Consider the following 72,089-nt stretch of genomic DNA (forward strand, 5'->3'; position numbering starts at 1 on the left):
GTCCCCGAAGAGTACCGTGATTACCCTAACGAAGAACCGTATCAGTGCATCAAACCATCAGGCAAGCAACCAACCATTTGATCATATCGATACAATCCCATGTTCTCGCTCCTGCTCTCTTTTACTGCATTAAGACAACGCGTTTCAAACTGCTGTGTGCTACGGTAGTTGAACCCATTTCCTCTGCATGACCTGTCATTGCCACAGTAACTAGATGAAACCCACTAGCATGTGTAGGAGTTGTTTGAGCCATATGTATGTGTTGTTCCTACCTTGCCATGCCTGCTATGCTTAGAGTCGTGTCAGGTCTGGTTCATCTGGGTGATGGGCTAGAGTGAAATGTTTATGTCGGTAATGAGAGTGGTGTGGTGAACACGATTTGGTAAAGGTATCGATGAGAGGCCATGTAGGAGTACATGGTGGGTTGTTTCATTGAAGCCGACCTTAAGCACTGAGATCTGTATGTGTGATTTAAGAATCAGCTACTACCATGCATTGGGCCCGAAACAAATGGACCCTCTCGGCTTCTTATTCACCCTAGTTCTCCGTCCAGGAGTTGCAAGTAGTTTCTGGTGTTTGTAGCCTACTGGAGGCCGTGGACAGCGCTGACCGTAGGGGTGGGCTGTGATGCGGTAGGTACGTGGCACGGTGTACCGAATACCCGTTAGGTATCTCGGGAACCCTGTTCACATCGTTCGGGGCCGTATGGGAAACCTCGGCCGGACTCCCTGCGGATGGAACCTGGATAGGCGATAAACCTGGACTGGAGGCTTAGGTGATTAGGTAGGTCGTGGCCGACACCCACGTTGGGCTTCCGCTTGAAGGTTGCCGAGTACATGTCGTGTAAACGACGGTAAGTGGTGAGAGCGTGTATGAAGAAGTACACCCCTGCAGGGTTAACATGATCTATTCGAATAGCCGCGTCCGCGGTAAAGGACTACTTGGTTGCTTATACAGTTCATAGGCAAGTAAATGGAAACTGTTAAAAGCCTCAAGATAAGTGTGAGTGCCGAGGATGGCTCTTCCGTAGGAAGACGGAGGCGGATCCTCGGTAGTGTATTGAATTGGTGAGTAGTGGACTCGTGTGCGCAAAACCATTTCAAGTTGGAGTCTCGTAGGATAGTCTAGCCAAGAGTCAAAGCTGGCTTGCTGCAATAACTCCACCAACCCTTCTTGATAATATGCATGTATGTAGGTTCTGATGTAAGTCTTGCTGAGTACCTTTGTACTCATGTTGCTATAATCTACATTTTTACAGAAGACGCTGCAACCCCTTCTGATGGGTTCTATGTAGACGTTGACATCAACGAGTAGGCTAAAGACCCAGGTGGTGACCCTGAGCTTGTGAAGGACCTTGTAGTATAGCTAGGCTTCCCAAGCCTCTTTTATTTTACTAGTTGTCTGTACTCAGACAAGTTACTTCCGCTGCTGGTTTGTATGACTGTATGACTTGTATGTTGGGTCGTGAGACCCGTACCTTTGTGTATGTCATGTATGGCTCTCTGAGCCTTAAATAAAGTACTTGTGTCATAGAGTCATGTTGTGATGCTTCGTTGTATTGCACATATCGAGCATATTGTGTGTATGATTGAAATGCTTGGTATGTGTGGGATCTGACTATCTAGTTGTTTATCTTTAGTAGCCTCTCTTACCGGGAATGTCTCCTAGTGTTACCGCTGAGCCATGGTAGCTTGCTACTGCTCTGGAACACTTAGGCTGGCCGGCATGTGTCCTTCTTCGTTCCTGTGTCTGTCCCTTCGGGGAAATGTCACGCTTTGAGTACCGGAGTCCTGTTAGCCCGCTACAGCCCGGTTTACCGGAGTCCTGCTAGCCCAGTGCTACAGCCCGGACCCACTTGCTGATGACCGACACGTTCGAAGCTGGGTCATGAATGCCTGTCCCTGTAAGTCTGTGCCACTTTGGGTTTACGACTAGTCATGTCAGCCCGGGCTCTTTATCATATGGATGCTAGCGACACTATCATATACGTGAGCCAAAAGGCGCAAACGGTCCCGGGCAAAGGTAAGGCGACACCCGTGAGGATACCGTGCGTGAGGCCGCAAAGTGATATGAGGTGTTACCGGCTAGATCGATGTGACATCGAGTCGGGGTCCTGACAAAAGTGTGTGAAGTATTTTTGTTCTGGATAACATAAATAGATTATTGAATAGTTTGCACTAGAAATCACCTGACAAATATGCATATATGCAATATTTTTGATCATATCCAAGGTAGTCATGTCCTCATCACAACATGTACACCTTGTCTCTTTTGTTAGCCACATTTCAGATTAAGCAACGCCGAGGACGGATTTGTTTTCAAGAAGGGAAGGATGATGAGGACATGTGATAGAGGCAAAGGTGTCCCGTCTTTCGATGAGATGATGGATATCGCTTTGGTGGAAGTCGACTTTGACGATCCGACTACGAACGTGCGAGGACGTCGCGCCTTAGCAATCGCTAAACCAACTCCGAGAGGTTATTGACCACGCCGGAGCACGATCAACCTGACCACGAGGGTCTGTTTCCTGCGAGCAAACGAAGAACAAGCAAGAAACTAAGATTGCAATCTGGATATTGCGAATATAAGATGAAAGCTTTATTGATCAAGGTGGGGTTCTGTGACGCCTTTGTCTGGTCGTTGAACACAAAGGAAGTACGCGAAGTTGCATCTATGGCAAACTTTTAATCTAAACAAAACCCAAAGTCTAAACGGTGCCTGGAGGAAGAGAGGGGAAATTTCGTGGCCCTTGGTGGAGGGGTCCGAAATCAACCCTATCTCTTGTTCCCCCACACATACGGACTCTAAAAATAGCCTATACTTATGTATTTCGAAATTACATGGGCCTGGCCCAATAAAAAGGTGACGCAGCACCTATAATAGCCTCGGGACGAAATTTATGAAGTGGCATCTTGTATATTTCGTCCATGGCTTCATGCACCCATTATGGTGGCTTCAAAGTCCTGAAATCATCACTTGTAACTCCGTTCTTGTTCCCCTTGCGCATGGCATCATCTCCATGCTTGTTCTTGCTCCAATGTTCATCCTTCTCCAAGCTAGGCCCTTCATTTGTAAGCAAAACAAATGTATCCAATTTAGGCAGCATCATATTCTCATGAACATTAGAATCATTACCAAGAAATGAAAGTACCTGGTAATTTAGTTGGCGTGTGCGAGCTCTAGTAATTGGTCCAGTATGTATAGCGGCAGGGGCTGTGGGTGTAACAATTGTATTGATGTCCTCATCATCCTCCCCTTCTTGAAATGAAGTTGTCCTCGACGGAAGTTCATCTTCCTCACCCAAATAAGGCTTCAAATATGCAATGTTAAAAGTGGGACTAACCCCAAAATCTGCAGGCAGCTCCAGTTTATATGCATTATCATTTATTTTCTCTAACACCTTAAAGGGACCATCAGCACGTGGCATTAACTTTGATTTGCGCAAATCAGGAAATCTATCCTTACGCAAATGTAACCAAACAAGATCTCCAGGTGCAAACACAACATGTTTTCTACCCTTATCTCCAGCAAGTTTATATTTAGCATTCATACGCTCAATGTTTTCCTTAGTTAACTCATGCATTTTTGAAATCAATTCAGCACGTTGTTTAGCATCAAAATTAACCTTCTTCGAAGATGGAAGATGATGAGGACATCAATACCATTGTTACACCCACAGCCCCTACTGCTACATATATGGGACCAATTACTAGAGCTCGCGCACGCTAATTAAATTATCAGGTACTTTCGTTTCTTGGTAATGATTCTAATGTTCATGAGAATATGATGCTGCCTAAATTGGATACATTTGTTTTGCTTACAAATGAAGGGCCTAGCTTGGAGAAGGATGAATATTGGAGCAAGAACAAGCATGGAGATGATGACATGCGCAAGGGGAACAAGAACGGAGTTACAAGTGATGATTTCAGGACTTTGAAGCCACCATAATGGGTGCATGAAGCCATGGACGAAATATACAAGATGCCACTTCATAAATTTCGTCCCGAGGCTATTATAGGTGCTGCGTCACCTTTTTATTGGGCCAGGCCCATGTAATTTCGAAATACATAAGTATAGGCTATTTTTAGAGTCCGTATGTGTGGGGAAACAAGAGATAGGGTTGATTTCGGACCCCTCCACCAAGGGCCACGAAATTCCCCCTCTCTTCCTCCATATATACAGCCCTTAGGGCACCGTTTAGACTTTGGGTTTTTGTTTAGATTAAAAGTACGCCATAGCTGCAACTTCGCGTACTTCGTTTGTGTTCAACGACCAGACAAAGGCATCACAGAACCCCACCTTGATCAATAAAGCTTTCATCTTATATTCGCAATATCCAGATTGCAATCTCAGTATCTTGCTTGTTCTTCGTTTGCTCGCAGGAAACAGACCCTCGTGGTCAGGTTGATCGTGCTCCGGCATGGTCAATAACCTCTCGGAGTTGGTTTAGCGATTGCTAAGGCGCGACATCCTCGCACGTTCGTAGTCGGATCGTCAAAGTCGACTGCCACCAAAGCGATATCCATCATCTCATCGAAAGACGGGACACCTTTGCCTCTATCAGAAGAGGCAACAAATCAATAGTTGCACGAGGTAGGAAACCATACACAACTTCAAAAGGGCACATCTTAGTAGTAGAATGCAATGAACGATTATAAGCAAATTCAATATGAGGCAAGCATTCCTCCCACATTTTCTTATTATTCTTCAAAACGGCCCTAAGCATAGTAGACAACGTTCTATTGACTACTTCAGTTTGTCCATCAGTTTGGGGGTGACAAGTAGTACTAAAAAGTAGTTTAGTCCCCAACTTAGCCCATAAACATCTCCAAAAGTGGCTAAGAAATTTAGTATCACGATCTGAAACAATAGTATTTGGCACACCATGCAAGCGAATAATTTCACGAAAGAACAAATCAACAACATTAACAGCATCATCGCTTTTATGACATGGTATAAAGTGTGCCATTTTCGAGAATCTATCCACGACAACAAATATGCTATCCCTCCCCTTCTTTGTTCGAGGTAAACCTAAAATAAAGTCCATAGATATATCCTCCCAAGGAACACTAGGTACAGGCAAAGGCATATATAAACCATGAGGATTGAGTCGTGACTTAGCTTTTTGACATGTAGTGCAGCGAGCAATAAAACGCTCAACATCCCGTCTCATCTTTGGCCAAAAGAAATGTGTAGCAAGTATGTCATCCGTCTTCTTCATGCCAAAGTGTCCCATTAATCCTCCTCCATGCGCCTCCTGCAACAACAAAAGACGAACAGAGCTAGCTGGAATGCATAGCTTGTTAGCACGAAACACAAATCCATCGTTAACAACAAACTTGTTCCACATTCTTCCTTCTTTACAATTCTGCATTACATCTTTAAAATCAGCATCATGCACATATTGATCTTTGATGGTCTCCAAACCAAATATTTTGAAGTCAAGTTGTGAAAGCATAGTATAGCGACGAGACAATGCATCAGCAATAACATTTTCTTTTCCCTTCTTGTGTTTAATGACATAAGGGAAAGTCTCAATGAATTCAACCCATTTAGCATGTCTACGATTCAGTTTAGCTTGACTTTTTAATATGTTTCAAAGATTCATGATCAGAATGTATAACAAATTCTTTGGGCCATAAATAATGTTGCCATGTTTCTAAAGTCCGAACAAGAGCATATAACAAACTTAGTTTTAAATGTTGTTTTCCATTCATCTCCCAATTTCATACGAATTTGATGGTAGCCACTACGCAAATCAACTTTGGAGAATATTGTAGAGCCACTCAATTCATCAAGCATATCATCTAGCCTAGGAATAGGATGATGATAATGAATAGTAATATTATTAATGCCTCTACAATCAACACACATACGTGATGCACCATCCTTTTTCGGCACTAGAATAATAGGAACAGCACAAGGACTAAGGGATTCGCGTATATAACCTTTGTCGAGAAGCTCTTGTACTTGACGCATAATCTCCTTCGTCTCCTCTGGATTGGTACGGTATGGTGCACGGTTTGGCAGTGAAGCACCGGGAATTAAGTCAATCTGATGCTCAATCCCTCGAATAGGCGGTAATCCCAGTGGCACGTCTTGTGGAAAAACGTCAGCGAACTCCTGCAAAATGTTAGTGACAGCAGGAGGCAAAGAGGAAGGCACGTCCTCGAATGAAAATAATGCCTCTTTGCACACAAAAGCATAGCAAACAGATTTGCTGAAATCTAGCTCATCAATATCAGATTTGGTGGCAAATAAACATGCACTTTTCAATTGAATTTCAGAAGCAACACTAGATGGTTTATTATTAGGCTTCATTTGTTGCTCAAATTCTTTTGCCACAATCTGATTTTCACTCTTATTCTTCTCTTGTTTTGCTTTATTAGCTCTATTAATATCATCTTTCAAAATGGAATCAGGAGTCATAGGAAGCAAAGTAATATTTTTATCCTTATGAACAAGAGTATAGTGATTGTTTCTACCATGGTGTACAGAATTTTTATCAAATTGCCATGGTCTACCAAGTAATAAGGAACATGCTTGCATAGGTACCACATCACAATCAACATAATCAGCATATGTAGAGATACTAAAATGCACACGAACAGTACGTGTTACCTTAACCTTGCCGCTGTTGTTGAACCATTGGATGTAGTAACGATGTGGATGTGGTCTTGTGGTGAGAGAAAGCTTCTCCACCATCTCCATACTAGCCAAGTTGTTGCAGCTCCCTCCGTCTATTATGACGCGCACAGAAAGTTCCTTCACAACTCCCTTGGTATGGAACAAATTGTGCCTCTGATTTTGCTCTGCTTGTGTGACCTGCACACTCAAAACACGTTGAGCAACTAAACATTCGTACCTGATAGAGGCAAAGGTGTCCCGTCTTTCGATGAGATGATGGATATCGCTTTGGTGGAAGTCGACTTTGACGATCCGACTGCGAACGTGCGAGGACGTCGCGCCTTAGCAATCGCTAAACCAACTCCAAGAGGTTATTGACCACGCCGGAGCACGATCAACCTGACCACGAGGGTCTGTTTCCTGCGAGCAAACGAAGAACAAGCAAGAAACTAAGATTGCAATCTGGATATTGCGAATATAAGACGAAAGCTTTATTGATCAAGGTGGGGTTCTGTGACGCCTTTGTCTGGTCGTTGAACACAAACGAAGTACGCGAAGTTGCAGCTATGGCGAACTTTTAATCTAAATAAAACCCAAAGTCTAAACGGTGCCCTAAGGGCTGTATATATGGAGGAAGAGAGGGGGAATTTCGTGGCCCTTGGTGGAGGGGTCCGAAATCAACCCTATCTCTTGTTTCCCCACACATACGGACTCTAAAAATAGCCTATACCTATGTATTTCGAAATTACATGGGCCTGGCCCAATAAAAAGGTGATGCAGCACCTATAATAGCCTCGGGACGAAATTTATGAAGTGGCATCTTGTATATTTCGTCCAAGGCTTCATGCACCCATTATGGTGGCTTCAAAGTCCTGAAATCATCACTTGTAACTCCGTTCTTGTTCCCCTTGCGCATGGCATCATCTCCATGCTTGTTCTTGCTCCAATGTTCATCCTTCTCCAAGCTAGGCCCTTCATTTGTAAGCAAAACAAATGTATCCAATTTAGGCAGCATCATATTCTCATGAACATTAGAATCATTACCAAGAAACGAAAGTACCTGATAATTTAATAGGCGTGCGCGAGCTCTAGTAATTGGTCCCATATATGTAGCAGTAGGGGCTGTAGGTGTAACAATGGTATTGATGTCCTCATCATGAACTGATAGAGGCAAAGGTGTCCCGTCTTTCGATGAGATGATGGATATCGCTTTGGTGGCAGTCGACTTTGACGATCCGACTACGAACGTGCGAGGACGTCGCGCCTTAGCAATCGCTAAACCAACTCCGAGAGGTTATTGACCACGCCGGAGCACGATCAACCTGACCACGAGGGTCTGTTTCCTGTGAGCAAACGAAGAACAAGCAAGAAACTGAGATTGCAATCTGGATATTGCGAATATAAGATGAAAGCTTTATTGATCAAGGTGGGGTTCTGTGACGCCTTTGTCTGGTCGTTGAACACAAACGAAGTACGCGAAGTTGCAGCTATGGCGAACTTTTAATCTAAACAAAACCCAAAGTCTAAACGGTGCCCTAAGGGCTGTATATATGGAGGAAGAGAGGGGGAATTTCGTGGCCCTTGGTGGAGGGGTCCGAAATCAACCCTATCTCTTGTTTCCCCACACATACGGACTCTAAAAATAGCCTATACTTATGTATTTCGAAATTACATGGGCCTGGCCCAATAAAAAGGTGACGCAGCACCTATAATAGCCTCGGGACAAAATTTATGAAGTGGCATCTTGTATATTTCGTCCATGGCTTCATGCACCCATTATGGTGGCTTCAAAGTCCTGAAATCATCACTTGTAACTCCGTTCTTGTTCCCCTTGCGCATGGAGATGATGGCATGCGCAAGGGGAACAAGAACGGAGTTACAAGTGATGATTTCAGGACTTTGAAGCCACCATAATGGGTGCATGAAGCCTTGGACGAAATATACAAGATGCCACTTCATAAATTTCATCCCGAGACTATTTTAGGTGCTGCGTCACCTTATTATTGGGCCAGGCCCATGTAATTTCGAAATACATAAGTATAGGCTATTTTTAGAGTCCGTATGTGTGGGGAAACAAGAGATAGGGTTGATTTCGGACCCCTCCACCAAGGGCCACGAAATTCCCCCCTCTTCCTCCATATATACAGCCCTTAGGGCATCGTTTAGACTTTGGGTTTTGTTTAGATTAAAAGTTCGCCATAGCTGCAACTTCCCGTACTTCGTTTGTGTTCAACGACCAGACAAAGGCGTCACAGAACCCCACCTTGATCAATAAAGCTTTCATCTTATATTCGCAATATCCAGATTGCAATCTTAGTTTCTTGCTTGTTCTTCGTTTGCTCGCAGGAAACAGACCCTCGTGGTCAGGTTGATCGTGCTCCGGCGTGGTCAATAACCTCTCGGAGTTGGTTTAGCGATTGCTAAGGCGCGACGTCCTCGCACGTTCGTAGTCGGATCGTCAAAGTCGACTTCCACCAAAGCGAAATCCACCATCTCATCGAAAGACGGGACACCTTTGCCTCTATCATACGGACTCTAAAAATAGCCTATACTTATGTATTTCGAAATTACATGGGCCTGGCCCAATAATAAGGTGACGCAGCACCTAAAATAGCCTCGGGACGAAATTTATGAAGTGGCATCTTGTATATTTCGTCCAAGGCTTCATGCATCCATTATGGTGGCTTCAAAGTCCTGAAATCATCACTTGTAACTCCGTTCTTGTTCCCCTTGCGCATGCCATCATCTCCATGCTTGTTCTTGCTCCAATGTTCATCCTTCTCCAAGCTAGGCCCTTCATTTGTAAGCAAAACAAATGTATCCAATTTAGGCAGCATCATATTCTCATGAACATTAGAATCATTACCAAGAAACGAAAGTACCTGGTAATTTAGTTGGCGTGCACGAGCTATAGTAATTGGTCCAGTATGTATAGCAGCAGGGGCTGTGGGTGTAACAATTGTATTGATGTCCTCATCATCCTCCCCTTCTTGAAATGAAGTCGTCCTCGACGGAAGTTCATCTTCCTCACCCAAATAAGGCTTCAAATCTGCAATGTTAAAAGTGGGACTAACCCCAAAATCTGCAGGCAGCTCAAGTTTATATGCATTATCATTTATTTTCTCTAACACCTTAAAGGGACCATCAGCACGTGGCATTAGCTTTGATTTGCGCAAATTAGGAAATCTATCCTTACGCAAATGTAACCAAACAAGATCTCCAGGTGCAAACACAACATGTTTTCTACCCTTATCTCCAGCAAGTTTATATTTAGCATTCATACGCTCAATGTTTTCCTTAGTTAACTCATGCATTTTTAAAATCAATTCAGCACGTTGTTTAGCATCAAAATTAACCTTCTCCGAAGATGGAAGAGGCAACAAATCAATAGGTGCACGAGGTAGGAAACCATACACAACTTCAAAAGGGCACATCTTAGTAGTAGAATGCAATGAAGGATTATAAGCAAATTCAATATGAGGCAAGCATTCCTCCCACATTTTCTTATTATTCTTCAAAATAGCCCTAAGCATAGTAGACAACATTCTATTGACTACTTCAGTTTATCCTTCAGTTTGGGGGTGACAAGTAGTACTAAAAAGCAGTTTAGTCCCCAACTTAGCCCATAAACATCTCCAAAAGTGGCTAAGAAATTTAGTATCACGATCTGAAACAATAGTATTTGGCACACCATGCAAGCGAATAATTTCACAAAAGAACAAATCAACAACATTAACAGCATCATCGCTTTTATGACATGGTATAAAGTGTGCCATTTTCGAGAATCTATCCACGACAACAAATATGCTATCCCTCCCCTTCTTTGTTCGAGGTAAACCTAAAACAAAGTCCATAGATATATCCTCCCAAGGAACACTAGGTACAGGCAAAGGCATATATAAACCATGAGGATTGAGTCGTGACTTAGCTTTTTGACATGTAGTGCATCGAGCAATAAAACGCTCAACATCCCGTCTCATCTTTGGCCAAAAGAAATGTGTAGCAAGTACGTCCTCCGTCTTCTTCACGCCAAAGTGTCCCATTAATCCTCCTCCATGCGCCTCCTGCAACAACAAAAGACGAACGGAGCTAGCTGGAATGCATAGCTTGTTAGCACGAAACACAAATCCATCGTTAACGACGAACTTGTTCCATATTCTTCCTTCTTTACAATTCTGCATTACATCTTTAAAATCAGCATCATGCACATATTGATCTTTGATGGTCTCCAAACCAAATATTTTGAAGTCAAGTTGTGAAAGCATAGTATAGCGGCGAGACAATGCATCAGCAATAACATTTTCTTTTCCCTTCTTGTGTTTAATGACATAAGGAAAAGTCTCAATGAATTCAACCCATTTAGCATGTCTACGATTCAGTTTAGCTTGACTTTTAATATGTTTCAAAGATTCATGATCAGAATGTATAACAAATTCTTTGGGCCATAAATAATGTTGCCATGTTTCTAAAGTCCGAACAAGAGCATATAATTCTTTATCATAAGTAGAATAATTCAGACTAGGCCCACTCAATTTTGCCATCTTGTAATAACACACCGCCTAATCCAATTCCACTAGCATCACATTCAAGCTCAAAAGTCTTATTAAAATCAGGAAGTTGGAGTAAAGGAGCATGTGTCAACTTATCTTTCAATACCGAGAAGGCTTCTTCCTGTGCGGTACCCCAAAGAAAAGGCACATCTTTCTTTGTAAGCTCATTGAGAGGTGCAGCAATGGTGCTGAAATCTCTCACAAAACGCCTATAGAATCCAGCGAGGCCAAGAAAACTCCTCACTTGTGTGACCGTTTTGGGTTGCGGCCAACTCTCAATAGCTTCAATCTTGGCTTTATCAACTTCAATTCCCTGTGGAGTAACAACATAGCCAAGAAAAGATACTCGGTCGGTGCAAAAGGTGCACTTCCCAAGGTTACCAAACAAACGTGCATCACGTAGAGCAATAAAAACAACACGTAAATGTTCCAAATGTTCTTCCAAAGATCTGCTATAAATCAATATGTCATCAAAGTAAACTACCACAAATCGTCCAATGAATGCACGTAAAACTTCGTTCATTAATCTCATGAAAGTACTAGGAGCATTAGTTAACCCAAAAGGCATGACTAGCCACTCATATAATCCAAACTTAGTTTTAAATGCTGTTTTCCATTCATCTCCCAATTTCATACGAATTTGATGGTAGCCACTACGCAAATCAACTTTGGAGAATATTGTAGAGCCACTCAATTCATCAAGCATATCATCTAGCCTAGGAATAGGATGACTATAACGAATAGTAATATTATTAATGCCTCTACAATCAACACACATACGTGATGTACCATCCTTTTTTGGCACTAGAATAATAGGAACAGCACAAGGACTAAGGGATTCGCGTATATAACCTTTGTCGAGAAGCTCTTGTACTTGACGCATAATCTCCTTCGTCTCCTCTGGATTGGTACGGTATGGTGCACGGTTTGGCAGTGAAGCACCGGGAATTAAGTCAATCTGATGCTCAATCCCTCGAATAGGCGGTAATCCCGGTGGCACGTCTTGTGGAAAGACGTCAGCGAACTCCTGTAAAATGTTAGTGACAGCAGGAGGCAAAGAGGAAGGTACGTCCTCGAATGAAAATAATGCCTCTTTGCACACAAAAGCATAGCAAACAGATTTGCTGAAATTAGCTCATCAATATCAGATTTGGTGGCAAATAAACATGCACTTTTCAATTTAATTTCAGAAGCAACACTAGATGGTTTATTATTAGGCTTCATTTGTTGCTCAAATTCTTTTGCCACAATCTGATTTTCACTCTTATTCGTCTCCTGTTTTGCTTTATTAGCTCTATTAATATCATCTTTCAAAATGGAATCAGGAGTCATAGGAAGCAAAGTAATATTTTTATCGTTATGAACAAGAGTATAGTGATTGTTTCTACCATGGTGTACAGAATTTTTATCAAATTGCCATGGTCTACCAAGTAATAAGGAACATGCTTGCATAGGTACCACATCACAATCAACATAATCAGCATATGTAGAGACACTAAAATGCACACGAACAGTACGTGTTACCTTAACCTTGCTGCTGTTGTTGAACCATTGGATGTAGTAAGGATGTGGATGTGGTCTTGTGGTGAGAGAAAGCTTCTCCACCATCTCCATGCTAGCCAAGTTGTTGCAGCTCCCTCCGTCTATGATGACGCGCACAGAACGTTCCTTCACAACTCCCTTGGTATGGAACAAATTGTGCCTCTGATTTTGCTCAGCTTGTGTGATCTGCACACTCAAAACACGTTGAGCAACTAAACATTCATACCTGTCAGCGTCTTCAGGAGCCATGTATTGCGTCTCATGATCAGAATCATCTCCACCATGTTCGTCACGTGTAATAAGAGCCAAAGTCTCCTCATCATAGTCACTAGCAGACTCATATCCACCATCCGCGGTAGCAATCATCACACGCGGAGATTTGCATTCTCTCGCATAATGACCTCCTCCCTTACAACGACGACAAATAATATCACTTGTGTGCCCTGTTGATGCCATGGAAGAAGAAGAACGCTGTGCAGGCCCCGCAGGTGCGCTCTTGGCAGATAATGGTGGTTGTGCCTGTTTTCTTGTATCACGGCTGGAGGTGGCACCGGATGGAGGTGCTGGTGTAGTTGAAGTAGAAGATGCACGTGGTGTCCATGATGAAGGTCGGCCTGCAGAAAAGTTAGTTCGCCCCAATGCTTGTCGATCCTGCACTTCACGTTCAGCTTTACAAGCAAGATGGAATAAACGAGTGATATTAGTATACTCCTTATAGTCTAGAATGGTCTGAATCTCTCTATTTAATCCACCCAGAAAACGTGCAAGCATAGCCTCATTCTCCTCAACAATACCACATCTAATCATGCCAGTTTGTAATTCCTGATAATATTCTTCTACAGAATTTTTCCCTTGTCTTAAACGCTGCAATTTTTGAAGCAATTCACGTTGATAATATGGTGGAACCCAACGCGTACGCATAGCAGTTTTCAAAGCAGCCCAAGTAGTTGGAATAGGATATAATCTACAATGTTCAGACCACCATACACATGCAAAACTAGTGAAAGCACAAACAGCAGCAGCAACTCGTCTCTCCTCAGGATATTGTAAACATGTAAATCGTTGTTCAGTTTCTAACTCCCAAGTAAGATATATATCAGGAACATATCTACCCTCAAATGTTGGAATATTCAATTTCAGTTTAGGAATATGGACATCATCTCGTACCTGAGGTGGTGATGTAGGCCTACCATTACGAATATATACCTGAGGTCAACCTGCTGGTGGTGGTACAGGTGGCTGCACGTAGTGCTGATTTTGATCAACCTCATCCTCATAATCTCCCACATAATCATCCTCCTCCGCATCAGCAGCAGGAGCCACAGAAGTATCAACAGCAGCACCAACAGTTTGGCCAAACGCAAGAGGAACACGGCTTGCTCGGCGGAGGTCTGTTTCGCGACGTGGAGGTAGTCGTTGTTGTTGTTGTTGGAGAGGTGCGTTAGGTGCAGCGGGTGGTGGTGGTGGAAGACGCGCGAGCAATTCATTAAACTTGTTATCGAGCTTTGTTTCGAACGTCTTCTCAAGGCCATTGATCTTCTCCACGGCCTCTTCAAAATTGTTCAGCACATCTTGCACCTGTTCAGTCATCATTTGCTGAAACTTATCATGAAGCTCCTTGTTCGATAAATTCTCCCGTCAATCTCGTCGGCTTGTTATCCTGGCGTGGTTAGCAGCAATAGAAACACACAAGAATATGATCCTACAGACTACGAACAAGTGGTGGTGGTGGGTGTCACAAACCCGTCAAGCAAAACTCAAATTCTTACCAGTTCTTACCCAGCAGCAGGCGATGATCGGCAACCGTTGTAGTCAAAACTCTCAAAGCTTGGATAGAGCGATTACCAGGGAGAGTCAAACGCACGACGTAGATGTATGTGGAGCTGGGAAGGCTTATAATATGGTAGCAAAAAGGGTCAGCAATAATCAATTCAGAGATGCAAAGTTGAATAAACAATCAACGACGGTACTGTGCTGGTCCTAGGCTAGATTGTGCTAGAGACGCGAGCCTAGAACACCAACAAAATCACGGCGCGGCACGTAAACAAGGGAGGAGCACACTCTAAATTTTTTTTCTCTTTTTTTTGCACTTTTTTTCCTATTTTTTTTGCTCCGCAACAAATTTTTTTCGAAAAAGTCTACAAATGGTCTAAAAACTGCCTAGCCAGAATTTTCCAGACTTAGTTTTTTTTTTGAAATTGGAACTATTTTTCTTCTGCGGATGGCTCGGAAGTTGGGGAGTCCTTCTCTGTCACGACTCGGAGTATCACGTGATCTGGAAATCGAGAACAATGCAACAATTACTGGACTCGGACTAGGACTGGTGGCGGAGATGAATCTGGTGGAACTCGGACTGGTGGCGAAGATGAATCTGGTGGAACACGGACATGTGGCGGATATATGTTGCAGGTGAACTCCGATTGGCGTGATGGCGGCGGATATGTGGTGGCGTATATGGATTCGGATTGACGGTGAATATGCGGTGGTGATATATGGCAACGGCGACGTGACAACCTGTGAACAGAACTCGAAACTCTAAAAGACCAGACGCTAAGACCAGCAACTGGACACAACGATGCAACCGCAAATTCAACAAAGCAAATACAGAAAAGATTATGCAAGGCTCAGATTGGTTCGGATGGGATGAACTAACCCTAATTTTTTTTGGCTTTTTCGTGGACTATAGGTATGAAGAACAGACTCGATCTAAACTACGAAAAACTGTAAAATCTCACCGAGCAACCTGGAAATCTGATACCACTTGATAGAGACAAAGGTGTCCCGTCTTTCGATGAGATGATGGATATCGCTTTGGTGGAAGTCGACTTTGACGATCCGACTACGAACGTGCGAGGACGTCGCGCCTTAGCAATCGCTAAACCAACTCCGAGAGGTTATTGACCACGCCGGAGCACGATCAACCTGACCATGAGGGTCTGTTTCCTGCGAGCAAACGAAGAACAAGCAAGAAACTAAGATTGCAATCTGGATATTGCGAATATAAGATGAAAGCTTTATTGATCAAGGTGGGGTTCTGTGACGCCTTTGTCTGGTCGTTGAACACAAACGAAGTACGCGAAGTTGCAGCTATGGCGAACTTTTAATCTAAACAAAACCCAAAGTCTAAACGGTGCCCTAAGGGCTGTATATATGGAGGAAGAGAGGGGAATTTCGTGGCCCTTGGTGGAGGGGTCCGAAATCAACCCTATCTCTTGTTTCCCCACACATACGGACTCTAAAAATAGCCTATACCTATGTATTTCGAAATTACATGGGCCTGGCCCAATAAAAAGGTGACGCAGCACCTATAATAGCCTCGGGACGAAATTTATGAAGTGGCATCTTGTATATTTCGTCCAAGGCTTCATGCACCCATTATGGTGGCTTCAAAGTCCTGAAATCATCACTTGTAACTCCGTTCTTGTTCCCCTTGCGCATGGCATCATCTCCATGCTTGTTCTTGCTCCAATGTTCATCCTTCTCCAAGCTAGGCCCTTCATTTGTAAGCAAAACAAATGTATCCAATTTAGGCAGCATCATATTCTCATGAACATTAGAATCATTACCAAGAAACGAAAGTTCCTGATAATTTAATTGGCGTGCGCGAGCTCTAGTAATTGGTCCCGTATATGTAGCAGTAGGGGCTGTGGGTGTAACAATGGTATTGATGTCCTCATCAATACCTGTCAGCGTCTTCAGGAGCCATGTATTGCGTCTCATGATCAGAATCATCTCCACCATGTTCTTCACGTGTAATAAGAGCCAATGTCTCCTCATCATAGTCACTAGCGGACTCATATCCACCACCCTCGGTAGCAATCATCACACGCGGAGATTTGCATTCTCTCGCATAATGACCTCCTCCCTTACAACGACGACAAATAATATCACTTGTGTGCCCTGTTGATGCCCTGGAAGAAGAAGAACTCTGTGCAGGCCTGGCAGGTGCGCTCTTGGCAGATAATGGTGGTTGTTCCTGTTTTCTTGTATCACGGCTGTAGGAGGCACCTGATTGAGGTGCTGGTGCAGTTGAAGTAGAAGATGCACGCGGTGTCCATGATGAAGGTCGGCCTGCAGAAAAGTTAGTTCGCGCCAATGCTTGTCGATCCTGCACTTCACGTTCAGCTTTACAAGCAAGATGGAATAAACGAGTGATATTAGTATACTCCTTATAGTCTAGAATGGTCTGAATCTCTCTATTTAATCCACCCAGAAAACGTGCAAGCATAGCTTCATTTTCCTCAACAATACCACATCGAATCATGCCAGTTTGTAATTCCTGATAATATTCTTCTACAGAATTTTTTCCTTGTCTTAAACGCTGCAATTTTTGAAGCAATTCACGTTGATAATATGGTGGAACCCAATGCGTACGCATAGCAGTTTTCAAAGCAGCCCAAGTAGTTGGAATAGGTTATAATCTACAATGTTCAGACCACCAGACACATGCAAAACTAGTGAAAGCACAAACAGCAGCAGCAACCCGTCTCTCCTCGGGATATTGTAAACATGTAGAACGTTGTTCAGTTTCTAACTCCCAAGTAAGATATATATCAGGAACATATCGACCCTCAAATGGTGGAATATTCAATTTCAGTTTAGGAATATGGACATCATCTCGTACCTGAGGTGGTGGTGCAGGCCTACCATTACGAATATATACCTGAGGTCGACCTGCTGGTGGTGGTGCTGGTGGTTGCACGTAGTTCTGATTTTGAGCAACCTCATCCTCGTAATCTCCGACATAAACATCCTCCTCCGCATCAGCAGCAGGAGCCACATAAGTATCAACAGCAGCACCAACAGTTTGGCCAAACGCAAGGGGAACACTGATGAGGACATGACTACCTTGGATATGACCAAAAATATTGCATATATGCATATTTGTCAGGTGATTTGTAGTGCAAACTATTCAATAATCTATTTATGTTATCCAGAACAAAAATACTTCACACACTTTTGTGTTTTGTCTAATTGCAGGTGTATGGGACATTTGTACAATCCACATATGAAGATAAGGAAGAAAGAGATGTTTATTTGCTGTCCAAAAAGTTCTCTCACGTCACTTTTGGCCCAAGAGAAGATAGAGTCCAAGTCTCTCACGTTCTGGATTCAGATTCGGACTGCACAGACATACCTGACTCAAAACGCACACAAGTTTTTCATACGGACTCCGAATTGGGTGATTCTTTTTTTGTTGGAAACTAGATTTCGTGCACTTTCCAACCCAATTGGAATCACCTTCAAATTCGTCCGGAGCGTTGAGTTGTGGACGAAACAATCTGATGCTGCAGCAGAATCCGAGTCAAACTACAAGTCCAAAGGTGTTACATCACCTCCACTTGGGCCCATTGGCCTTGTACGACCTAGATTTAGTTTTAGTCTGCCTTGGGATGTTCTCCCACCTCCTTGGCCGCCACCCCTTGCTCCTATATAAGTAGATCCATCTAGTAGCTTTTCCTTGGGATTTGTTTAGTTAAAAGTTAGCCATTGCAACTTCGTGTACTTTGTTTGTGTCCAACGACCAGACCAAGACCGCTTCCGGATCCCCACCATTATCAATACTTCATATATATTTGCAATATTCAGATTGCTTTATCATACTCTTGCTCGTTCTTCGATTGCTTGCAGGAATAGACCTTCGTGGTCAGGCTGACCGTGCTTCCAGCATTGTCAGTAACCTCAGGAGATTGGTTTAGCGATTGCTAAGGCGCAACGTCGTGCACGTTTGTAGTCGGATCGTCAAAGTCGTCTCCACCAAATCGATAGTTATCATCTCATCGAAAGATTGGGACACCCTCGCCTCTATGAAGTGGTATCAGTTTTCAGGTTGCTCGGTGAGAATTTCCAGTTTTCCTAGATTAGATTTATTTTCTTACCTATTGTCCAAGAAAAAGCCACAAAAAAGAGTTAGATCTATTCATCCTTGGTCCAAGCCAATCTGAGCCTTTGCAATTTTCTTTTCATTGCTTGCATAGTTGAATTATCGGTTGCATCGTCGTGTCGAGTTGCTGGTCTTAGTGTCTAGTTCGTTTAGAGTTTCGAGTTCTGTTCACATTAATCACGCCACCGCTGCATCATTATCTCTTACGCTGTCCACGACCCATCCATCAATTTCCACCACGTGCTACCCACCATTCATTGTCATAATAATAGTTGAGATCTAGTTTGTTTTGGAAAGAGGGAGAAAAAAAGAGAGAAAAAAAAACGAGAGAAAAAAAAGTCAGAGAAAAAAAGGAGAAAAAGAAAAAAAGGCGTGAGAAAAAAAAAAGAGAGAAGAAAAAAAAATTGGATCTATCTAGAATCAATCTCGTACCTGAATTCGGATTGGAATCTGTTTTGCGCACTGTTCAGTAAAACAGGTGTATCTTCCTCATACGATGTCCGTTTTGGCTCCGTGAGTACTCAAATTGAAGATAGCGACGAGCTGCATTTAAATAGTTGCAGAAGCTAGTTCAATATTTGACACCTCAAAATCGGCTTCTAAATAGGTTTTTTTGTCCTCTGAAGTTCGTGAACACAGCTTGTTCCAATTTTTCAGGCCAGTTTTAGAATTCTTTGACTCCTCATATCAACTCGGAATTGAGTGATTCTTTTTGCATTGGAAAGCTTGAGTTAGTGGCATTCTTTGAAATAATTTATCAGAAAATTGTCTCAAACTTTTCAAGAGGAAAGTTGGAGAGAGAGTTGTTGTATATCCTGCTTGGCAGTTGTTTTTCATCATTATCTTCACTGCCGTTGTGATCTTCACTTATATCTTGCTGTCAAGAGCTACTTAGTATCCTTCATTGATGCTAGTTGTGCTACGTCGTGACCTCATTAGTGTTCTAGGCTCGCGTCTCTAGTCCGGTCTAGCCTAGGACCAGCACAGTACCGTCGTTGAGCGTTTATTCAACATTGCATCTTTGAATTGATTATTGCTAATCTTTTGCTACCATATATAGCCAACCCAGCTCCACATATTTCTACACCGTGTATACGTACGCTCCCCTGGCAATCGCTTTACTCAATATTCGGAGTTACTTGACACCGCTAGTTGCCGATCACCGCCTGCTGCATGGTAAGAACTTGTAAGACATTGATATTTGCTTTACTGTGAGCATTTTACCACCACATCCTAGTAGTTATAGGAACATTATTTTTGCGTTTTGTTTCTTGTTCTACTAATCATGACAGGATCCAGAGTCAATTCATGGGCTTTGTCGATCGCGGGAGACGTGCCACCACCTTTGCAAATACCACAACCGTCACGAGAGGTGCACAAACATCCAAATGCACATGATCAGGTTAATGTATCTATACCACCATTTAATGGCCGTTTTAAACCTGCTTTATATATTGAATGGGAGTTCGACATAAAAAATATATTTGCTTCCCATAATTTCAATGAACATAAAAAGGTTAAGGTTGCGGTTGGTTCTTTCACTGGTTATGCTTTGGTTTGGTGGAGTGAATATTGTCGGTTACACCCTGATTGTATAGCTACTACTTGGGATGATTTGAAACTTGCCATGCGACATACTTTCATCCCTGCTTATTATACTCGTGACATGATTAAGAAGTTGCAACACTTAAAACAAGGTAGTGAAACTGTAACAAAATATTATGATGATTTACAAACTACCTTGTTGCATTCTTCTTTAGAAGAAAATGAAGATGATTTTATGGATATATTTTGGGGAGGATTAAACCGTGATATTCAAGAGATACTAATTCATGAAGAGTGTTATCCTATGGACCATTTGTTTCATCTTGCTTGCAAAGCTGAACAGGAAATAAAACGACGTGTTGGCCACGAGGAGAACAAGCGCACGGTGCACATTCCAAGAGTTGATATGATTGTTCCTTCAACTACTAGGCATACTATGACAACCACATCCGTTGTTGTCAGGACTACATCACCTCCACCATGTGACACATCGCCCCCGAGAGTGGCTACATCATCTGAGTTGATCATAAGAGGTAATGATAAAGGTACTGATCTTCCATCTCTACATGAGAATGAAGAATGCCTTGTCAATTTGAATGCACCATCTGATGAGCTACCCACTACTTTGATCACACCACCTATTTTAGAGGACTACGTTGATAATTTGACTTTGCCATGTGATCAAACAACTGAAATACCAACAATTTTGAGTGCACCCATTGAATTAACTATTGATGCAAAAGAACCAATGTTTAATCATTTTGATATGACCTCTAATCTTGGTGATGATTCTGTGTTGAATGACTTATTGCATGTTTGCTTATTTAAGCATGTTGTAGCATGTAAATTTGATGCAAGTAAGGTTTATTCACCAATGTTGGGATGGTTTAATGATGAACATTGTCAATCTTTTGAAATGAATAAGAGCTTCACTTATATGTGCAAACTGAGTTGCAATATTTTCATGCCTTCTACTTCTTGTGCTAATTTTTGGCTTTAGATTTTATGAACTATGCAAGTTACTCATCTATTCATGTGTCATATATGCAAAAATCAAGGGAAGTAAAAATGGATGACATATACATATACAACATGTACACCTTGTCTCTTTTGTTAGCCACATTTCAGATTAAGCAACGCCGAGGACGGCTTTATTTTCAAGAAGGGGAGGATGATGAGGACATGACTACCTTGGATATGACCAAAAATATTGCATATATGCATATTTGTCAGGTGATTTCTAGTGCAAACTATTCAATAATCTATTTATGTTATCCAGAACAAAAATACTTCACACACTTTTGTGTTTTGTCTAATTGCAGGTGTATGGGACATTTGTACAATCCACATATGAAGATAAGGAAGAAAGAGATGTTTATTTGCTATCCAAAAAGTTCTCTCACGTCACTTTTGGCCCAAGAGAAGATAGAGTCCAAGTCTCTCACGTTCTGGATTCAGATTCGGACTGCACAGACATACCTGACTCAAAACACACACAAGTTTTTCATACGGACTCCGAATTGGGTGATTCTTTTTTGTTGGAAACTAGATTTCGTGCACTTTCCAACCCAATTGGAATCACCTTCAAATTCGTCCGGAGCGTTGAGTTGTGGACGAAACAATCTGATGCTGCAGCAGAATCCGAGTCAAACTAAAAGTCCAAAGGTGTTACATCACCTCCACTTGGGCCCATTGGCCTTGTACGACCTAGATTTAGTTTTAGGCTGCCTTGGGATGTTCTCCCACCTCCTTGGCCGCCACCCCTTGCTCCTATATAAGTAGATCCATCTAGTAGCTTTTCCTTGGGATTTGTTTAGTTAAAAGTTAGCCATTGCAACTTCGTGTACTTTGTTTGTGTCCAACGACCAGACCAAGACCGCTTCCGGATCCCCACCATTATCAATACTTCATATATATTTGCAATATTCAGATTGCTTTATCATACTCTTGCTCGTTCTTCGATTGCTTGCAGGAATAGACCTTCGTGGTCAGGCTGACCGTGCTTCCAGCATTGTCAGTAACCTCAGGAGATTGGTTTAGCGATTGCTAAGGCGCAACGTCGTGCATGTTTGTAGTCGGATCGTCAAAGTCGTCGCCACCAAATCGATAGTTATCATCTCATCGAAAGATTGGGACACCCTCGCCTTTATCAAACACGGCTTGCTCGGCGGAGGTCTGTTTCGCGACGTGGAGGTAGTCGTTGTTGTTGTTGTTGGAGAGGTGCGTTAGGTGCAGCGGGTGGTGGTGGTGGAAGACGCGCGAGCAATTCATTAAACTTGTTATCGAGCTTTGTTTCGAACGTCTTCTCAAGGCCAGTGATCTTCTCCATGGCCTCTTCAAAATTGTTCAGCACATCTTGCACCTGTTCAGTCATCATTTGCTGAAACTTATCATGAAGCTCCTTGTTTGATAAATTCTCCCAGTCAATCTCGTCGGCTTGTGATCCTGGCATGGTTAGCAGCAATAGAAACACACAAGAATATGATCCTACAGACTACGAACAAGTGGTGGTGGTGGGTGTCACAAACCCGTCAAGCAAAACTCAAATTCTTACCAGTTCTTACCCAGCAGCAGGCGGTGATCGGCAACCGTTGTAGTCAAAACTCTCAAAGCTTGGATAGAGCGATTACCAGGGAGAGTCAAACACACGACGTAGATGTATGTGGAGCTGGGAAAGCTTATAATATGGTAGCAAAAAGGGTCAGCAATAATCAATTCAGAGATGCAAAGTTGAATAAACGCTCAACGACGGTACTGTGCTGGTCCTAGGCTAGACTGTGCTAGAGACGTGAGCCTAGAACACCAACAAAATCACGGCGCGGCACGTAAACAAGGGAGGAGCACACTCTGAATTTTTTTCCACTTTTTTTTGCACTTTTTTTTCCTCTTTTTTTTTGCTCCGCAACAATTTTTTTTCGAAAAAGTCTACAAATGGTCTAAAAACTGCCTAGCCAGAATTTTCCAGACTTAGTTTTTTTTTTGAAATTGGAACTATTTTTCTTCTACGGATGGCTCGGAAGTTGGGGAGTCCTTCTCTATCACGACTTGGAGTATCGCGTGATCTGGAAATCGAGAACAATGCAACAATTACTGGACTCGGACTAGGACTGATGGCGGAGATGAATCTGGTGGAACTCGGACTGGTGGCGAAGATGAATCTGGTGGAACACAGACAGGTGGCGGATATATGTTGCAGGTGAACTCGGATTGGCGTGATGGCGGCGGATATGTGGTGGCGTATATGGATTCGGATTGACGGTGAATATGCGGTGTTGATATATGGTAGCGGCGACGTGACAACCTGTGAACAGAACTCGAAACTCTAAAAGACTAGACGCTAAGACCAGCAACTGGACACGACGATGCGACCGCAAATTCAACAAAGCAAATACAGAAAAGATTATGCAAGGCTCAGATTGGTTCGGATGGGATGAACTAACCCTAATTTTTTTTGGCTTTTTCGTGGACTATAGGTATGAAGAACAGACTCGATCTAAACTACGAAAAACTGTAAAATCTCACCGAGCAACCTGGAAATCTGATACCACTTGATAGAGGCAAAGGTGTCCCGTCTTTCGATGAGATGATGGATATCGCTTTGGTGGAAGTCGACTTTGACGATCCGACTACGAACGTGCGAGGACGTCGCGCCTTAGCAATCGCTAAACCAACTCCGAGAGGTTATTGACCACGCCGGAGCACGATCAACCTGACCACGAGGGTCTGTTTCCTGCGAGCAAACGAAGAACAAGCAAGAAACTAAGATTGCAATCTGGATATTGCAAATATAAGATGAAAGCTTTATTGATCAAGGTGGGGTTCTGTGACGCCTTTGTCTGGTCGTTGAACACAAACGAAGTACGCGAAGTTGCAGCTATGGCGAACTTTTAATCTAAACAAAACCCAAAGTCTAAACGGTGCCCTAAGGGCTGTATATATGGAGGAAGAGAGGGGGAATTTCGTGGCCCTTGGTGGAGGGGTCCGAAATCAACCCTATCTCTTGTTTCCCCACACATACGGACTCTAAAAATAGCCTATACCTATGTATTTCGAAATTACATGGGCCTGGCCCAATAAAAAGGTGACGCAGCACCTATAATAGCCTCGGGACGAAATTTATGAAGTGGCATCTTGTATATTTCGTCCAAGGCTTCATGCACCCATTATGGTGGCTTCAAAGTCCTGAAATCATCACTTGTAACTCCGTTCTTGTTCCCCTTGCGCATTGCATCATCTCCATGCTTGTTCTTGCTCCAATGTTCATCCTTCTCCAAGCTAGGCCCATCATTTGTAAGCAAAACAAATGTATCCAATTTAGGCAGCATCATATTCTCATGAACATTAGAATCATTACCAAGAAACGAAAGTACCTGATAATTTAATTAGCGTGCGCGAACTCTAGTAATTGGTCCCGTATATGTAGCAGTAGGGGCTGTGGGTGTAACAATGGTATTGATGTCCTCATCAATACCTGTCAGCGTCTTCAGGAGCCACTATTGCGTCTCATGATCAGAATCATCTCCACCATGTTCTTCACGTGTAATAAGAGCCAATGTCTCCTCATCATAGTCACTAGCGGACTCATATCCACCACCCTCGGTAGCAATCATCACACGCGGAGATTTGCATTCTCTCGCATAATGAGCTCCTCCCTTACAACTACGACAAATAATATCACTTGTGTGCCCTGTTGATGCCCTGGAAGAAGAAGAACTCTGTGCAGGCCTAGCAGGTGCGCTCTTGGCAGATAATGGTGGTTGTTCATGTTTTCTTGTATCACGGCTGTAGGAGGCACCTGATTGAGGTACTGGTGCAGTTGAAGTAGAAGATGCACGCGGTGTCCATGATGAAGGTCGGCCTGCAGAAAAGTTAGTTCGCGCCAATGCTTGTCGATCCTGCACTTCACGTTCAGCTTTACAAGCAAGATGGAATAAACGAGTGATATTAGTATACTCCTTATAGTCTAGAATGGTCTGAATCTCTCTATTTAATCCACCCAGAAAACGTGCAAGCATAGCTTCATTTTCCTCAACAATACCACATCGAATCATGCCAGTTTGTAATTCCTGATAATATTCTTCTACATAATTTTTTCCTTGTCTTAAACGCTGCAATTTTTGAAGCAATTCACGTTGATAATATGGTGGAACCCAATGCATACGCATAGCAGTTTTCAAAGCAGCCCAAGTAGTTGGAATAGGATATAATCTACAATGTTCAGACCACCAGACACATGCAAAACTAGTGAAAGCACAAACAGCAGCAGCAACCCGTCTCTCCTCGGGATATTGTAAACATGTAAAACGTTGTTTAGTTTCTAACTCCCAAGTAAGATATATATCAGGAACATATCTACCCTCAAATGGTGGAATATTCAATTTCAGTTTAGGAATATGGACATCATCTCGTACCTGAGGTGGTGGTGCAGGCCTACCATTACGAATATATACCTGAGGTCGACCTGCTGGTGGTGGTGCTGGTGGTTGCACGTAGTTCTGATTTTGAGCAACCTCATCCTCGTAATCTCCCACATAATCATCCTCCTCCGCATCAGCAGCAGGAGCCACATAAGTATCAACAGCAGCACCAACAGTTTGGCCAAACGCAAGAGGAACACGGCTTGCTCGGCGGAGGTCTGTTTCGCGACGTGGAGGTAGTCGTTGTTGTTGTTGTTGGAGAGGTGCGTTAGGTGCAGCGGGTGGTGGTGGTGGAAGACGCGCGAGCAATTCATTAAACTTGTTATCGAGCTTTGTTTCGAATGTCTTCTCAAGGCCAGTGATCTTCTCCATGGCCTCTTCAAAATTGTTTAGCACATCTTGCACCTGTTCAGTCATCATTTGCTGAAACTTATCATGAAGCTCCTTGTTTGATAAATTCTCCCAGTCAATCTCGTCGGCTTGTGATCCTGGCATGGTTAGCAGCAATAGAAACACACAAGAATATGATCCTACAGACTACGAACAAGTGGTGGTGGTGGGTGTCACAAACCCGTCAAGCAAAACTCAAATTCTTACCAGTTCTTACCCAGCAGCAGGCGGTGATCGGCAACCGTTGTAGTCAAAACTCTCAAAGCTTGGATAGAGCGATTACCAGGGAGAGTCAAACACACGGCGTAGATGTATGTGGAGCTGGGAAGGCTTATAATATGGTAGCAAAAAGGGTCAGCAATAATCAATTCAGAGATGCAAAGTTGAATAAACGCTCAACGACGGTACTGTGCTGGTCCTAGGCTAGACTGTGCTAGAGATGCGAGCCTAGAACACCAACAAAATCATGGCGCGGCACGTAAACAAGGGAGGAGCACACTCTGAATTTTTTTCCTCTTTTTTTTTGCACTTTTTTTCCTCTTTTTTTTTTGCTCCGCAACAATTTTTTTTGAAAAAGTCTACAAATGGTCTAAAAACTGCCTAGCTAGAATTTTCCAGACTTAGTTTTTTTTTTGAAATTGGAACTATTTTTCTTCTGTGGATGGCTCGGAAGTTGGGGAGTCCTTCTCTGTCACGACTCGGAGTATCGCGTGATCTGGAAATCGAGAACAATGCAACAATTACTGGACTCGGACTAGGACTGATGGCGGAGATGAATCTTGTGGAACTCGGACTGGTGGCAAAGATGAATCTGGTGGAACATGGACAGGTGGCGGATATATGTTGCAGGTGAACTCGGATTGGCGTGATGGCGGCGGATATGTGGTGGCGTATATGGATTCGGATTGACGGTGAATATGCGGTGGTGATATATGGCAGCGGCGACGTGACAACCTGTGAACAGAACTCGAAACTCTAAAAGACTAGACGCTAAGATCAGCAACTGGACACGACGATGCGACCGCAAATTCAACAAAGCAAATACAGAAAAGATTATGCAAGGCTCAGATTGGTTCGGATGGGATGAACTAACCCTAATTTTTTTTGGCTTTTTCGTGGACTATAGGTATGAAGAACAGACTCGATCTAAACTACGAAAAACTGTAAAATCTCACCGAGCAACCTGGAAATCTGATACCACTTGATAGAGGCAAAGGTGTCCCGTCTTTCGATGAGATGATGGATATCGCTTTGGTGGAAGTCGACTTTGACGATCCGACTACGAATGTGCGAGGACGTCGCGCCTTAGCAATCGCTAAACCAACTCCCAGAGGTTATTGACCACGCCGGAGCACGATCAACCTGACCACGAGGGTCTGTTTCCTGCGAGCAAACGAAGAACAAGCAAGAAACTAAGATTGCAATCTGGATATTGCGAATATAAGGTGAAAGCTTTATTGATCAAGGTGGGGTTCTGTGACGCCTTTGTCTGGTCGTTGAACACAAACGAAGTACGCGAAGTTGCAGCTATGGCGAACTTTTAATCTAAACAAAACCCAAAGTCTAAACGGTGCCCTAAGGGCTGTATATATGGAGGAAGAGAGGGGGAATTTCGTGGCCCTTGGTGGAGGGGTCCAAAATCAACCCTATCTCTTGTTTCCCCACACATACGGACTCTAAAAATAGCCTATACCTATGTATTTCGAAATTACATGGGCCTGGCCCAATAAAAAGGTGACGCAGCACCTATAATAGCCTCGGGACGAAATTTATGAAGTGGCATCTTGTATATTTCGTCCAAGGCTTCATGCACCCATTATGGTGGCTTCAAAGTCCTGAAATCATCACTTGTAACTCCGTTCTTGTTCCCCTTGCGCATGGCATCATCTCCATGCTTGTTCTTGCTCCAATGTTCATCGTTCTCCAAGCTAGGCCCTTCATTTGTAAGCAAAACAAATGTATCCAATTTAGGCAGCATCATATTCTCATGAACATTAGAATCATTACCAAGAAATGAAAGTACCTGATAATTTAATTGGCGTGCGCGAGCTCTAGTAATTGGTCCCGTATATGTAGCAGTAGGGGCTGTGGGTGTAACAATGGTATTGATGTCCTCATCAATACCTGTCAGCGTCTTCAGGAGCCATGTATTGCGTCTCATGATCAGAATCATCTCCACCATGTTCTTCACGTGTAATAAGAGCCAATGTCTCCTCATCATAGTCACTAGCGGACTCATATCCACCACCCTCGGTAGCAATCATCACACGCGAAGATTTGCATTCTCTCGCATAATGACCTCCTCCCTTACAACAACGACAAATAATATCCCTTGTGTGCCCTGTTGATGCCCTGGAAGAAGAAGAACTCTGTGCAGGCCTGGCAGGTGCGCTCTTGGCAGATAATGGTGGTTGTTCCTGTTTTCTTGTATCACGGCTGTAGGAGGCACCTGATTGAGGTGCTGGTGCAGTTGAAGTAGAAGATGCACGCGGTGTCCATGATGAAGGTTGGCCTGCAGAAAAGTTAGTTCGCGCCAATGCTTGTCGATCCTGCACTTCACGTTCAGCTTTACAAGCAAGATGGAATAAACGAGTGATATTAGTATACTCCTTATAGTCTAGAATGGTCTGAATCTCTCTATTTAATCCACCCAGAAAACGTGCAAGCATAGCTTCATTTTCCTCAACAATACCACATCGAATCATGCCAGTTTGTAATTCCTGATAATATTCTTCTACAGAATTTTTTTCCTTGTCTTAAACGCTGCAATTTTTGAAGCAATTCACGTTGATAATATGGTGGAACCCAACGCGTACGCATAGCAGTTTTCAAAGCAGCCCAAGTAGTTGGAATAGGATATAATCTAAAATGTTAAGACCACCAGACACATGCAAAACTAGTGAAAGCACAAACAGCAGCAGCAACCCGTCTCTCCTCGGGATATTGTAAACATGTAAAACGTTGTTCAGTTTCTAACTCCCAAGTAAGATATATATCAGGAACATATCTACCCTCAAATGGTGGAATATTCAATTTCAGTTTAGGAATATGGACATCATCTCGTACCTGAGGTGGTGGTGCAGGCCTACCATTACGAATATATACCTGAGGTCGACCTGCTGGTGGTGGTGCTGGTGGTTGCACGTAGTTCTAATTTTGAGCAACCTCATCCTCGTAATCTCCCACATAATCATCCTCCTCCGCATCAGCAGCAGGAGCCACAGAAGTATCAACAGCAGCACCAACAGTTTGGCCAAACGCAAGAGGAACACGGCTTGCTCGGCGGAGGTCTGTTTCGCGACGTGGAGGTAGTCGTTGTTGTTGTTGTTGGAGAGGTGCGTTAGGTGCAGCGGGTGGTGGTGGTGGAAGACGCGCGAGCAATTCATTAAACTTGTTATCGAGCTTTGTTTCGAAAGTCTTCTCAAGGCCAGTGATCTTCTTCATGGCCTCTTCAAAATTGTTCAGCACATCTTGCACATGTTCAGTCATCATTTGCTAAAACTTATCATGAAGCTCCTTGTTCAATAAATTCTCCCAGTCAATCTCGTCGGTTTGTGATCCTGGCATGGTTAGCAGCAATAGAAACACACAAGAATATGATCCTACAGACTATGAACAAGTGGTGGTGGTGGGTGTCACAAACCCGTCAAGCAAAACTCAAATTCTTACCAGTTCTTACCCAACAGCAGGCGGTGATCGGCAACCCTTGTAGTCAAAACTCTCAAAGCTTGGATAGAGCGATTACCAGGGAGAGTCAAACGCACAATATTCAGATTGCTTTTATCATATTCTTGCTCGTTCTTCGATTGCTTGCAGGAATAGACCTTCGTGGTCAGGTTGATCGTGCTCCGGCGTGGTCAATAACCTCAGGAGATTGATTTAGCGATTGCTAAGGCGCAACGTCGTGCACGTTTGTAGTCGGATCGTCAAAGTCGTCTCCACCAAATCGGTAGTATCATCTCATCGAAAGATCGGGACACCCCACCTCTATCATGATGTAACACCTTTGGACTTGTAGTTTTACTCGGATTCTGCTGCAGCATCAGATTGTTTCGTTCACAACTCAATGCTCCGGACGAATTTGAAGGTGATTCCAATTGGGTTGGAAAGTGCACGAAATCTAGTTTCCAACAAAAAAAGAATCACCCAATTCGGAGTCCGTATGAAAAACTTGTGTGCGTTTTGAGTCAGGTGTGTCTGTGCAGTCCGAATCTGAATACAGAACGTGAGAGACTTGGACTCTATCTTCTCTTGGGCCAAAAGTGACGTGAGAGAACTTTTTGGACAGCAAATAAACATCTCTTTCTTCCTTATCTTCATATGTGGATTGTACAAATGTCCCATACACCTGCAATTAGGCAAAACACAAAAGTGTGTGAAGTATTTTTGTTCTGGATAACATAAATAGATTATTGAATAGTTTGCACTAGAAATCACCTGACAAATATGCATATATGCAATATTTTTGGTCATATCCAAGGTAGTCATGTCCTCATCATCCTCCCCTTCTTGAAAATAAAGTCGTCCTCGGCGTTGCTAAATCTGAAATGTGGCTAACAAAAAAGACAAGGTGTACATGTTGTATATGTATATGTCATCCATTTTTACTTCCCTTGATTTTTGCATATATGACACATGAATAGATGAGTAACTTGCATAGTTCATAAAATCTAAAGCCAAAAAATTAGCACAAGAAGTAGAAGGCATGAAAATATTGCAACTCAGTTTGCACATATAAGTGAAGCTCTTATTTATTTCAAAAGGTTGACAATGTTCATCATTAAACCATCCCAACATTGGTGAATAAACCTTACTTGCATCAAATTTACATGCTACAACATGCTTAAATAAGCAAACATGCAATAAGTCATTCAACACAGAATCATCACCAAGATTAGAGGTCATATCAAAATGATTATACATTGGTTCTTTTGCATCAATAGTTAATTCAATGGGTGCACTAAAAATTGTTGGTATTTCAGTTGTTTGATCACATGGCAAAGTCAAATTATCAACGTAGTCCTCTAAAATAGGTGGTGTGATCAAAGTAGTGGGTAGCTCATCAGATGGTGCATTCAAATTGACAAGGCATTCATCATTCTCATGTAGAGATGGAAGATCAGTACCTTTGTCATTACCTCTTATGATCAACTCAGATGATGTAGCCACTCTCGGGGGCGATGTGTCACATGGTGGAGGTGATGTAGTCCTGACAACAACGGATGTGGTTGTCATAGTGTGCCTAGTAGTTGAAGGAACAATCATATCAACTCTTGGAATGTGCACCGTGCGCTTGTTCTCCTCGTGGCCAACACGTCGTTTTATTTCCTGTTCAGCTTTGCAAGCAAGATGAAACAAATGGTCCATAGGATAACACTCTTCATGAATTAGTATCTCTTGAATATCACGGTTTAATCCTCCCCAAAATCTATCCATAAAATCATCTTCACTTTCTTCTAAAAAGGAATGCAACAAGGTAGTTTGTAAATCATCATAATATTTTGTTACAGTTTCACTACCTTGTTTTAAGTGTTGCAACTTCTTAATCATGTCACGAGTATAATAAGCAGGGACGAAAGTATGTCGCATGGCAAGTTTCAAATCATCCCAAGTAGTAGGTATATAATCAGGGTGTAACCGACAATATTCACTCCACCAAACCAAAGCATAACCAGTGAAAGAACCAACCGCAACCTTAACCTTTTTATGTTCATTGAAATTATGGGAAGCAAATATATTTTTTATGTCGAACTCCCATTCAATATATAAAGCAGGTTTAAAACGGCCATTAAATGGTGGTATAGATACATTAACCTGATCATGTGCATTTGGATGTTTGTGCACCTCTCGTGACGGTTGTGGTATTTGCAAAGGTGGTGGCACGTCTCCCGCGATTGACAAAGCCCATTAATTGACTCTGGATCCTGTCATGATTAGTAGAACAAGAAACAAAACCCAAAAATATTGTTCCTATAACTACTAGGATGTGGTGGTAAAACGCTCACAGTAAAGCAAATATCAATGTCTTACAAATTCTTACCATGCAGCAGGCGGTGATCGGCAACCAGCGGTGTCAAGTAACTCCGAATATTGAGTAAAGCGATTGCCAAGGGAGCGTACGTATACACGGTGTAGAAATATGTGGAGCTGGGTTGGCTATATATGGTAGCAAAAGATTAGCAATAATCAATTCAAAGATGCAATGTTGAATAAACGCTCAACGACGGTACTGTGCTGGTCCTAGGCTAGACCGTACTAGAGACGCGAGCCTAGAACACTAATGAGGTCACGGCGTAGCACAACTAGCATCAATGAAGGATACTAAGTAGCTCTTGGCAGCAAGATATAAGTGAAGATCACAACGGCAGTGAAGATAATGATGAAAAACAACTGCCAAGCAGGATATACAACAACTCTCTCTCCAACTTTCCTCTTGAAAAGTTTGAGACAATTTTCTGATAAATTCTTTCAAATAATGCTACTAACTCAAGCTTTCCAATCCAAAAAGAATCACTCAATTCCGAGTTGATATGAGGAGTCAAAGAATTCTAAAACTGGCCTGAAAAATTGGAACAAGCTGTATTCACAAACTTCGGAGGGCAAAAAGACCTATTTAGAAGCCGATTTTGAGGTGCCAAATATTGAACTAGCTTCTGCAACTATTTAGATGCGGCTCATCGCTATCTTCAATTTGATACCACTTGATAGAGGCGGGGTGTCCCGATCTTTCGATGAGATGATAATACCGATTTGGTGGAGACGACTTTGACGATCCGACTACAAACGTGCACGACGTTGCGCCTTAGCAATCGCTAAACCAATCTCCTGAGGTTATTGACCACGCCGGAGCACGATCAACCTGACCACGAAGGTCTATTCCTGCAAGCAATCGAAGAACGAGCAAGAATATGATAAAAGCAATCTGAATATTGCGAATATATATGAAGTATTGATAAAGGTGGGGATCCGTAAGCGGTCTTGGTCTGGTCGTTGGACACAAACGAAGTACACGAAGTTGCAATGGCTAACTTTTAACTAAACAAATCCCAAGGAAAAGCTACTAGATGGATCTACTTATATAGGAGCAAGGGGTGGCGGCCAAGGAGGTGGGAGGACGTCCCAAGGCAGCCTAAAACTAAATCTAGGTCGTACAAGGCCAATGGGCCCAAGTGGAGGTGATGTAACACCTTTAGACTTGTAGTTTGACTCGGATTCTGCTGCAGCATCAGATTGTTTCGTCCACAACTCAACGCTCCGGACGAATTTGAAGGTGATTCCAATTGGGTTGGAAAGTGCACGAAATCTAGTTTCCAACAAAAAAAGAATCACCCAATTCGGAGTCCGTATGAAAAACTTGTGTGCGTTTTGAGTCAGGTGTGTCTGTGCAGTCCGAATCTGAATTCAGAACGTGAGAGACTTGGACTCTATCTTCTCTTGGGCCAAAAGTGACGTGAGAGAACTTTTTGGACAGCAAATAAACATCTCTTTCTTCCTTATCTTCATATGTGGATTGTACAAATGTCCCATACACCTGCAATTAGACAAAACACAAAAGTGTGTGAAGTATTTTTGTTCTGGATAACATAAATAGATTATTGAATAGTTTGCACTAGAAATCACCTGACAAATATGCATATATGCAATATTTTTGGTCATATCCAAGGTAGTCATGTCCTCATCAATGTGTCACATGGTGGAGGTGATGTATTCCTGACAACAACGGATGTGGTTGTCATAGTATGCCTAGTAGTTGAAGGAACAATCATATCAACTCTTGGAATGTGCACCGTGCGCTTGTTCTCCTCGTGGCCAACACGTCGTTTTATTTCCTGTTCAGCTTTGCAAGCAAGATGAAACAAATGGTCCATAGGATAACACTCTTCATGAATTAGTATCTCTTGAATATCACGGTTTAATCCTCCCCAAAATCTATCCATAAAATCATCTTCACTTTCTTCTAAAGAGGAATGCAACAAGGTAGTTTGTAAATCATCATAATATTTTGTTACAGTTTCACTACCTTGTTTTAAGTGTTGCAACTTCTTAATCATGTCACGAGTATAATAAGCAGGGACGAAAGTATGTCGCATGGCAAGTTTCAAATCATCCCAAGTAGTAGGTATATAATCAGGGTGTAACCAACAATATTCACTCCACCAAACCAAAGCATAACCAGTGAAAGAACCAACCGCAACCTTAACCTTTTTATGTTCATTGAAATTATGGGAAGCAAATATATTTTTTATGTCGAACTCCCATTCAATATATAAAGCAGGTTTAAAACGGCCATTAAATGGTTTTCATGTGCATTTGGATGTTTGTGCACCTCTCGTGACGGTTGTGGTATTTGCAAAGGTGGTGGCACGTCTCCCGCGATCGACAAAGCCCATGAATTGACTCTGGATCCTGTCATGATTAGTAGAACAAGAAACAAAACCCAAAAATATTGTTCCTATAACTACTAGGATGTGGTGGTAAAACGCTCACAGTAAAGCAAATATCAATGTCTTACAAATTCTTACCATGCAGCAGGCGGTGATCGGCAACCAGCGGTGTCAAGTAACTCCGAATATTGAGTAAAGCGATTGCCAGGGGAGCGTACGTATACACGGTGTAGAAATATGTGGAGCTGGGTTGGCTATATATGGTAGCAAAAGATTAGCAATAATCAATTCAAAGATGCAATGTTGAATAAACGCTCAACGACGGTACTGTGCTGGTCCTAGGCTAGACCGGACTAGAGAAGCGAGCCTAGAACACTAATGAGGTCACGGCGTAGCACAATTAGCATCAATGAAGGATACTAAGTAGCTCTTGACAGCAAGATATAAGTGAAGATCACAACGGCAGTGAAGATAATGATGAAAAACAACTGCCAAGCAGGATATACAACAACTCTCTCTCCATCTTTCCTCTTGAAAAGTTTGAGACAATTTTCTGATAAATTCTTTCAAAGAATGCTACTAACTCAAGCTTTCCAATGCAAAAAGAATCACTCAATTCCGAGTTGATATGAGGAGTCAAAGAATTCTAAAACTGGCCTAAAAAATTGGAACAAGCTGTATTCACGAACTTCGGAGGGCAAAAAGACCTATTTAGAAGCCGATTTTGAGGTGTCAAATATTGAACAAGCTTCTGCAACTATTTAGATGCGGCTCGTCGCTATCTTCAATTTGAGTACTCACGGAGCCAAAACGGATTTCGTATCAGGAAGATACACCTGTTTTACTGAACAGTGCGCAAAACAGATTTCAATCCGAATTCAGGTACGAGATTGATTCTAGATAGATCCAATTTTTTTCTTCTTTTTTTTCTCACGCTTTTTTTTTCTTGTCTCTCTTTTTCTTTCCTTTTTTTATCTTTTTTTTCTCTATCTTTTTTTCTCCCTCTTTCCAAGACAAACTAGATAAGATGCAGATTGGATCAGGCGAAGATGTGAATGACCTCAACTATGATTATGACAATGAACAGTGCATAGCACGTGGTTGAAATTAATAGATGGGATGGTGGACAGCGAAACGGATAATGATGCAGCGGCGGCGTGACTAATGTGAATAGAACTCGAAACTCTAAAGGAACTAGACACTAAGACCAGCAACTGACACGACGATGCAACCGATAATTCAACTATGCAAGCAATGAATAGAAAATTGCAAAGGCTCAGACTGGCTTGGATAAAGGATGAACAGATCTAACTTTTTTTTGTAGCTTTTTCTTGGACAATAGGTAAGAAAATAAATCTAATCTAAGAAAAACTGGAAATTCTCACCGAGCAACCTGAAAACTGATACCACTTGATAGAGGTGGGGTGTCCCGATCTTTCAATGAGATGATACTACCGATTTGGTGGAGACGACTTTGACGATCCGACTACAAACGTGCACGACATTGCGCCTTAGCAATCGCTAAACCAATCTCCTGAGGTTATTGACCACGCCGGAGCACGATCAACCTGACCACGAAGGTCTATTCCTGCAAGCAATCGAAGAACGAGCAAGAATATGATAAAAGCAATCTGAATATTGCGAATATATATGAAGTATTGATAAAGGTGGGGATCCGTAAGCGGTCTTGGTCTGGTCGTTGGACACAGACGAAGTACACGAAGTTGCAATGTCTAACTTTTAACTAAACAAATCCCCCCCAAGAAAAAGCTACTAGATGGATCTAGTTATATAGGAGCAAGGGGTGGCGGCCAAGGAGGTGGGAGGACGTCCCAAGGCATCCTAAAACCAAATCTAGGTCGTACAAGGCCAATGGGCCCAAGTGGAGGTGATGTAACACCTTTGGACTTGTAGTTTGACTCGGATTCTGCTGCAGCATCAGATTGTTTCGTCCACAACTCAACGCTCCGGACGAATTTGAAGGTGATTCCAATTGGGTTGGAAAGTGCACGAAATCTAGTTTCCAACAAAAAAAGAATCACCCAATTCGGAGTCCGTATGAAAAACTTGTGTGCGTTTTGAGTCAGGTGTGTCTGTGTAGTCCGAATCTGAATCCAGAACGTGAGAGACTTGGACTCTATCTTCTCTTGGGCCAAAAGTGACGTGAGAGAACTTTTTGGACAGCAAATAAACATCTCTTTCTTCCTTATCTTCATATGTGGATTGTACAAATGTCCCATACACCTGCAATTAGACAAAACAAAAAAGTGTGTGAAGTATTTTTGTTCTGGATAACATAAATAGATTATTGAATAGTTTGCACTAGAAATCACCTGACAAATATGCATATATGCAATATTTTTGGTCATATCCAAGGTAGTCATGTCCTCATCACATCACCTCCACTTGGGTCCATTGGCCTTGTACGACCTAGATTTAGTTTTAGGATGCCTTGGGACGTCCTCCCACCTCTTTGGCCGCCACCCCTTGCTCTTATATAAGTAGATCCATCTAGTAGCTTTTCCTTGGGATTTGTTTAGTTAAAAGTTAGCCATTGCAACTTCGTGTACTTCGTTTGTGTCCAACACCAGACCAAGACCGCTTACGGATCCCCACCATTATCAATACCTCATATATATTTGCAATATTCAGATTGCTTTATCATATTCTTGCTCGTTCTTCGATTGTTTGCAGGAATAGACCTTCGTGGTCAGGCTGACCGTGCTTCCGGCATCGTCAGTAACCTCAGGAGATTGGTTTAACGATTGCTAAGGCGCAACGTCGTGCATGTTTGTAGTCGGATCGTCAAAGTCGTCTCCACCAAATCGATAGTTATCATCTCATCGAAAGATCGGGACACCCTCGCCTCTATTAAGTGGTATCAGTTTTCAGATTGCTCGGTGAGAATTTCCAGTTTTTCCTAGATTAGATTTATTTTCTTACCTATTGTCCAAGAAAAAGCCACAAAACAAAAGTTAGATCTATTCATCCTTTGTCCTAGCCAGACTGAGCCTTTGCAATTTTCTTTTCATTGTTTGCATTATTGAATTATCGGTTGCATCGCCGTGTCGAGTTGCTGGTCTTAGTGTCTAGTTCCTTTAGAGTTTCGAGTTCTGTTCACATTAGTCACGCAGCCGCTGCATCATTATCCCATCTGCTGTCCACCATCTCATCCACCAATTTCCACCACGTGCTACGCACTGTTTATTGTCATAATCATAGTTGAGGTCACTCACATCTTCGCCTGATCGAATCTGCATCTTATCTAGTTTGTCTTGGAAAGAGGGAGAAAAAGAAGATAAAGAAAAAAAAGAGAAAAAAGGAAAAAAAAGAAAAAGAGGGAGAAGAAAAAGAAAAAAAAAGCATGAGAAAAAAAAGAGAGAAGAAAAAAAATTGGATCTATCTAGAATCAATCTCGTACCTGAATTCGGATTGGAATCTGTTTTGTGCACTGTTCAGTAAAACAGGTGTATCTTCCTCATACGAAGTCCGTTTTGGCTCCGTGAGTACGCAAATTGAAGATAGCGACGAGCCGCATCTAAATAGTTGCAGAAGCTAGTTCAATATTTGACACCTCAAAATCGGCTTCTAAATAGGTCTTTTTTCCCTCCGAAGTTCGTGAACACAGCTTGTTCCAATTTTTCAGGCCAGTTTTAGAATTCTTTGACTCCTCATATCAACTCGGAATTGAGTGATTCTTTTTGCATTGGAAAGCTTGAGTTAGTAGCATTCTTTGAAAGAATTTATCAGAAAATTGTCTCAAACTTTTCAAGAGGAAAGTTGGAGAGAGAGTTGTTGTATATCCTGCTTGGCAGTTGTTTTTCATCATTATCTTCACTGCCGTTGTGATCTTCACTTATATCTTGCTGTCAAGAGTTACTTAGTATCCTTCATTGGTGCTAGTTGTGCTACGCCGTGACCTTATTAGTGTTCTAGGCTCGCGTCTCTAGTCCGGTCTAGCCTAGGACCAGCACAGTACCGTCGTTGAGCGTTTATTCAACATTGCATCTTTGAATTGATTATTGCTAATCTTTTGCTACCATATATAGCCAACCCAGCTCCACATATTTCTACACCGTGTATACGTACGCTCCCTTGGCAATCGCTTTACTCAATATTCGGAGTTACTTGACACCGCTGGTTGCCGATCACCGCCTGCTGCATGGTAAGAACTTGTAAGACATTGATATTTGCTTTACTGTGAGCGTTTTGCCACCACATCCTAGTAGTTATAGGAACATTATTTTTGGGTTTTGTTTCTTGTTCTACTAATCATGACAGGATCCAGAGTCAGTTCATGGGCTTTGTCGATCGCGGGAGACGTGCCACCACCTTTGCAAATACCACAACCGTCACGAGAGGTGCACAAACATCCAAATGCACATGATCAGGTTAATGTATCTATACCACCATTTAATGGCCGTTTTAAACCTGCTTTATATATTGAATGGGAGTTCGACATAAAAAATATATTTGCTTCCCATAATTTCGATGAACATAAAAAGGTTAAGGTTGCGGTTGGTTCTTTCACTGGTTATGCTTTGGTTTGGTGGAGTGAATATTGTCGGTTACACCCTGATTATATACCTACTACTTGGGATGATTTGAAACTTGCCATGCGACATACTTTCGTCCCTGCTTATTATACTCGTGACATGATTGAGAAGTTGCAACACTTAAAACAAGGTAGTGAAACTGTAACAAAATATTATGATGATTTACAAACTACCTTGTTGCATTCCTCTTTAGAAGAAAGTGAAGATGATTTTATGGATAGATTTTGGGGAGGATTAAACCGTGATATTCAAGAGATACTAATTCATGAAGAGTGTTATCCTATGGACCATTTGTTTCATCTTGCTTGCAAAGCTGAACAGGAAATAAAACGACGTGTTGGCCACGAGGAGAACAAGCGCACGGTGCACATTCCAAGAGTTGATATGATTGTTCCTTCAACTACTAGGCATACTATGACAACCACATCCGTTGTTGTCAGGACTACATCACGTCCACCATGTGACACATCGCCCCCGAGAGTGGCTACATCATCTGAGTTGATCATAAGAGGTAATGACGAAGGTACTGATCTTCCATCTCTACATGAGAATGATGAATGCCTTGTCAATTTGAATGCACCATCTGATGAGCTACCCACTACTTTGATCACACCACCTATTTTAGAGGACTACGTTGATAATTTGACTTTGCCATGTGATCAAACAACTGAAATACCAACAATTTTGAGTGCACCCATTGAATTAACTATTGATGCAAAACAACCAATGTTTAATCATTTTGATATGACCTCTAATCTTGGTGATGATTCTGTGTTGAATGACTTATTGCATGTTTGCTTATTTAAGCATGTTGTAGCATGTAAATTTGATGCAAGTAAGGTTTATTCACCAATGTTGGGATGGTTTAATGATGAACATTGTCAATCTTTTGAAATGAATAAGAGCTTCACTTATATGTGCAAACTGAGTTGCAATATTTTCATGCCTTCTACTTCTTGTGCTAATTTTTTGGCTTTAGATTTTATGAACTATGCAAGTTACTCATCTATTCATGTGTCATATATGCAAAAATCAAGGGAAGTAAAAATGGATGACATATACATATACAACATGTACACCTTGTCTCTTTTCTTAGCCACATTTCAGATTAAGCAACGTCGAGGACGGCTTTATTTTCAAGAAGGGGAGGATGATGAGGACATGACTACCTTGGATATGACCAAAAATATTGCATATATGCATATTTGTCAGGTGATTTCTAGTGCAAACTATTCAATAATCTATTTATGTTATCCAGAACAAAAATACTTCACACACTTTTGTGTTTTGTCTAATTGCAGGTGCATGGGACATTTGTACAATCCACATATGAAGATAAGGAAGAAAGAGATGTTTATTTGCTGTCCAAAAAGTTCTCTCACGTCACTTTTGGCCCAAGAGAAGATAGAGTCCAAGTCTCTCACGTTCTGGATTCAGATTCGGACTGCACAGACATACCTGACTCAAAACGCACACAAGTTTTTCATACGGACTCCGAATTGGGTGATTCTTTTTTTGTTGGAAACTAGATTTCGTGCACTTTCCAACCCAATTGGAATCACCTTCAAATACGTCCGGAGCGTTGAGTTGTGGACGAAACAATCTGATGCTGCAGCAGAATCCGAGTCAAACTACAAGTCCAAAGGTGTTACATCACCTCCACTTGGGCCCATTGGCCTTGTACGACCTAGATTTAGTTTTAGGCTGCCTTGGGACGTCCTCCCACCTCCTTGGCCGCCACCCCTTGCTCCTATATAAGTAGATCCATCTAGTAGCTTTTCCTTGGGATTTGTTTAGTTAAAAGTTAGCCATTGCAACTTCGTGTACTTCGTTTGTGTCCAACGACCAGACCAAGACCACTTCCGGATCCCCACCATTATCAATACCTCATATATATTTGCAATATTCAGATTGCTTTATCATATTTTTGCTCGTTCTTCGATTGCTTGCAGGAATAGACCTTCGTGGTCAGGCTGACCGTGCTTTCGGCATCGTCAGTAACCTCAGGAGATTGGTTTAGCGATTGCTAAGGCGCAACGTCGTGCACGTTTGTAGTCGGATCGTCAAAGTCGTCTCCACCAAATCGATAGTTATCATCTCATCGAAAGATCGGGACACCCCCGCCTCTATCACATCCAAATGCACATGATCAGGTTAATGTATCTATACCACCATTTAATGGCCGTTTTAAACCTGCTTTATATATTGAATGGGAGTTCGACATAAAAAATATATTTGCTTCCCATAATTTCAATGAACATAAAAAGGTTAAGGTTACGGTTGGTTCTTTCACTGGTTATGCTTTGGTTTGGTGGAGTGAATATTGTAGGTTACACCCTGATTATATACCTACTACTTGGGATGATTTGAAACTTGCCATGCGACATACTTTCGTCCCTGCTTATTATACTCGTGACATGATTAAGAAGTTGCAACACTTAAAACAAGGTAGTGAAACTGTAACAAAATATTATGATGATTTACAAACTACCTTGTTGCATTCCTCTTTAGAAGAAAGTGAAGATGATTTTATGGATAGATTTTGGGGAGGATTAAACCGTGATATTCAAGAGATACTAATTCATGAAGAGTGTTATCCTATGGACCATTTGTTTCATCTTGCTTGCAAAGCTGAACAGGAAATAAAACGACGTGTTGGCCACGAGGAGAACAAGCGCACGGTGCACATTCCAAGAGTTGATATGATTGTTCCTTCAACTACTAGGCATACTATGACAACCACATCCGTTGTTGTCAGTACTACATCACCTCCACCATGTGACACATCGCCCCCGAGAGTGGCTACATCATCTGAGTTGAACATAAGAGGTAATGACACAGGTACTGATCTTCCATCTCTACATGAGAATGATGAATGCCTTGTCAATTTGAATGCACCATCTGATGAGCTACCCACTACTTTGATCACACCACCTATTTTAGAGGACTACGTTGATAATTTGACTTTGCCATGTGAACAAACAACTGAAATACCAACAATTTTGAGTGCACCCATTGAATTAACTATTGATGCAAAAGAACCAATGTTTAATCATTTTGATATGACCTCTAATCTTGGTGATGATTCTGTGTTGAATGACTTATTGCATGTTTGCTTATTTAAGCATGTTGTAGCATGTAAATTTGATGCAAGTAAGGTTTATTCACCAATGTTGGGATGGTTTAATGATGAACATTGTTAATCTTTTGAAATGAATAAGAGCTTCACTTATATGTGCAAACTGAGTTGCAATATTTTCATGCCTTCTACTTCTTGTGCTAATTTTTTGGCTTTAGATTTTATGAACTATGCAAGTTACTCATCTATTCATGTCTCATATATGCAAAAATCAAGGGAAGTAAAAATGGATGACATATACATATACAACATGTACACCTTGTCTCTTTTGTTAGCCACATTTCAGATTAAGCAACGCCGAGGACAGCTTTATTTTCAAGAAGGGGAGGATGATGAGGACATGACTACCTTGGATATGACCAAAAATATTGCATATATGCATATTTGTCAGGTGATTTCTAGTGCAAACTATTCGATAATCTATTTATGTTATCCAGAACAAAAATACTTCACACACTTTTGTGTTTTGTCTAATTGCAGGTGTATGGGACATTTGTACAATCCACATATGAAGATAAGGAAGAAAGAGATGTTTATTTGCTGTCCAAAAAGTTCTCTCACGTCACTTTTGGCCCAAGAGAAGATAGAGTCCAAGTCTCTCACGTTCTGGATTCAGATTCGGACTGCACAGACATACCTGACTCAAAACGCACACAAGTTTTTCATACGGACTCCGAATTGGGTGATTTTTTTTTGTTGGAAACTAGATTTCGTGCACTTTCCAACCCAATTGGAATCACCTTCAAATTCGTCCGGAGCGTTGAGTTGTGGACGAAACAATCTGATGCTGCAGCAGAATCCGAGTCAAACTACAAGTCAAAAGGTGTTACATCACCTCCACTTGGGCCCATTGGCCTTGTACGACCTAGATTTAGTTTTAGGCTGCCTTGGGACGTCCTCCCACCTCCTTGGCCGCCACCCCTTGCTGCTATATAAGTAGATCCATCTAGTAGCTTTTCCTGGGGATTTGTTTAGTTAAAAGTTAGCCATTGCAACTTCGTGTACTTCGTTTGTGTCCAACGACCAGACCAAGACCGCTTACAGATCCCCACCATTATCAATACCTCATATATATTTGCAATATTCAGATTGCTTTATCATATTCTTGCTCGTTCTTCGATTGCTTGCAGGAATAGACCTTCCTGGTCAGGCTGACCGTGCTTCCGGCATCGTCAGTAACCTCAGGAGATTGGTTTAGCGATTGCTAAGGCGCAACGTCGTGCACGTTTGTAGTCGGATCGTCAAAGTCGTCTCCACCAAATCGATAGTTATCATCTCATCGAAAGATCGGGACACCCTCGCCTCTATCAAGTGGTATCAGTTTTCAGGTTGCTCGGTGAGATTTTATAGTTTTTCATAGTTTAGATCGCATCTGTCATTCATACCTATAGTTCATGAAAAAGCCACAAAAAAAGTTAGATCTGTTCATCCTTTGTCCAAGCCAGTCTGAGCCTTTGCAATTTTCTTTTCATTGCTTGCATAGTTGAATTATCGGCTGCATCGTCGTGTCGAGTTGCTGGTCTTAGTGTCTAGGTCGTTTAGAGTTTCGAGTTCTGTTCACATTAGTCACGCCACCGCTGCATCATTATCTCTTCCGTTGTCCACCACCCATCCATCAATTTCCACCATGTGCTACCCACCATTCATTGTTATAATAATAGTTGAGATCGTTCACATCTTCACTTGATCCAATCTGCATGTTATCTAGTTTGTTTTGGAAAAAAGGAGAAAAAAAGTTAGAGAAAAAAAAGGAGAGAAAGAAAAAAAAGTGTGAGGAAAAAAAAGAGAAAAAAAAACAAAAAAATTGGCACAAACTTTTTCAGAGTAAAGTTGGAGACAAAGTTGTTGTATATCCTGCTTGGCAGTTGTTTTTCATCATTATCTTCACTGCCGTTGTGATCTTCACTTATATCTTGCTGTCAAGAGCTACTTAGTATCCTTCATTGATGCTAGTTGTGCTACGCCGTGACCTCATTAGTGTTCTAGGCTCGCGTCTCTAGTCCGGTCTAGCCTAGGACCAGCACAGTACCGTCGTTGAGCGTTTATTCAACATTGCATCTTTGAATTGATTATTGCTAATCTTTTGCTACCATATATAGCCAACCCAGCTCCACATATTTCTACACCGTGTATACGTATGCTCCCCTGGCAATCGCTTTACTCAATATTCGGAGTTACTTGACACCGCTCGTTGCCGATCACCGCCTGCTGCATGGTAAGAACGTGTAAGACATTGATATTTGCTTTACTGTGAGCGTTTTACTACCACATCCTAGTAGTTATAGGAACATTATTTTTGGGTTTTGTTTCTTGTTCTACTAATCATGACAGGATCCAGAGTCAATTCATGGGCTTCGTCGATCGCGGGAGACGTGCCACCACCTTTGCAAATACCACAACCGTCACGACAGGTGCACAAACATCCAAATGCACATGATCAGGTTAATGTATCTATACCACCATTTAATGGCCGTTTTAAACCTGCTTTATATATTGAATGGGAGTTCGACATAAAAAATATATTTGCTTCCCATAATTTCGATGAACCTAAAAAGGTTAAGGTTGCGGTTGGTTCTTTCACTGGTTATGCTTTGGTTTGGTGGAGTGAATATTGTCGGTTACACCCTGATTATATACCTACTACTTGGGATGATTTGAAACTTGCCATGCGACATACTTTCGTCCCTGCTTATTATACTCGTGACATGATTAAGAAGTTGCAACACTTAAAACAAGGTAGTGAAACTGTAACAAAATATTATGATGATTTACAAACTACCTTGTTGCATTCCTATTTAGAAGAAAGTGAAGATGATTTTATGGATAGATTTTGGGGAGGATTAAACCGTGATATTCAAGAGATACTAATTCATGAAGAGTGTTATCCTATGGACCATTTGTTTCATCTTGCTTGCAAAGCTGAACAGGAAATAAAACGACGTGTTGGCCATGAGGAGAACAAGCGCACGGTGCACATTCCAAGAGTTGATATGATTGTTCCTTCAACTACTAGGCATACTATGACAACCACATCCGTTGTTGTCAGGACTACATCACCTCCACCATGTGACACATCGCCCCCGAGAGTGGCTACATCATCTGAGTTGATCATAAGAGGTAATGACAAAGGTACTAATCTTCCATCTCTACATGAGAATGATGAATGCCTTGTCAATTTGAATGCACCATCTGATGAGCTACCCACTACTTTGATCACACCACCTATTTTAGAGGACTACGTTGATAATTTGACTTTGCCATGTGATCAAACAACTGAAATACCAACAATTTTGAGTACACCCATTGAATTAATTATTGATGCAAAAGAACCAATGTTTAATCATTTTGATATGACCTCTAATCTTGGTGATGATTCTGTGTTGAATGACTTATTGCATGTTTGCTTATTTAAGCATGTTGTAGCATGTAAATTTGATGCAAGTAAGGTTTATTCACCAATGTTGGGATGGTTTACTGATGAACATTGTCAATCCTTTGAAATGAATAAGAGCTTCACTTATATGTGCAAACTGAGTTGCAATATTTTCATGCCTTCTACTTCTTGTGCTAATTTTTTGGCTTTAGATTTTATGAACTATGCAAGTTACTCATCTATTCATGTGTCATATATGCAAAAATCAAGGGAAGTAAAAATGGATGACATATACATATACAACATGTACACCTTGTCTCTTTTGTTAGCCACATTTCAGATTAAGCAACGTCGAGGACGGCTTTATTTTCAAGAAGGGGAGGATGATGAGGACATGACTACCTTGGATATGACCAAAAATATTGCATATATGCATATTTGTCAGGTGATTTCTAGTGCAAACTATTCAATAATCTATTTATGTTATCCAGAACAAAAATACTTCACACACTTTTGTGTTTTGTCTAATTGCAGGTGTATGGGACATTTGTACAATCCACATATGAAGATAAGGAAGCAAGAGATGTTTATTTGCTGTCCAAAAAGTTCTCTCACGTCACTTTTGGCCCAAGAGAAGATAGAGTCCAAGTCTCTCACGTTCTGGATTCAGATTCGGACTGCACAGACACACCTGACTCAAATCGCACACAAGTTTTTCATACGGACTCCGAATTGGGTAATTCTTTTTTTGTTGGAAACTAGATTTCGTGCACTTTCCAACCCAATTGGAATCACCTTCAAATTCGTCCGGAGCGTTGAGTTGTGGACGAAACAATCTGATGCTGCAGCAGAATCCGAGTCAAACTACAAGTCCAAAGGTGTTACATCACCTCCACTTGGGCCCATTGGCCTTGTACGACCTAGATTTAGTTTTAGGCTGCCTTGGGACGTCCTCCCACCTCCTTGGCCGCCACCCCTTGCTCCTATATAAGTAGATCCATCTAGTAGCTTTTCCTTGGGATTTGTTTAGTTAAAAGTTAGCCATTGCAACTTCGTGTACTTCGTTTGTGTCCAACGACCAGACCAAGACCGCTTACGGATCCCCACCTTTATCAATACTTCATACATATTTGCAATATTCAGATTGCTTTTATCATATTCTTGCTCGTTCTTCGATTGCTTGCAGGAATAGACCTTCGTGGTCAGGTTGATCGTGCACCGGCGTGGTCAATAACCTCTGGAGATTGGTTTAGCGATTGCTAAGGCGCAACGTCGTGCACGTTTGTAGTCGGATCGTCAAAGTCATCTCCACCAAATCGATAGTTACCATCTCATCGAAAGATCGGGACACCCCGCCTCTATCAAGTGGCACCCATTGAATTAACTATTGATGCAAAAGAACCAATGTTTAATCATTTTGATATGACCTCTAATCTTGGTGATGATTCTGTGTTGAATGACTTATTGCATGTTTGCTTATTTAAGCATGTTGTAGCATGTAAATTTGATGCAAGTAAGGTTTATTCACCAATGTTGGGATGGTTTAATGATGAACATTGTCAATCTTTTGAAATGAATAAGAGCTTCACTTATATGTGCAAACTGAGTTGCAATATTTTCATGCCTTCTACTTCTTGTGCTAATTTTTTGGCTTTAGATTTTATGAACTATGCAAGTTACTCATCTATTCATGTGTCATATATGCAAAAATCAAGGGAAGTAAAAATGGATGACATATACATATACAACATGTGCACCTTGTCTCTTTTGTTAGCCACATTTCAGATTAAGCAACGCCGAGGACGGCATTATTTTCAAGAAGGGGAGGATGATGAGGACATGACTACCTTGGATATGACCAAAAATATTGCATATATGCATATTTGTTAGGTGATTTCTAGTGCAAACTATTCAATAATCTATTTATGTTATCCAGAACAAAAATACTTCACACACTTTTGTGTTTTGTCTAATTGCAGGTGTATGGGACATTTGTACAATCCACATATGAAGATAAGGAAGAAAGAGATGTTTATTTGCTGTCCAAAAAGTTCTCTCACGTCACTTTTGGCCCAAGAGAAGATAGAGTCCAAGTCTCTCACGTTCTGGATTCAGATTCGGACTGCACAGACATACCTGACTCAAAACGCACACAAGTTTTTCATACGGACTCCGAATTGGGTGATTCTTTTTTTGTTGGAAACTAGATTTCGTGCACTTTCCAACCCAATTGGAATCACCTTCAAATTCGTCCGGAGCGTTGAGTTGTGGACGAAACAATCTGATGCTACAGCAAAATCCGAGTCAAACTACAACTCCAAAGGTGTTACATCACCTCCACTTGGGCCAATTGGCCTTGTACGACCTAGATTTAGTTTTAGGCTGCCTTGGGACGTCCTCCCACCTCCTTGGCCGCCACCCCTTGCTCCTATATAAGTAGATCCATCTAGTAGCTTTTCCTTGGGATTTGTTTAGTTAAAAGTTAGCCATTGCAACTTCGTGTACTTCGTTTGTGTCCAACGACCAGACCAAGACCGCTTCCGGATCCCCACCATTATCAATACCTCATATATATTTGCAATATTCAGATTGCTTTATCATATTCTTGCTCGTTCTTCGATTGCTTGCAGGAATAGACCTTCGTGGTCAGGTTGATCGTGCTCCAGCATGGTCAATAACCTCTCAGAGTTGGTTTAGCGATTGCTAAGGCGCAACGTCGTGCACGTTTGTAGTTGGATCGTCAAAGTCGTCTCCACCAAATCGATAGTTATCATCTCATCGAAAGATCGGGACACCCTCGCCTCTATCACATCACCTCCACCATGTGACACATCGCCCCCGAGAGTGGCTACATCATCTGAGTTGATCATAAGAGGTAATGACAAAGGTACTGATCTTCCATCTCTACATGAGAATGATGAATGCCTTGTCAATTTGAATGCACCATCTGATGAGCTACCCACTACTTTGATCACACCACCTATTTTAGAGGACTACGTTGATAATTTGACTTTGCCATGTGATCAAACAACTGAAATACCAACAATTTTGAGTGCACCCATTGAATTAACTATTGATGCAAAAGAACCAATGTTTAATCATTTTGATATGACCTCTAATCTTGGTGATGATTCTGTGTTGAATGACTTATTGCATGTTTGCTTATTTAAGCATGTTGTAGCATGTAAATTTGATGCAAGTAAGGTTTATTCACCAATGTTGGGATGGTTTAATGATGAACATTGTCAATCTTTTGAAATGAATAAGAGCTTCACTTATATGTGCAAACTGAGTTGCAATATTTTCATGCCTTCTACTTCTTGTGCTAATTTTTTGGCTTTAGATTTTATGAACTATGCAAGTTACTCATCTATTCATGTGTCATATATGCAAAAATCAAGGGAAGTAAAAATGGATGACATATACATATACAACATGTACACCTTGTCTTTTTTTTTAGCCACATTTCAGATTAAGCAACGCCGAGGACGGCTTTATTTTCAAGAAGGGGAGGATGATGAGGACATGACTACCTTGGATATGACAAAAAATATTGCATATGATAGAGGCAAAGGTGTCCCGTCTTTCGATGAGATGGTGGATTTCGCTTTGGTGGAAGTCGACTTTGACGATCCGACTACGAACGTGCGAGGACGTCGCGCCTTAGCAATCGCTAAACCAACTCCGAGAGGTTATTGACCACGCCGGAGCACGATCAACCTGACCACGAGGGTCTGTTTCCTGCGAGCAAACGAAGAACAAGCAAGAAACTAAGATTGCAATCTGGATATTGCGAATATAAGATGAAAGCTTTATTGATCAAGGTGGGGTTCTGTGACGCCTTTGTCTGGTCGTTGAACACAAACGAAGTACGCGAAGTTGCAGCTATGGCGAACTTTTAATCTAAACAAAACCCAAAGTCTAAACGATGCCCTAAGGGCTGTATATATGGAGGAAGAGGGGGGGAATTTCGTGGCCCATGGTGGAGGAGTCCGAAATCAACCCTATCTCTTGTTTTCCCACACATACGGACTCTAAAAATAGCCTATACTTATGTATTTCGAAATTACATGGGCCTGGCCCAATAATAAGGTGACGCAGCACCTAAAATAGCCTCGGGACGAAATTTATAAAGTGGCATCTTGTATATTTCGTCCAAGGCTTCATGCACCCATTATGGTGGCTTCAAAGTCCTGAAATCATCACTTGTAACTCCGTTCTTGTTCCCCTTGCGCATGCCATCATCTCCATGCTTGTTCTTGCTCCAATGTTCATCCTTCTCCAAGCTAGGCCCTTCATTTGTAAGCAAAACAAATGTATCCAATTTAGGCAGCATCATATTCTCATGAACATTAGAATCATTACCAAGAAACGAAAGTACCTGGTAATTTAGTTGGCGTGCACGAGCTCTAGTAATTGGTCCAGTATGTATAGCAGCAGGGGCTGTGGGTATAACAATTGTGATGAGGACATGACTACCTTGGATATGATCAAAAATATTGCATATATGCATATTTGTCAGGTGATTTCTAGTGCAAACTATTCAATAATCTATTTATGTTATGCAGAACAAAAATACTTCACACACTTTTGTGTTTTGTCTAATTGCAGGTGTATGGGACATTTGTCATAAGTAGAATAATTCAGACTAGGCCCACTCAATTTTTCAGAAAAGTATTTGTGATGTGATCAAACAACTGAAATACCAACAATTTTGAGTGCACCCATTGAATTAACTATTGATGCAAAAGAACCAATGTTTAATCATTTTGATATGACCTCTAATCTTGGTGATGATTCTGTGTTGAATGACTTATTGCATGTTTGCTTATTTAAGCATGTTGTAGCATGTAAATTTGATGCAAGTAAGGTTTATTCACCAATGTTGGGATGGTTTAATGATGAACATTGTCAATCTTTTGAAATGAATAAGAGCTTCACTTATATGTGCAAACTGAGTTGCAATATTTTCATGCCTTCTACTTCTTGTGCTAATTTTTTGGCTTTAGATTTTATGAACTATGCAAGTTACTCATCTATTCATGTGTCATATATGCAAAAATCAAGGGAAGTAAAAATGGATGACATATACATATACAACATGTACACCTTGTCTCTTTTGTTAGCCATATTTCAGATTAAGCAACGTCGAGGACGGCTTTATTTTCAAGAAGGGGAGGATGATGAGGACATGACTACCTTGGATATGACCAAAAATATTGCATATATGCATATTTGTCAGGTGATTTCTAGTGCAAACTATTCAATAATCTATTTATGTTATCCAGAACAAAAATACTTCACACACTTTTGTGTTTTGTCTAATTGCAGGTGTATGGGACATTTGTACAATCCACATATGAAGATAAGGAAGAAAGAGATGTTTATTTGCTGTCCAAAAAGTTCTCTCACGTCACTTGTGGCCCAAGAGAAGATAGAGTCCAAGTCTCTCACGTTCTGGATTCAGATTCGGACTGCACAGACATACCTGACTCAAAACGCACACAAGTTTTTCATACGGACTCCGAATTGGGTGATTCTTTTTTTGTTGGAAACTAGATTTCGTGCACTTTCCAACCCAATTGGAATCACCTTCAAATTCGTCCGGAGCGTTGAGTTGTGGACGAAACAATCTGATGCTATAGCAGAATCCGAGTCAAACTACAAGTCCAAAGGTGTTACATCACCTCCACTTGGGCCCATTGACCTTGTACGACCTAGATTTAGTTTTAGGCTGCCTTGGGACGTCCTCCCACCTCCTTGGCCGCCACCCCTTGCTCCTATATAAGTAGATCCATCTAGTAGCTTTTCCTTGGGATTTGTTTAGTTAAAAGTTAGTCATTGCAACTTCGTGTACTTCGTTTGTGTCCAACGACCAGACCAAGACCGCTTCCGGATCCCCACCATTATCAATACCTCATATATATTTGCAATATTCAGATTGCTTTATCATATTCTTACTCGTTCTTCGATTGCTTGCAGGAATAGACCTTCGTGGTCAGGTTGATCGTGCTCCAGCATGGTCAATAACCTCTCAGAGTTGGTTTAGCGATTGCTAAGGCGCAACGTCGTGCACGTTTGTAGTTGGATCGTCAAAGTCGTCTCCACCAAATCGATAGTTATCATCTCATCGAAAGATCGGGACACCCTCGCCTCTATCACATCACCTCCACCATGTGACACATCGCCCCCGAGAGTGGCTACATCATCTGAGTTGATCATAAGAGGTAATGACAAAGGTACTGATCTTCCATCTCTACATGAGAATGATGAATGCCTTGTCAATTTGAATGCACCATCTGATGAGCTACCCACTACTTTGATCACACCACCTATTTTAGAGGACTACGTTGATAATTTGACTTTGCCATGTGATCAAACAACTGAAATACCAACAATTTTGAGTGCACCCATTGAATTAACTATTGATGCAAAAGAACCAATGTTTAATCATTTTGATATGACCTCTAATCTTGGTGATGATTCTGTGTTGAATGACTTATTGCATGTTTGCTTATTTAAGCATGTTGTAGCATGTAAATTTGATGCAAGTAAGGTTTATTCACCAATGTTGGGATGGTTTAATGATGAACATTGTCAATCTTTTGAAATGAATAAGAGCTTCACTTATATGTGCAAACTGAGTTGCAATATTTTCATGCCTTCTACTTCTTGTGCTAATTTTTTGGCTTTAGATTTTATGAACTATGCAAGTTACTCATCTATTCATGTGTCATATATGCAAAAATCAAGGGAAGTAAAAAAGGATGACATATACATATACAACATGTACACCTTGTCTCTTTTGTTAGCCACATTTCAGATTAAGAAACGCCGAGGACGGCTTTATTTTCAAGAAGGGGAGGATGATGAGGACATGACTACCTTGGATATGACCAAAAATATTGCATATATGCATATTTGTCAGGTGATTTCTAGTGCAAACTATTCAATAATCTATTTATGTTATCCAGAACAAAAATACTTCACACACTTTTGTGTTTTGTCTAATTGCAGGTGTATGGGACATTTGTACAATCCACATATGAAGATAAGGAAGAAAGAGATGTTTATTTGCTGTCCAAAAAAGTTCTCTCACGTCACTTTTGGCCCAAGAGAAGATAGAGTCCAAGTCTCTCACGTTCTGGATTCAGATTCGGACTGCACAGACATACCTGACTCAAAACGCACACAAGTTTTTCATACGGACTCCGAATTGGGTGATTCTTTTTTTGTTGGAAACTAGATTTCGTGCACTTTCCAACCCAATTGGAATCACCTTCAAATTCGTCCGGAGCGTTGAGTTGTGGACGAAACAATCTGATGCTACAGCAGAATCCGAGTCAAACTACAAGTCCAAAGGTGTTACATCACCTCCACTTGGGCCCATTGGCCTTGTACGACCTAGATTTAGTTTTAGGCTGCCTTGGGACGTCCTCCCACCTCCTTGGCCGCCACCCCTTGCTCCTATATAAGTAGATCCATCTAGTAGCTTTTCCTTGGGATTTGTTTAGTTAAAAGTTAGCCATTGCAACTTCGAGTACTTCGCTTGTGTCCAACGACCAGACCAAGACCGCTTTCGGATCCCCACCATTATCAATACTTCATATATATTTGCGATATTCAGATTGCTTTATCATATTCTTGCTCGTTCTTCGATTGCTTGCAGGAATAGACCTTCGTGGTCAGGCTGACCGTGCTTCCAGCATCGTCAGTAACCTCAGGAGATTGGTTTAGCGGTTGCTAAGGCGCAACGTCGTGCACGTTTGTAGTCGGATCGTCAAAGTCGTCTCCACCAAATCGATAGTTATCATCTCATCGAAAGATCGGGACCCTCGCCTCTATCAGAAGAAGAACTCTGTGCAGGCCTGGCAGGTGCGCTCTTGGCAGATAATGGTGGTTGTTCCTGTTTTCTTGTATCACGGCTGTAGGAGGCACCTGATTGGGGTGCTGGTGCAGTTGAAGTAGATGATGCACGCGGTGTCCATGATGAAGGTCGGCCTGCAGAAAAGTTAGTTCGCGCCAATGCTTGTCGATCCTGCACTTCACGTTCAGCTTTACAAGCAAGATGGAATAAACGAGTGATATTAGTATACTCCTTATAGTCTAGAATGGTCTGAATCTCTCTATTTAATACACCTAGAAAACGTGCAAGCATAGCTTCATTTTCCTCAACAATACGACATCGAATCATGCCAGTTTGTAATTCCTGATAATATTCTTCTACAGAATTTTTTCCTTGTCTTAAACTCTGCAATTTTTGAAGCAATTCACGTTGATAATATGGTGGAACACGGACAGGTGGCGGATATATGTTGCAGGTGAACTCGGATTGGCGTGATGGCGGCGGATATGTGGTGGCGTATATGGATTCGGATTGACGGTGAATATGCGGTGGTGATATATGGCAGCGGCGACGTGACAACCTGTGAACAGAACTCGAAACTCTAAAAGACTAGACGCTAAGACCAGCAACTGGACACGAGATGCAACCGCAAATTCAACAAAGCAAATACAGAAAAGATTATGCAAGGCTCAGATTGGTTCGGATGGGATGAACTAACCCTAATTTTTTTTTGGCTTTTTTGTGGACTATAGGTATGAAGAACAGACTCGATCTAAACTACGAAAAACTGTAAAATCTCACCGAGCAACCTGGAAATCTGATACCACTTGATAGAGGCAAAGGTGTCCCGTCTTTCGATGAGATGATGGATACCGCTTTGGTGGAAGTCGACTTTGACGATCCGACTACGAACGTGCGAGGACGTCGCGCCTTAGCAAACGCTAAACCAACTCCGAGAGGTTATTGACCACGCCGGAGCACGATCAACCTGACCACGAGGGTCTGTTTCCTGCGAGCAAACGAAGAACAAGCAAGAAACTAAGATTGCAATCTGGATATTGCGAATATAAGATGAAAGCTTTATTGATCAAGGTGGGGTTCTGTGACGCCTTTGTCTGGTCATTGAACACAAACGAAGTACGCGAAGTTGCAGCTATGGCGAACTTTTAATCTAAACAAAACCCAAAGTCTAAACGGTGCCTAAGGGCTGTATATATGGAGGAAGAGAGGGGGAATTTCGTGGCCCTTTGTGGAGGGGTCCGAAATCAACCCTATCTCTTGTTTCCCCACACATACGGACTCTAAAAATAGCCTATACCTATGTATTTCGAAATTACATGGGCCTGGCCCAATAAAAAGGTGACGCAGCACCTATAATAGCCTCGGGACGAAATTTATGAAGTGGCATCTTGTATATTTCGTCCAAGGCTTCATGCACCCATTATGGTGGCTTCAAAGTCCTGAAATCATCACTTGTAACTCCGTTCTTGTTCCCCTTGCGCATGGCATCATCTCCATGCTTGTTCTTGCTCCAATGTTCATCCTTCTCCAAGCTAGGCCCTTCATTTGTAAGCAAAACAAATGTATCCAATTTAGGAAGCATCATATTCTCATGAACATTAGAATCATTACCAAGAAACGAAAGTACCTGATAATTTAATTGGCGTGCGCGAGCTCTAGTAATTGGTCCCGTATATGTAGCAGTAGGGGCTGTGGGTGTAACAATGGTATTGATGTCCTCATCAATACCTGTCAGCGTCTTCAGGAGCCATGTATTGCGTCTCATGATCAGAATCATCTCCACCATGTTCTTCACGTGTAATAAGAGCCAATGTCTCCTCATCATAATCACTAGCGGACTCATATCTACCACCCTCGGTAGCAATCATCACACGCGGAGATTTGCATTCTCTCGCATAATGACCTCCTCCCTTACAACGACGACAAATAATATCACTTGTGTGCCCTGTTGATGCCCTGGAAGAAGAAGAACTCTGTGCAGGCCTGGCAGGTGCGCTCTTGGCAGATAATGGTGGTTGTTCCTGTTTTCTTGTATCACGGCTGTAGGAGGCACCTGATTGAGGTGCTGGTGCAGTTGAAGTAGAAGATGCACGCGGTGTCCATGATGAAGGTCGGCCTGCAGAAAAGTTAGTTCGCGCCAATGCTTGTCGATCCTGCACTTCACGTTCAGCTTACAAGCAAGATGGAATAAACGAGTGATATTAGTATACTCCTAATAGTCTAGAATGGTCTGAATCTCTCTATTTAATCCACCTAGAAAACGTGCAAGCATAGCTTCATTTTCCTCAACAATACCACATCGAATCATGCCAGTTTGTAATTCCTGATAATATTCTTCTACAGAATTTTTTCCTTGTCTTAAACTCTGCAATTTTTGAAGCAATTCACGTTGATAATATGGTGGAACCCAACGCGTACACATAGCAGTTTTCAAAGCAGCCCAAGTAGTTGGAATAGGATATAATCTACAATGTTCAGACCACCAGACACATGCAAAACTAGTGAAAGCACAAACAGCAGCAGCAACCCGTCTCTCGTCGGGATATTGTAAACATGTAAAACGTTGTTCAGTTTCTAACTCCCAAGTAAGATATATATCAGGAACATATCTACCCTCAAATGGTGGAATATTCAATTTCAGTTTAGGAATATGGACATCATCTCGTACCTGAGGTGGTGGCGCAGGCCTACCATTACGAATATATACCTGAGGTCGACCTGCTGGTGGTGGTGCTGGTGGTTGCACGTAGTTCTGATTTTGAGCAACCTCATCCTCGTAATCTCCCACATAATCATCCTCCTCCGCATCAGCAGCTGGAGCCACAGAAGTATCAACAGCAGCACCAACAGTTTGGCCAAACGCAAGAGGAACACGGCTTGCTCGGCGGAGGTCTGTTTCGCGACGTGGAGGTAGTCGTTGTTGTTGTTGTTGGAGAGGTGCGTTAGGTGCAGCGGGTGGTGGTGGTGGAAGACGCGCGAGCAATTCATTAAACTTGTTATCGAGCTTTGTTTCAAACGTCTTCTCAAGGCCAGTGATCTTCTCCATGGCCTCTTCAAAATTGTTCAGCACATCTTGCACCTGTTCAGTCATCATTTGCTGAAACTTATCATGAAGCTCCTTGTTCGATAAATTCTCCCAGTCAATCTCGTCGGCTTGTGATCCTGGCATGGTTAGCAGCAATAGAAACACACAAGAATATGATCCTACAGACTACGAACAAGTGGTGGTGGTGGGTGTCACAAACCCGTCAAGCAAAACTCAAATTCTTACCAGTTCTTACCCAGCAGCAGGCGGTGATCGGCAACCGTTGTAGTCAAAACTCTCAAAGCTTGGATAGAGCGATTACTAGGGAGAGTCAAACGCACGACGTAGATGTATGTGGAGCTGGGAAGGCTTATAATATGGTAGCAAAAAGGGTCAGCAATAATCAATTCAGAGATGCAAAGTTGAATAAACGCTCAACGACGGTACTGTGCTGGTCCTAGGCTAGACTATGCTAGAGACGCGAGCCTAGAACACCAACAAAATCACGGCGCGGCACGTAAACAAGGGAGGAGCACACTCTGAATTTTTTTTTCTCTTTTTTTTGCACTTTTTTTTCCTCTTTTTTTTTTGCTCCGCAACAAATTTTTTTCGAAAAAGTCTACAAATGGTCTAAAAACTGCCTAGCCAGAATTTTCCAGACTTAGTTTTTTTTTTTTGAAATTGGAACTATTTTTCTTCTGCGGATGGCTCGGAAGTTGGGGAGTCCTTCTCTGTCACGACTCGGAGTATCGCGTGATCTGGAAATCGAGAACAATGCAACAATTACTGGACTCGGACTAGGACTGGTGGCGGAGATGAATCTTGTGGAACTCGGACTGGTGGCGAAGATGAATCTGGTGGAACACGGACAGGTGGCGGATATATGTTGCAGGTGAACTCGGATTGGCGTGATGGCGGCGGATATGTGGTGGCGTATATGGATTCGGATTGACGGTGAATATGCGGTGGTGATATATGGCAGCGGCGACGTGACAACCTGTGAACAGAACTCGAAACTCTAAAACACTAGACGCTAAGACCAGCAACTGGACACGACGATGCAACCGCAAATTCAACAAAGCAAATACATAAAATATTATGCAAGGCTCAGATTGGTTCGGATGGGATGAACTAACCCTAATTTTTTTTTGGCTTTTTCGTGGACTATAGGTATGAAGAACAGACTCGATCTAAACTACGAAAAACTGTAAAATCTCACCGAGCAACCTGGAAATCTGATACCACTTGATAGAGGCAAAGGTGTCCCGTCTTTCGATGAGATGATGGATATCGCTTTGGTGGAAGTCGACTTTGACGATCCGACTATGAACGTGCGAGGACGTCGCGCCTTAGCAATCGCTAAACCAACTCTGAGAGGTTATTGACCACGCCGGAGCACGATCAACCTGACCACGAGGGTCTGTTTCCTGCGAGCAAACGAAGAACAAGCAAGAAACTAAGATTGCAATCTGGATATTGCGAATATAAGATGAAAGCTTTATTGATCAAGGTGGGGTTCTGTGATGCCTTTGTCTGGTCGTTGAACACAAACGAAGTACGCGAAGTTGCAGCTATGGCGAACTTTTAATCTAAACAAAACCCAAAGTCTAAACGGTGCCCTAAGGGCTGTATATATGGAGGAAGAGAGGGGGAATTTCGTGGCCCTTGGTGGAGGGGTCCGAAATCAACCCTATCTCTTGTTTCCCCACACATACGGACTCTAAAAATAGCCTATACTTATGTATTTCGAAATTACATGGGCCTGGCCCAATAAAAAGGTGACGCAGCACCTAAAATAGCCTCGGGACGAAATTTATGAAGTGGCATCTTGTATATTTCGTCCAAGGCTTCATGCACCCATTATGGTGGCTTCAAAGTCCTGAAATCATCACTTGTAACTCCGTTCTTGTTCTTGCTCCAATGTTCATCCTTCTCCAAGCTAGGCCCTTCATTTGTAAGCAAAACAAATGTATCCAATTTAGGCAGCATCATATTCTCATGAACATTAGAATCATTACCAAGAAACGAAAGTACCTGGTAATTTAGTTGGCGTGCACGAGCTCTAGTAATTGGTCCAGTATGTATAGCAGCAGGGGCTGTGGGTGTAACAATTGTATTGATGTCCTCATCATCCTCCCCTTCTTGAAATGAAGTCGTCCTCGACGGAAGTTCATCTTCCTCACCCAAATAAGGCTTCAAATCTGCAATGTTAAAACTGGGACTAACCCCAAAATCTGCAGGCAGCTCAAGTTTATATGCATTATCATTTATTTTCTCTAACACCTTAAAGGGACCATCAGCACGTGGCATTAACTTTGATTTGCGCAAATCAGGAAATCTATCCTTACGCAAATGTAACCAAACAAGATCTCCAGGTGCAAACACAACATGTTTTCTACCCTTATCTCCAGCAAGTTTATATTTAGCATTCATACGCTCAATGTTTTCCTTAGTTAACTCATGCATTTTTAAAATCAATTCAGCACGTTGTTTAGCATCAAAATTAACCTTCTCCGAAGATGGAAGAGGCAACAAATCAATAGGTGCACGAGGTAGGAAACCATACACAACTTCAAAAGGGCACATCTTAGTAGTGAATGCAATGAACGATTATAAGCAAATTCAATATGAGGCAAGCATTCCTCCCACATTTTCTTATTATTCTTCAAAACAGCCCTAAGCATAGTAGACAACGTTCTATTGACTACTTCAGTTTGTCCATCAGTTTGGGGGTGACAAGTAGTACTAAAAAGCAGTTTAGTCCCCAACTTAGCCCATAAACATCTCCAAAAGTGGCTAAGAAATTTAGTATCACGATCTGAAACAATAGTATTTGGCACACCATGCAAGCGAATAATTTCACGAAAGAACAAATCAGCAACATTAACAGCATCATCGCTTTTATGACATGGTATAAAGTGTGCCATTTTCGAGAATCTATCCACGACAACAAATATGCTATCCCTCCCCTTCTTTGTTCGAGGTAAACCTAAAACAAAGTCCATAGATATATCCTCCCAAGGAACACTAGGTACAGGCAAAGGCATATATAAACCATGAGGATTGAGTCGTGATAGAGGCGGAGGTGTCCCGTCTTTCGATGAGATGATGGATATCGCTTTGGTGGAAGTTGACTTTGACGATCCGACTACGAACGTGCAAGGACGTCGCGCCTTAGCAATCGCTAAACCAACTCCGAGAGGTTATTGACCACGCCGGAGCACGATCAACCTGACCACGAGGGTCTGTTTCCTGCGAGCAAACGAAGAACAAGCAAGAAACTAAGATTGCAATCTGGATATTGCGAATATAAGATGAAAGCTTTATTGATCAAGGTGGGGTTCTGTGACGCCTTTGTCTGGTCGTTGAACACAAACGAAGTACGCGAAGTTGCAGCTATGGCGAACTTTTAATCTAAACAAAACCCAAAGTCTAAACGATGCCCTAAGGGCTGTATATATGGAGGAAGAGGGGGGAATTTCGTGGCCCTTGGTGGAGGGGTCCGAAATCAACCCTATCTCTTGTTTCCCCACACATACGGACTCTAAAAATAGCCTATACCTATGTATTTCGAAATTACATGGGCCTGGCCCAATAAAAAGGTGACGCAGCACCTATAATAGCCTCGGGACGAAATTTATGAAGTGGCATCTTGTATATTTCGTCCAAGGCTTCATGCACCCATTATGGTGGCTTCAAAGTCCTGAAATCATCACTTGTAACTCCGTTCTTGTTCCCCTTGCGCATGGCATCATCTCCATGCTTGTTCTTGCTCCAATGTTCATCCTTCTCCAAGCTAGGCCCTTCATTTGTAAGCAAAACAAATGTATCCAATTTAGGCAGCATCATATTCTCATGAACATTAGAATCATTACCAAGAAACGAAAGTACCTGATAATTTAATTGGCGTGCGCGAGTTCTAGTAATTGGTCCCGTATATGTAGCAGTAGGGGCTGTGGGTGTAACAATGGTATTGATGTCCTCATCAATACCTGTCAGCGTCTTCAGGAGCCATGTATTGCGTCTCATGATCAGAATCATCTCCACCATGTTCTTCACGTGTAATAAGAGCCAATGTCTCCTCATCATAGTCACTAGCGGACTCATATCCACCACCCTCGGTAGCAATCATCACACGCGGAGATTTGCATTCTCTCGCATAATGACCTCCTCCCTTACAACGACGACAAATAATATCACTTGTGTGCCCTGTTGATGCCCTGGAAGAAGAAGAACTCTGTGCAGGCCTTGCAGGTGCGCTCTTGGCAGATAATGGTGGTTGTTTCTGTTTTCTTGTATCACGGCTGTAGGAGGCACCTGATTGAGGTGCTGGTGCAGTTGAAGTAGAAGATGCACGCGGTGTCCATGATGAAGGTCGGCCTGCAGAAAAGTTAGTTCGCGCCAATGCTTGTCGATCCTGCACTTCACGTTCAGCTTTACAAGCAAGATGGAATAAACGAGTGATATTAGTATACTCCTTATAGTCTAGAATGGTCTGAATCTCTCTATTTAATCCACCCAGAAAACGTGCAAGCATAGCTTCATTTTCCTCAACAATACCACATCGAATCATGCCAGTTTGTAATCCTGATAATATTCTTCTACAGAATTTTTTCCTTGTCTTAAACGCTGCAATTTTTGAAGCAATTCACGTTGATAATATGGTGGAACCCAACGCATACGCATAGCAGTTTTCAAAGCAGCCCAAGTAGTTGGAATAGGATATAATCTACAATGTTCAGACCACCAGATACATGCAAAACTAGTGAAAGCACAAACAGCAGCAGCAACCCGTCTCTCCTCGGGATATTGTAAACATGTAAAACGTTGTTCAGTTTCTAACTCCCAAGTAAGATATATATCAGGAACATATCTACCCTCAAATGGTGGAATATTCAATTTCAGTTTAGGAATATGGACATCATCTCGTACCTGAGGTGGTGGTGCAGGCCTACCATTACGAATATATACCTGAGGTCGACCTGCTGGTGGTGGTGCTGGTGGTTGCACGTGGTTCTGATTTTGAGCAACCTCATCCTCGTAATCTCCCACATAATCATCCTCCTCCGCATCAGAAGCAGGAGCCACAGAAGTATCAACAGCAGCACCAACAGTTTGGCCAAACGCAAGAGGAACACGGCTTGCTCGGCGGAGGTCTGTTTCGCGACGTGGAGGTAGTCGTTGTTGTTGTTGTTGGAGAGGTGCGTTAGGTGCAGCGGGTGGTGGTGGTGGAAGACGCGCGAGCAATTCATTAAACTTGTTATCGAGCTTTGTTTCAAACGTCTTCTCAAGGCCAGTGATCTTCTCCATGGCCTCCTCAAAATTGTTCAGCACATCTTGCACCTGTTCAGTCATCATTTGCTGAAACTTATCATGAAGCTCCTTGTTCGATAAATTCTCCCAGTCAATCTCGTCGGCTTGTGATCCTGGCATGGTTAGCAGCAATAGAAACACACAAGAATATGATCCTACAGACTACGAACAAGTGGTGGTGGTGGGTGTCATAAACCCGTCAAGCAAAACTCAAATTCTTAGCAGTTCTTACCCAGCAGCAGGCGGTGATCGGCAACCGTTGTAGTCAAAACTCTCAAAGCTTGGATAGAGCGATTACCAGGGAGAGTCAAACGCACGACGTAGATGTATGTGGAGCTGGGAAGGCTTATAATATGGTAGCAAAAAGGGTCAGCAATAATCAATTCAGAGATGCAAAGTTGAATAAACGCTCAACGACGGTACTGTGCTGGTCCTAGGCTAGACTGTGCTAGAGACGCGAGCCTAGAACACCAACAAAATCATGGCGCGGCACGTAAACAAGGGAGGAGCACACTCTGAATTTTTTTTCTCTTTTTTTTTGCACTTTTTTTCCTTTTTTTTGCTCCGCAACAAATTTTTTTCGAAAAAGTCTACAAATGGTCTAAAAACTGCCTAGCCAGAATTTTCCAGACTTAGTTTTTTTTTTTGAAATTGGAACTATTTTTCTTCTGCGGATGGCTCGGAAGTTGGGGAGTCCTTCTCTGTCACGACTCGGAGTATCGCGTGATCTGGAAATCAAGAACAATGCAACAATTACTGGACTCGGACTAGGACTGGTGGCGGAGATGAATCTGGTGGAACTCAGACTGGTGGCGAAGATGAATCTGGTGGAACACGGACAGGTGGCGGATATATGTTGCAGGTGAACTCGGATTGGCGTGATGGCGGCGGATATGTGGTGGCGTATATGGATTCGGATTGACGGTGAATATGCGGTGGTGATATATGGCAGCGGCGACGTGACAACCTGTGAACAGAACTCGAAACTCTAAAAGACTAGACGCTAAGACCAGCAACTGGACACGACGATGCAACCGCAAATTCAACAAAGCAAATACAGAAAAGATTATGCAAGGCTCAGATTGGTTCGGATGGGATGAACTAACCCTAATTTTTTTTGGCTTTTTCGTGGACTATAGGTATGAAGAACAGACTCGATCTAAACTACGAAAAACTGTAAAATCTCACCGAGCAACCTGGAAATCTGATACCACTTGATAGAGGCAAAGGTGTCCCGTCTTTCGATGAGATGATGGATCTCGCTTTGGTGGAAGTCGACTTTGACGATCCGACTACGAACGTGCGAGGACGTCGCGCCTTAGCAATCGCTAAACCAACTCCGAGAGGTTATTGACCACGCCGGAGCACGATCAACCTGACCACGAGGGTCTGTTTCCTGCGAGCAAACGAAGAACAAGCAAGAAACTAAGATTGCAATCTGGATATTGCGAATATAAGATGAAAGCTTTATTGATCAAGGTGGGGTTCTGTGACGCCTTTGTCTGGTCGTTGAACACAAACGAAGTACGCGAAGTTGCAGCTATGGCGAACTTTTAATCTAAACAAAACCCAAAGTCTAAACGGTGCCCTAAGGGCTGTATATATGGAGGAAGAGAGGGGGAATTTCGTGGCCCTTGGTGGAGGGGTCCGAAATCAACCCTATCTCTTGTTTCCCCACACATACGGACTCTAAAAATAGCCTATACCTATGTATTTCGAAATTACATGGGCCTGGCCCAATAAAAAGGTGACACAACACCTATAATAGCCTCGGGACGAAATTTATGAAGTGGCATCTTGTATATTTCGTCCAAGGCTTCATGCACCCATTATGTGGCTTCAAAGTCCTGAAATCATCACTTCTAACTCCGTTCTTGTTCCCCTTGCGCATGACATCATCTCCATGCTTGTTCTTGCTCCAATGTTCATCCTTCTCCAAGCTAGGCCCTTCATTTGTAAGCAAAACAAATGTATCCAATTTAGGCAGCATCATATTCTCATGAACATTAGAATCATTACCAAGAAACGAAATGATAGAGACGAGGGTGTCCCGATCTTTCGATGAGATGATAACTATCGATTTGGTGGAGACGACTTTGACGATCCGGCTACAAACGTGCACGACGTTGCGCCTTAGCAATCGCTAAACCAATCTCCTGAGGTTACTGACCATGCCGGAAGCACGGTCAGCCTGACCGCGAAGGTCTATTCCTGCAAGCAATCGAAAAACGAGCAAGAATATGATAAAGCAATCTGAATATTGCAAATATATATGAGGTATTGATAATGGTGGGGATCCGGAAGCGGTCTTGGTCTGGTCGTTGGACACAAACGAAGTACACGAAGTTGCAATGGCTAACTTTTAACTAAACAAATCCCAAGAAAAAGCTACTAGATGGATCTACTTATATAGGAGCAAGGGGTGGTGGCCAAGGAGGTGGGAGGACGTCCCAAGGCAGCCTAAAACTAAATCTAGCTCGTACAAGGCCAATGGGTCCAAGTGGAGGTGATGTAACACCTTTGGACTTGTAGTTTGACTCGGATTCTGCTGCGGCATCAGATTGTTTCGTCCACAACTCAACGCTCCGGTCGAATTTGAAGGTGATTCCAATTGGGTTGGAAAGTACACGAAATCTAGTTTCCAACAAAAAAAGAATCACCCAATTCGGAGTCCGTATGAAAAACTTGTGTGCGTTTTGAGTCAGGTATGTCTGTGCAGTCCGAATCTGAATCCAGAACGTGAGAGACTTGGACTCTATCTTCTCTTGGGCCAAAAATGACGTGAGAGAACTTTTTGGACAGCAAATAAACATCTCTTTCTTCCTTATCTTCATATGTGGATTGTACAAATGTCCCATACACCTGCAATTAGAACAAACACAAAAGTGTATGAAGTATTTTTGTTCTGGATAACATAAATAGATTATTGAATAGTTTGCACTAGAAATCACCTGACAAATATGCATATATGCAATATTTTTGGTCATATCCAAGGTAGTCATGTCCTCATCACGAAAGTACCTGATAATTTAATTGGCGTGCGCGAGCTCTAGTAATTGGTCCCGTATATGTAGCAGTAGGGGCTGTGGGTGTAACAATGGTATTGATGTCCTCATCAATACCTGTCAGCGTCTTTAGGAGCCATGTATTGCGTCTCATGATCAGAATCATCTCCACCATGTTCTTCACGTGTAATAAGAGCCAATGTCTCCTCATCATAGTCACTAGCGGACTCATATCCACCACCCTCGGTAGCAATCATCACACGCGGAGATTTGCATTCTCTCGCATAATGACCTCCTCCCTTACAACGACGACAAATAATATCACTTGTGTGCCCTGTTGATGCCCTGGAAGAAGAACTCTGTGCAGGCCTGGCAGGTGCGCTCTTGGCAGATAATGGTGGTTGTTCCTGTTTTCTTGTATCACGGCTGTAGGAGGCACCTGATTGAGGGTGCTGGTGCAGTTGAAGTAGAAGATGCACGCGGTGTCCATGATGAAGGTCGGCCTGCAGAAAAGTTAGTTCGCGCCAATGCTTGTGGATCCTGCACTTCACGTTTAGCTTTACAAGCAAGATGGAATAAACGAGTGATATTAGTATACTCCTTATAGTCTAGAATGGTCTGAATGTCTCTATTTAATCCACCCAAAAAACGTGCAAGCATAGCTTCATTTTCCTCAACAATACCACATCGAATCATGCCAGTTTGTAATTCCTGATAATATTCTTCTACAGAATTTTTTCCTTGTCTTAAACGCTGCAATTTTTGAAGCAATTCACGTTGATAATATGGTGGAACCCAACGCGTACGCATAGCAGTTTTCAAAGCAGCCCAAGTAGTTGGAATAGGATATAATCTACAATGTTCAGACCACCAGATACATGCAAAACTAGTGTAAGCACAAACAGCAGCAGCAACCCGTCTCTCCTCGGGATATTGTAAACATGTAAAACGTTTTTCAGTTTCTAACTCTCAAGTAAGATATATATCAGGAACATATCTACCCTCAAATGGTGGAATATTCACTTTCAGTTTAGGAATATGGACATCATCTCGTACCTGAGGTGGTGGTGCAGGCCTACCATTACGAATATATACCTGAGGTCGACCTGCTGGTGGTGGTGCTGGTGGTTGCATGTGGTTCTGATTTTGAGCAACCTCATCCTCGTAATCTCCCACATAATCATCCTCCTCCGCATCAGAAGCAGGAGCCACAGAAGTATCAACAGCAGCACCAACAGTTTGGCCAAACGCAAGAGGAACACGGCTTGCTCGGCGGAGGTCTGTTTCGCGACGTGGAGGTAGTCGTTGTTGTTGTTGTTGGAGAGGTGCGTTAGGTGCAGCGGGTGGTGGTGGTGGAAGACGCGCGAGCAATTCATTAAACTTGTTATCGAGCTTTGTTTCAAACGTCTTCTCAAGGCCAGTGATCTTCTCCATGGCCTCCTCAAAATTGTTCAGCACATCTTGCACCTGTTCAGTCATCATTTGCTGAAACTTATCATGAAGCTCCTTGTTCGATAAATTCTCCCAGTCAATCTCGTCGGCTTGTGATCCTGGCATGGTTAGCAGCAATAGAAACACACAAGAATATGATCCTACAGACTACGAACAAGTGGTGGTGGTGGGTGTCATAAACCCGTCAAGCAAAACTCAAATTCTTACCAGTTCTTACCCAGCAGCAGGCGGTGATCGGCAACCGTTGTAGTCAAAACTCTCAAAGCTTGGATAGAGCGATTACCAGGGAGAGTCAAACGCACGACGTAGATGTATGTGGAGCTGGGAAGGCTTATAATATGGTAGCAAAAAGGGTCAGCAATAATCAATTCAGAGATGCAAAGTTGAATAAACGCTCAACGACGGTACTGTGCTGGTCCTAGGCTAGACTGTGCTAGAGACGCGAGCCTAGAACACCAACAAAATCATGGCGCGGCACGTAAACAAGGGAGGAGCACACTCTGAATTTTTTTTCTCTTTTTTTTTGCACTTTTTTTTCCTTTTTTTTTGCTCCGCAACAAATTTTTTTCGAAAAAGTCTACAAATGGTCTAAAAACTGCCTAGCCAGAATTTTCCAGACTTAGTTTTTTTTTTGAAATTGGAACTATTTTTCTTCTGCGGATGGCTCGGAAGTTGGGGAGTCCTTCTCTGTCACGACTCGGAGTATCGCGTGATCTGGAAATCAAGAACAATGCAACAATTACTGGACTCGGACTAGGACTGGTGGCGGAGATGAATCTGGTGGAACTCGGACTGGTGGCGAAGATGAATCTGGTGGAACACGGACAGGTGGCGGATATATGTTGCAGGTGAACTCGGATTGGCGTGATGGCGGCGGATATGTGGTGGCGTATATGGATTCGGATTGACGGTGAATATGCGGTGGTGATATATGGCAGCGGCGACGTGACAACCTGTGAACAGAACTCGAAACTCTAAAAGACTAGACGCTAAGACCAGCAACTGGACACGACGATGCAACCGCAAATTCAACAAAGCAAATACAGAAAAGATTATGCAAGGCTCAGATTGGTTCGGATGGGATGAACTAACCCTAAATTTTTTTTGGCTTTTTCGTGGACTATAGGTATGAAGAACAGACTCAATCTAAACTACGAAAAACTGTAAAATCTCACCGAGCAACCTGGAAATCTGATACCACTTGATAGAGGCAAAGGTGTCCCGTCTTTCGATGAGATGATGGATATCGCTTTGGTGGAAGTCGACTTTGACGATCCGACTACGAACGTGCGAGGATGTCGCGCCTTAGCAATCGCTAAACCAACTCCGAGAGGTTATTGACCACGCCGGAGCACGATCAACCTGACCACGAGGGTCTGTTTCCTGCGAGCAAACGAAGAACAAGCAAGAAACTAAGATTGCAATCTGGATATTGCGAATATAAGATGAAAGCTTTATTGATCAAGGTGGGGTTCTGTGACGCCTTTGTCTGGTCGTTGAACACAAACGAAGTACGCGAAGTTGCAGCTATGGCGAACTTTTAATCTAAACAAAACCCAAAGGCTAAACGATGCCCTAAGGGCTGTATATATGGAGGAAGAGGGGGGAATTTCGTGGCCCTTGGTGGAGGGGTCCGAAATCAACCCTATCTCTTGTTTCCCCACACATACGGACTCTAAAAATAGCCTATACTTATGTATTTCGAAATTACATGGGCCTGGCCCAATAATAAGGTGACGCAGCACCTAAAATAGCCTCGGGACGAAATTTATGAAGTGGCATCTTGTATATTTCGTCCAAGGCTTCATGCACCCATTATGGTGGCTTCAAAGTCCTGAAATCATCACTTGTAACTCCGTTCTTGTTCCCCTTGCGCATGCCATCATCTCCATGCTTGTTCTTGCTCCAATGTTCATCCTTCTCCAAGCTAGGCCCTTCATTTGTAAGCAAAACAAATGTATCCAATTTAGGCAGCATCATATTCTCATGAACATTAGAATCATTACCAAGAAACGAAAGTACCTGGTAATTTAGTTGGCGTGCACGATGATAGAGGCAAAGGTGTCCCGTCTTTCGATGAGATGGTGGATTTCGCTTTGGTGGAAGTCGACTTTGACGATCCGACTACGAACGTGCGAGGACGTCGCGCCTTAGCAATCGCTAAACCAACTCCGAGAGGTTATTGACCACGCCGGAGCACGATCAACCTGACCACGAGGGTCTGTTTCCTGCGAGCAAACGAAGAACAAGCAAGAAACTAAGATTGCAATCTGGATATTGCGAATATAAGATGAAAGCTTTATTGATCAAGGTGGGGTTCTGTGACGCCTTTGTCTGGTCGTTGAACACAAACGAAGTACGCGAAGTTGCAGCTATGGCGAACTTTTAATCTAAACAAAACCCAAAGTCTAAACGGTGCCCTAAGGGCTGTATATATGGAGGAAGAGAGGGGGAATTTCGTGGCCCTTGGTGGAGGGGTCCGAAATCAACCCTATCTCTTGTTTCCCCACACATACGGACTCTAAAAATAGCCTATACCTATGTATTTCGAAATTACATGGGCCTGGCCCAATAAAAAGGTGACGCAGCACCTATAATAGCCTCGGGACGAAATTTATGAAGTGGCATCTTGTATATTTCGTCCAAGGCTTCATGCACCCATTATGTGGCTTCAAAGTCCTGAAATCATCACTTGTAACTCCGTTCTTGTTCCCCTTGCGCATGGCATCATCTCCATGCTTGTTCTTGCTCCAATGTTCATCCTTCTCCAAGCTAGGCCCTTCATTTGTAAGCAAAACAAATGTATCCAATTTAGGCAGCATCATATTCTCATGAACATTAGAATCATTACCAAGAAACGAAAGTACCTGATAATTTAATTGGCGTGCGCGAGCTCTAGTAATTGGTCCCGTATATGTAGCAGTAGGGGCTGTGGGTGTAACAATGGTATTGATGTCCTCATCAATACCTGTCAGCGTCTTCAGGAGCCATGTATTGCGTCTCATGATCAGAATCATCTCCACCATGTTCTTCACGTGTAATAAGAGCCAATGTCTCCTCATCATAGTCACTAGCGGACTCATATCCACCACCCTCGGTAGCAATCATCACACGCGGAGATTTGCATTCTCTCGCATAATGACCTCCTCCCTTACAACGACGACAAATAATATCACTTGTGTGCCCTGTTGATGCCCTGGAAGAAGAACTCTGTGCAGGCCTGGCAGGTGCGCTCTTGGCAGATAATGGTGGTTGTTCCTGTTTTCTTGTATCACGGCTGTAGGAGGCACCTGATTGAGGTGCTGGTGCAGTTGAAGTAGAAGATGCACGCGGTGTCCATGATGAAGGTCGGCCTGCAGAAAAGTTAGTTCGCGCCAATGCTTGTCGATCCTGCACTTCACGTTCAGCTTTACAAGCAAGATGGAATAAACGAGTGATACTAGTATACTCCTTATAGTCTAGAATGGTCTGAATCTCTCCATTTAATCCACCCAGAAAACGTGCAAGCATAGCTTCATTTTCCTCAACAATACCACATCGAATCATGCCAGTTTGTAATTCCTGATAATATTCTTCTACAGAATTTTTTCCTTGTCTTAAACGCTGCAATTTTTGAAGCAATTCACGTTGATAATATGGTGGAACCCAACGCGTACGCATAGCAGTTTTCAAAGCAGCCCAAGTAGTTGGAATAGGATATAATCTACAATGTTCAGACCACCAGACACATGCAAAACTAGTGAAAGCACAAACAGCAGCAGCAACCCGTCTCTCCTCGGGATATTGTAAACATGTAAAATGTTGTTCAGTTTCTAACTCCCAAGTAAGATATATATCAGGAACATATCTACCCTCAAATGGTGGAATATTCAATTTCAGTTTAGGAATATGGACATCATCTCGTACCTGAGGTGGTGGTGCAGGCCTACCATTACGAATATATACCTGAGGTCGACCTGCTGGTGGTGGTGCTGGTGGTTGCACGTAGTTCTGATTTTGAGCAACCTCATCCTCGTAATCTCCCACATAATCATCCTCCTCCGCATCAGCAGTAGGAGCCACAGAAGTATCAACAGCAGCACCAACAGTTTGGCCAAACGCAAGAGGAACACGGCTTGCTCGACGGAGGTCTGTTTCGCGAAGTGGAGGTAGTCGTTGTTGTTGTTGTTGGAGAGGTGCGTTAGGTACAGCGGGTGGTGGTGGTGGAAGACGCGCGAGCAATTCATTAAAATTGTTATCGAGCTTTGTTTCAAACGTCTTCTCAAGGCCAGTGATCTTCTCCATGGCCTCCTCAAAATTGTTCAGCACATCTTGCACCTGTTCAGTCATCATTTGCTGAAACTTATCATGAAGCTCCTTGTTCGATAAATTCTCCCAGTCAATCTCGTCGGCTTGTGATCCTGGCATGGTTAGCAGCAATAGAAACACACAAGAATATGATCCTACAGACTACAAACAAGTGGTGGTGGTGGGTGTCATAAACCCGTCAAGCAAAACTCAAATTCTTACCAGTTCTTACCCAGCAGCAGGCGGTGATCGGCAACCGTTGTAGTCAAAACTCTCAAAGCTTGGATAGAGCGATTACCAGGGAGAGTCAAACGCACGACGTAGATGTATGTGGAGCTGGGAAGACTTATAATATGGTAGCAAAAAGGGTCAGCAATAATCAATTCAGAGATGCAAAGTTGAATAAACGCTCAACGACGGTACTGTGCTGGTCCTAGGCTAGACTGTGCTAGAGACGCGAGCCTAGAACACCAACAAAATCACGGCGCGGCACGTAAACAAGGGAGGAGCACACTCTGAATTTCTTTTTCTCTTTTTTTTTGCACTTTTTTTCCTCTTTTTTTTTTGCTCCGCAACAAATTTTTTTCGAAAAAGTCTACAAATGGTCTAAAAACTGCCTAGCCAGAATTTTCCAGACTTAGTTTTTTTTTGAAATTGGAACTATTTTTCTTCTGCGGATGGCTCGGAAGTTGGGGAGTCCTTCTCTGTCACGACTCGGAGTATCGCGTGATCTGGAAATCGAGAACAATGCAACAATTACTGGACTCGGACTAGGACTGGTGGCGGAGATGAATCTGGTGGAACTCGGACTGGTGGCGAAGATGAATCTGGTGGAACACGGACAGGTGGCGGATATATGTTGCAGGTGAACTCGGATTGGCGTGATGGCGGCGGATATGTGGTGGCGTATATGGATTCGGATTGACGGTGAATATGCGGTGGTGATATATGGCAGCGGCGACGTGACAACCTGTGAACAGAACTCGAAACTCTAAAAGACTAGACGCTAAGACCAGCAACTGGACACGACGATGCAACCGCAAATTCAACAAAGCAAATACAGAAAAGATTATGCAAGGCTCAGATTGGTTCGGATGGGATGAACTAACCCTAATTTTTTTTTGGCTTTTTCGTGGACTATAGGTATGAAGAACAGACTCGATCTAAACTACGAAAAACTGTAAAATCTCAACGAGCAACCTGGAAATCTGATACCACTTGATAGAGGCAAAGGTGTCCCATCTTTCGATGAGATGATGGATATCGCTTTGGTGGAAGTCGACTTTGACGATCCGACTACGAACGTGCGAGGACGTCGCGCCTTAGCAATCGCTAAACCAACTCCGAGAGGTTATTGACCACGCCGGAGCACGATCAACCTGACCACGAGGGTCTGTTTCCTGCGAGCAAACGAAGAACAAGCAAGAAACTAAGATTGCAATCGGGATATTGCGAATATAAGATGAAAGCTTTATTGATCAAGGTGGGGTTCTTTGACGCCTTTGTCTGGTCATTGAACACAAACGAAGTACGCGAAGTTGCAGCTATGGCGAACTTTTAATCTAAACAAAACCCAAAGTCTAAACGGTGCCCTAAGGGCTGTATATATGGAGGAAGAGAGGGGGAATTTCGTGGCCCTTGGTGGAGGGGTCCGAAATCAACCCTATCTCTTGTTTCCCCACACATACGGACTCTAAAAATAGCCTATACCTATGTATTTCGAAATTACATGG

Source organism: Triticum dicoccoides, chromosome 1A (genome assembly GCF_002162155.2).
Source record: "Triticum dicoccoides isolate Atlit2015 ecotype Zavitan chromosome 1A, WEW_v2.0, whole genome shotgun sequence".
NCBI lineage: Eukaryota > Viridiplantae > Streptophyta > Magnoliopsida > Poales > Poaceae > Triticum > Triticum dicoccoides.